The sequence below is a fragment of the Glycine soja genome, chromosome 19 (assembly GCF_004193775.1).
Source record: "Glycine soja cultivar W05 chromosome 19, ASM419377v2, whole genome shotgun sequence".
Classification (NCBI taxonomy): domain Eukaryota; kingdom Viridiplantae; phylum Streptophyta; class Magnoliopsida; order Fabales; family Fabaceae; genus Glycine; species Glycine soja.
The window spans coordinates 49416502-49488157 of record NC_041020.1 but is presented as its reverse complement, the minus strand read 5'-3'; the positions used below and the strand labels follow the sequence as shown (position 1 = coordinate 49488157).

Below are 71656 nucleotides of genomic sequence, written 5' to 3'. Positions count from 1 at the left end.
TGTAATTCCTACTCATTTCACTCTTTTAATTACACATTTTTAATACTTTTTTATTCTTTTATTTTGGAAGTATATTTCATAAGTTATTTTTATAATTAGTAAAAAAAATCTTTCCCAATTATCTCAAAGTATCTCACTTTTATTTTTATTTGTATTTATATATTTGATTTGATTAATTATCTATTTTATTCAATCTACTTCTTTTATCTTTATTTATAAATTAATTAAATTTTAACAGCTATTTAAAAAAATCAACTTAAAAATAATCTTATATCACAATTTAAGTTACTCATTAATATTGTAAACTCATATATAAATTTGGTTTAAATACAAATTTGGTCCCCATTTTTAAAAAATTTGAAAACTCATCCCTCTATTTTAAAATAGACACATCTAGTTTTTTACTTTTTAAAATTCATAATTTTAGTTTTCTTATTTTAAAATATAAATATTTAATCCACCGTTATGTAAAATTCGTAAAGTTCAAAATTAGACCGGTGAAGAGATTAATTTGATGTGTTTCAAATTTATTAACGTAACATGAAATTATTCATTTAATCAACATCTTCAATTTGACAAAAAAACTAAAATTATAAATTTTTTAAAATTGAGAGACCAAATATTTATGATTTAAGATAGAGGACCAAAATTATAGATTTTTTAAAATATAGAAATTAAATATCTCTATTTTAAAATAGAGGAATTAAAATTGTAAATTTAAAAAATAAAAGGATTAAAATTATATTTAAATTTATAAATTTTATAAGTAAAAATATTTATTATTTATGTTAAATATAATACTATAATTTATATAGTAAAATAGTTAGTTAATGTAAATCTTGATCATATAAAAAAAAAAAAAACTTTCGTCTTCTGCACTATACATGCTAATTTTTTTTTTGTTGATTTATGAGAGAGAAACAAAGCGACACGAGTATTTTTTGTGTTCATCGAAATTTCAAAACTTCATTCCTTCTTATTATTATCGAATAAAAGAAAATGACGATATCTCCCTGGCTCTCTCTGACCCGAACCGAACAAAGGAATTATGATTTTCGGCTTGGACAATGAATCGATAAATTAAAAAAAAAGGAAGGGAGAAAGCCCCCTCTATTTCTCCGAAAGGAATGTGAAAATCCAGCCGGGCCACGAAACGACACCTCTCTGCGCTTAAAACGACTGCGGCCCACGATCGCGTTCTTCAGTTGAGGCATGTTATTCGCTGCTCACTCCTCCTCCTACTCTTGTTCTTCTTCTTCGTCGTCTTGGCCTTCGCATCTTCACAATCACATCCAATAGAGACACGTTGACTTTAGTGGAAGAAGAAGAAGAAGAAGAGAATGGAACAATCGGTTTTGGATGATATAATCAATCGCCTCCTCGAAGTTCGTACCCGACCGGGGAAGCAGGTTCAGCTATCGGAGTCCGAGATCCGTCAACTCTGCGTAGTTTCCAGAGAGATTTTCTTGCAACAACCTAATTTATTAGAGCTTGAAGCACCTATTAAGATTTGTGGTAATTTTCCCTTTCTTATTACCGTCATGTCTAATTTGGTCAAATTCTAATCATTACTCTTAATTTTGGGGTTTGGACATGATCTCAGTGCTTTCAGTTACATGCTTTACTATGTTTATGTATGATTCTCCTTTGCATGCTTACTGACGACTGTGTTTTGAACTGGATTAGTAGGGATTACTTACTGGCTTATTCAGTGTGTTGTTCTGAACTGCATGTACTGATGGATTTTGAAATAGTGGAAACTGATTTGATTTGGATTGGTACTGAAGTGTTCTGTATTTTGTGGAATATAATCAATATACGTATGGGAGCGAACATGTGAACAATATCGTTGAATATCGATGAATCTAGGCAGTTGAAAAAACATCTGCGCACAAATATATATTTGATTGAATTTTATCTTTTATCTTTCCACGTGCTCGATGAATTTATGTATAATGTGAGCTTTGAGAACTCTTGTATGGGTTTCCAGCGTTGGGGATGGTATAGCTAAGACATTTTGCTGCAATTTCTTTCCAAATTTTTATGGTGTTTTTTGTTTGAGAGAAGTTTAAGAGAGCAGAGGGGTGGGATTTTGTTATTAATCATACCTTGTTTTGTTAAAAAAGTTGATGGCATTTTCCTCTCCTCTCCTTCCCTTCTCTTGAACCAAACCAAACCAAACCAAGCAAGGGGACCTCTCTTTTGAATTGAACAAATTGTTAATTAATTTTCATGCTTCATTACTTTTTCATGGTTATCTGGTTAGTGGCTACCTTTTGTACACTTACTGACAAGTTTATTCTGGACTGCAATCACTGCATATGAATCTATGCATATGAATGAATAATCATATAATTTGAGCTTTGAGAATATGCATCATTTGTTTTCTGGATTTCATATTGTTTGTGTATATGATTTTCTTGGGTAAAATGAAAATTTTGATTGATTTACATGAAGAAAGGCAATAAAAAGTCTCTTAATTAACATCACTGAACTTGTAGTAGCAATTTATCTAATGTTGGTTTAGTTGACTTAAACTGCATTATCAAATCATGAGATAAATTTTTTATGTCTCTTGCAGTGCTTGCAAATAAAATTCATGTTCATTAATGTATTTATTCCCTCGAGTTTATTTTTTGCTTCTGATTCTGACATCATTAGTTCTCAAAAGTTATTTGCTAAAAATGTTGTTTCTTTTCTTTTTGTTGTGGATTGATGTTGAAAAGCCTGAAAATGTTTTTATACTAAGATTATGGCATCTTTAATGGCTAAGAGTATATTTTAGTTTCAACATAAAGTTGGATATGCCTCTGTCTATTCTAAAATGGCATCTACATGAACCAATGATCCTAAAAGGTTAAGATCTTGGAGAAAGTACATGAATGGGTTTATATTTAAGGGTTAATTATGTTATATGTTTTAGTCCCTAAACTTTTTGCAAATTTCATTTTTAGTCCTTAAACAAAATTTTCAGCGTTCTTGGTCGTTATATTTTTTCTGTTAACAGTTTTAGTTCCTGCTGTCAAGTAACAAAGTTAATTGATGACATAACAGTCACGTTGGCAGCCCAATGATTTGCCACATCATAAAGTAGTTCGATAGGGCCAGGCACATGTATTATTATTTTTTTTTTTTATAAACTACTTAATCCCTCACTTGTTCATACAAGTTCATGATGTCATACTAATAGATGAGGGATTAAAACACTGTTTATCAACAAAAAAAAATACACATTGTTGCCTACGTGGCTGTTGTGTTAGGGACCAAAAACGCTAAAAAAATTGTTTAGGGACTAAAAGTGAAAATTTCAAAACGTTTAGGGACCAAAAATATAATTAACCCTACATCTAATATGCCCCCTCATGAAAGAGGGCTTTAGGCTTGCAATGTGCACAATGCACAGCCCACCCTGCCTTATGCTGAAATTGAAGTTTTATTTTGAAGAATGAGGGCAATAAAGATTGAACTCTAGATCACATGGTCATAGAGGTCCTGATGTATATGACATTGTTTTTGTTGTATAATTCATTTTCATATTCATTCACATATTACATATTTGTATAGAAGCAAAAATTGAAGTCTCGTGGGAATAAATACATTAACGAACATGAATTTTATTTGCACTGCAAGGGACATAAAATATTTATATCATGATTTGATATTGCAGTTTCATATTCACATATTACACATTTGTACCATATAATACTCTATTGTTGTACACAAGAAAAATATTGTGTTTTAGGGGTTTGTTTTTCATATCCTTGTATTGATGTTTCAGGTGATGTACATGGGCAATATTCTGATCTTTTAAGGCTTTTTGAGTATGGTGGATTACCTCCAGAAGCCAACTACTTGTTTTTGGGGGATTATGTGGATCGAGGGAAGCAAAGTTTAGAAACAATTTGCCTTCTCCTTGCTTATAAAATAAAATATCCTGAGAACTTTTTCCTGTTAAGGGGAAACCATGAATGTGCTTCTATAAACCGGATATATGGATTTTATGATGAGTGCAAGAGAAGGTTCAATGTAAGGTTATGGAAGACATTTACAGACTGCTTCAATTGCCTGCCTGTGGCAGCCCGTGTTGATGAAAAGATTTTGTGTATGCATGGAGGACTTTCTCCCGACTTAAATAATTTGGATCAGATTAGAAATTTACAGCGGCCCACAGATGTTCCTGATACAGGTTTGCTTTGTGATCTCCTTTGGTCTGACCCGAGCAGAGATGTTCAAGGATGGGGAATGAATGACAGAGGAGTTTCATTTACATTTGGTGCTGATAAGGTCTCAGAGTTTCTTCAGAAACATGATCTTGATCTTATTTGTCGTGCTCATCAGGTTAAACTCCTGCCTTTGGTGCTTAATGTGTGACCAGATCTTTGGGATTGAGTTTGTATACCTATTTCTATGACAAAATGACTGTGAAATGTATTTTTTTTCCCCAGCAATTTTAATCTATCTGTTGGCATTATTACAACTTTAATTTCATTAAACTGGGAATTGCTTTTTGCCATGTAAATGTGACCCCCAATTTTATGCATTGAGACTTAACATTTTCCAATGTAATGCATTAGCTTTAGTATTTGATTCTTTGTACCGTACATGCCTTTATGTTTAGATCGGGGGATAGTAGGTGTCAATCAACTATGCTATTGAAAATAATTTATTTTTTTTGGCCTTCTTTTACCAGGTTGTGGAAGATGGATATGAGTTCTTTGCTAATCGACAACTTGTAACAATATTTTCAGCACCTAATTATTGTGGGGAATTTGACAATGCTGGTGCTATGATGAGTGTTGATGAGACACTAATGTGCTCTTTCCAAATATTAAAGCCAGCTGATAAAAAAGCAAAGCTCAATTTTGGAAGTACAACCACTGCTAAGCCTGGAAACTCCCCAGCTGGTGTAAAGGTAGGAAGATAATTAGGTATTACTACTGCTTGCTTGACATCAGTAGGTACATATCTTCTAATGCTTGTGACTTTTGACAGAGATATCTTTTGATATACACCCTTTCACACAAATGTTGATATTTCTGAGTATCAATCTTCATATTGGTTTGGCATTTTTGTACACTCCTATTGGCTTTGTATCTGGCTGAGAATTTGTTTCTGAAACTTTCAAACAGTGATACTTGAAATAAGCACTTGTCATGATTACATAAAACCAAGATGAGGTGGTTGTGCTTGAGATTAGGTGACTGGCTAATTGGAGGAGACATTTGCCACTTTCTAGGTTATTTAGTGATATTTTTTTCATAGTGTTCAATTTGATTAGTTTTGTGGGATTTCCATAGATTCAGCCATTTCCAACATAATTAGGATGATTAAAATGATCTTATTTGATGTGCTAACCCTGCTAGGAAACATTTGAGAAATTAAATTTAACATTGTAAAACATAAAACAGTAATATAGCTTTTCAACTGAAGCATGCATCTGTGCAACCATTGGTGGAGCTATATAGGGACAGGGGGGAGCCATGACCCCCCCCCCCCCCCCCCCCCCCAATGTTTTTCTAAATCATAAACGTGTATGTCCATAATAATATGATTAATACAAAATTTAATTATTTCTAATACTTAGTTTCTTTTACCTTAACTCGATTAACTTACAATTTAGGACAAAAGTTCCTTGTTTTCAACGAAAATCAAAAGCCCATCTGTTGGTTCTCTTTCGGTCAATTATAGTTTCAACATTTTCATGAATTTCTGATACTTTTTTCTTAACACAAACTTACAGGGTAGTTGCTTCTCTTTCTTTCTCATTTTTTATTCTCGGAACACCTAACTTGTAGCTTAGTTTCAACAATATCAATAGACTTGTTTTTCATATTTGCACAATTTATCTTCATAAGTATATATGTGTTTTCGTTTTCTTTAGTTATTATATATATATATATATATTATCTCAATTATGTTATTGGCTTATTTTTCTGTTTTGATATAAATCCAGTGATCCACTAACTTTTTTAATCATTGTTATTGCTCTCGTTTTTCACCTTGATGTTATTGTTGTGCAGCCTATGCTTTGATAAAATAATCTTTCCTTCTAAAATATGTAATGCTTAGCCTATAATGTTTTTTTCTATCAAATTTTATGCATTTTCAAGTACATGATTATAGATTTTATCTATTTTTATTTGTAATTATTATGTAAACAATTTATCATTTTTTATGTAATTGATAATTTTTTTCTCAAGTTTGTATTTATTTTGCAACTTAATATGATATTGCATATTAAAGATATGCATTAAAATTTATTTTGGCTCCCCAAAATTTTAGTTCAAGCTCCGCCACTGTGCAACCAAAGGCATTGAATGTATCAGCTGTTTCACATGCTTCCCACCCCAATCAGTTAATGGATGCTGTTGCATTTGTTACTTTGTGTGTGAGAAAGTGTGGCTTTGTGCTAAATAGCTTAATAATACCGTTAGGCAGATTTTACCTGCTGTGAAGGTTTCAAATCTTGTTGGTTGGACTTGGAAGTACCCTAAGACTAGGGTCATGGCATTAGATGCCCAAATGGGGATTAGTCCCGCACACGGGGTGTTACCGTGTGGGGACACCTAGTGTGAGGCCAAAACAAGCTAAACTGTAATGTCCTAATCAGTCATTCAATTCAAGCGATTATATCACATCACTTAGCACTGCACTGAATAGTGTCCGTGTTTTCCATTTTTCGTTGTTCACACTTTTTTGCATTCACCAATATATTCTAAATTTGTCTCCCTCACAATCTGATGCAGTGCTTCCTGGGTGCGAAAGTATGAAATTAAATTTGGCAAAAAGGTTGCTGCTACTTCGGGTCAGCTTGGGCTTGAACTCCTAATGGTTACAGGAAGGGGAAAGTCGAGTTCCATTTCGTCTACTATGATATTTTGGAATTGTAAAATCATTGGGAACACCATTATGAACCATGTAAAATTGTTTTTTATTGGTACAAATTTGCATATCAAGGATGGAGAGCCATAATCTCCTTGTCTTCGTTGTGCACCAATAGCTGGTATATTTTCCTAACTGTGAGCTTCTCAAGTGTAGATGGATACATCCGCATGGCATCAGTTGCTGAGAACCATTTAAAAATGCTTTATCCGATTTGGCATATACGGATGGTAGTTGAGGCTGTTGAAACAGAATGTCGTCGAATCTCTTCGTTTCTCGTTTTGATTGTCTTCTTTTTTGTGTGAGAAATCTTGTTTTGATTTGGGATCATCTTCGTTTACATTTTCCTGAAACTTGATTCAAGGCATTGAACTGGTATGAAAATGACCTTATTTTTTCAGGCATAAAAAACTTAAGTCAATCTAAAAAATAAGTTTTTAGTTAACAAATGATAAGAAAGTTTTATCAAAATAAATAATTTAATTTCAGATAAAATGATATAGTTTATTATTTATTGAAAATAAAAATAAAGATAATAATCATAAATTTAAATTATGTTTAAAAGTAAATCTTATAAGTCAATAAGAAAAAATTATTTTTCAAATATTTTTATTTGATCAAATAAATTTATAAACTTTTTAAAAGACTAAAAATTAATTTAAATAACTTGATGAAAATATATGAAAAATACTTTTATGGGAACTTAAGAAATTTTATCCTATTTATTTTTTTAAGATAATTCTTCATTTAAAATAAAAAATATATTAAATTAGTAAGATATTTTTTTATTGATAGGAATAAAAAAATGTTATTTAAAATTTATAATAACTAATCTATCAATTTATTATGTTTAACCAACTAAACTAGATTAATAAGATAATATTAAAGTGAAATTAAAAAATTAAGATGCATACATTTAATATTTGGATAAAATTAAAAGAGAACCCAATAAGATCAAACGGCAGGATATATATTTTGGATCAAGAGAATAATAAGGAAAAAGTGAAAAAAAAACATAATATATTACATACATACATTGATCATACACCACAAAGCACAAACTAAATATGACTTAAATTTTGTTATACCTAAAAAATAAGTCATTTTTAGATTACTACCTAACATTTATATTTTTTCAACCAAGTATCTGAACAAAAATTATGTTTCAATTTACTACATGTCATTAGTCATTTTCAACGATGACATAACTGACGAAATGTCACATCATCACACTTTATCACTAACACATCATTAAAAGTGATGATATGACAATAAAGTGTCAATGATAAAACATGATGACATAACATTTTATATGTCACATCACTACTTAACGGAAAGAATCTAACAACAACTAATAAATTGAAACATAAAAATTTCCTAGGTAGGTAGTTGATTGAAAAAAAAATTGAATGTTATATAATAATATGAATAGGTATGAAAAACTTATTTGACAACCTATTTGAAAATCCATTGTACTACAGCCCTACACATATAAAAGCAAATCTAATAACGCATAAAAGAACCTTTTATATGTGTAGTATTACACTTTCATTAAATTCTTCAATTAGCCTAAAAAGAAAAAGAAATAACAGCCTGAGCCATAGATTGACGAAACAAATCAAATCACGATTGTACTGTTGGACAGATCCGAGGCAAAAGTGACTCGATAAGTAAATCAAATTACTAAAAAAAATCCATCAGAAAATCTCGCTACTTAAGGTAAGCGACTCAAAATGATGTCAATTTAATTCAACTTGGCTAATCACCTCTTAGCAAAGGTCCTCACTTTACATGGGCACTGGTCCCGCGACAAAACTTTCATGATAATGGTCCCAATATATGTCAGTACATGCATGTCTGAATATCGTTGTTGCTGCTTGCCCCCCATTGAAACCGCATTCCATATCTGAGCTTGGAATTTCCCCCTTTCTGGGGCAAAGTAAAGTTGGCATTCCAAGCTGAACCTGAGTCGTGTCTCTGAACAATGGCCAGTCCATCCGATCGGGGGCATTAATATCTTCTCATACACTGTATTAATGTATAATGTTAAAGACTTATTAACTTAAAAAGTTACAATGGTTTCATAAATAACACGATACTGTAAATTTACACACACTGCATAGTTTTTTGATGTCCAAAAGGGCTGCCAAAATTAAGAGCAAACAACATGATAAAATGGAGGGGGATTCTATTTACCCCGCTTTTTCTTTACACTCTGGAAATTAATTTCCAGAATAAAGGGAGACATGAAGAGAAAAAAAAAATAGGTGGTGCAAAAAGAATTTCCCTAAAATGGATTGGCTGGGGAAGCCAAATTTGTACTGGCCCGGGTCCAGCCCAAAATCAGAATGCCCTAATTTGGCCAGGCCACCAGCCTGCTTCTAGGAATAAAGTCACAGTTTGTGTCCATTAATATCAAAACTAATGCACGGGTTCTGGGCAACAGGGCAGGTGGAGATCACAACATAAATGACTTGTTTGTATTCTGTACAATGAAAGGATAGATCATATAGGCTCTTGCTCCTTCCAATGTATATATTTTCTAGTCTTCCTTATTTACACACACAAACACAAACACGCGCAAGCATACATACATACATACACACACACGCACACACACACACACACATATATATATATATATATGTTATATATATAACACCATAGTCCATGGCGGTAAATCCCCCAAATGATAATAAGGCAAGCTGCATAGTGCATGCAAGCTTCCACATCCAAATTCTAATACAAAACATTATAGTAAAACTTCTGCCCCCTGGTATTTTTTTTTTTATTATCAACAAATGTTAGTTTATTAGTTGTCATAGATGTCAGTGGGGGCACCTTATATCTCCTATGCCCCCTGGATTGAAAATTCTAAAACACTACTGTAAGGATGCTATTGAACACGTTCTGAGTGTGTAAAAGCAATTAAATTAAAAGAGAATAAAATATTTGATTTGCTGGCCTGGAATGCCTGCAATCTGCCTAGGGCCAGTCCAGCTTTGTGCTGGCTTGATCACTTATTTAGCCCAGCCTGAATTTGAAAAAGCCTCTATTTCTGAACTATAAATGCTAAGTAAAATTGGATTATATACCACATATTTCAACTTACATAAATGATGTCAGAAGGGAGCCTCTAGTGATTCATCCCAAACTTCTGCACTACCGTTAGAGGCATCCTCTACATCTTCTTCCATTGAAAGCCTAATATATTCTCTATGAGCAAAGCGATCCCACTCTGTCAATGTAGGATTCTCACGTTCCTGTTCACACAAGACATATACCAAGGCAGTCAAAACTCACCAACAATAGTCAATCATACTGACTCAACAGCACAATAACTTTTATCAAATATTCATGCACCTGACGAATCAAAAATGGGTCACGAGTTTCAAAGGCCATGAACTTATTCAGATTGAACAGGATATTGAAAACACTTCCTGAGAGTTTACCACCTTTCAGGTCACGCAGAGTTATATAGCTCTCATCCTGCAGAGAAAAGAATTTGAATTCAAAATTAAAAAATAAATATCTCAGATAAAGGATAAGTAATGGCATAATATCAACCAAAAAGATGGAAAACGGACAAGAAAAGGAGGAACCAAAATATGGAAATTGGTTATATCTCATTTTTCCAAGACAGAACAAAAATTTTTAAACTACAGACTAGATTAGCATATCATATTCCAACTAATGTGACTTCTCATCAACACAATACAAGGGCAAACAATAAATAAAAAAAACATTGAAAGACAAACCTCAGGTCCAATCATGTCAATAATCTGGCACAGTATATCCTCAAAAAGCACAGGTTCTTGGGCCATGCACTCCATTCGATGCAATTGCTCCTCATAAAAAAATTGCAGTTCATTCCGTGTCAGAACTCCATTTCCATCCAAATCAATGCACTTGAACCTAATCATGACACGTCAAATCACAAATAGCTAATAGTCAACCACAAAGATCAAACTTCCAATGTTCGCCTAAGAGTGTACTTAGGAGGCAAGGTGGAAAATAAAGGGAAGTGAAAAAAACAAAGGTGGAAAGCTTTAAGTAAAAGAATTGCATAGGCACTTTGAAAATTGCTTTCTAAAATAAATAAAATGAAAATTGTTTTTTAAAATAAAAAATGAAAATTGTTTCATAGGCACTGCCACCCTGGTCTGTTTTATTCTGCACTTTGATTGGATGAAGTTTCAGTAACTGAATTTTATAGCTTACATCCCAAATTTCTGAGACAAAACCACGGACTTGTATGCATGCATACGCATAGTTCTAAGGAAATAAAACACAAACCACACTGCATAGTATATACATGACTAAAATGCATTAACCGTGTATCTGAACTGCACAGCAAGTCAGCAACTAAACCAGTGGCATCTTAATAAGTGGCAGGGGCAACAAATAAAATGGATAATGGATGGGAAACAAAATACCAATACTCAAGACTTGGCTCAGATGATTTATCCTCTTCTGACAGTATGAAGTAAACAAAATCTTCATAACCCATCTTTCCCTCAACCTTACTGGTAAACCTTCTGGGAACCTGAGATAATATTGAAGTGAATCAAAATCTGCATCTTCAACAAATGCTCTGATAATTCATATAAACATAAGTGAAAGGACAGTGCATGTTATTTGGAGGGGAGGGGTAGGGATTTGGGTTGTCTGTGGCCCTAGACAGCTGAAGTCAAATCTCAAGACAGAAGCAACACATGATATAGTAATCCACACCAACCTGAGAAAATATTCTATCAACAATTCGATAGGTAAGCGCATGGTTACCATATCTGATGAGATTCTCTTTGTCTATCAAGAAATCATGATCTGTATCCAGCTCCCAAAACTTGCAGTATATAACATAAAAATGCTCATAAGAGAAGTACCTGCAGATAACATTAAGGAAAGGTAAAAAAGATTAAGGCATCATAATACAAATATATTTAGTTCATTTGAATAATGACACCAAGGTCATTTTCTGAAGTTAATTGAAATGACATTTTCAATTATATCTACCTCAAAACCTTGTTTATGTCCTCTTCTTCATCAGCATGCAACATTGCATCAATTATGTTTCCACGTTTCAGCTCCCTCAGGGTAAGACGACCATTTCCTGATCTATTAATGTAGTAATATATTCTGTATATGACAGTTTCAGCTGGGCCATTGGAAAAACAAATAGTTATGAACATTGCACCACACAAAAGACAAAACAAGAGCATTACACCATAAACTATGATGACCAGCCTATGCCCAACTTTGGTGGAAGAAGTCCTTTAACTGATTCTCCCAACACTCAAATATATGAAGTGTGACTCTTTTTCAGTAGACATTTCATATGTATTATACATTATAAGCAGCCAAGAGTAGAACTAAATTGCTATAAAACTTTTTCCAGCATAGAAGAACACACTTTCATGCCTTCCAATAACCCCCAAAATGGTTTCTTTTAGAAACCAGGTATGGCGAGAATTTCAAATTTATTTATTGATATCTACAGTTAAACCTACATAAACCCCTAAATGCAAGGTTATAACCAAGATGGAAGACAAACCATATCTCTCTTGAAACTCAGGTGTGCTCTGCAGGAACTCCAGCCCTGGATGATTTGCCAAAAGCTCACGTAGCACAGGTTTAAAATCATCCTGACATGAAGTATAATATAGTTCACCAACAAGATGGATAGGAATATAATATCAAAGCCAAGAAAATCAACAAAAAATGACCCCTAAAAAATAAATCATACTAGTATCAAATGGGAATTGAATAGATGACATATTTTGATATATATCATCAGCCCTGACTGCACGAAATTTTCGGAGTAGCAGAAGAAAATTAAATAAAATGAAAAGCAGGAAATATAAAAGAAATAGAAGAAAAAAATACCTGAGTAAGGTACTTGAGCTGTGGTTGCTTTAAAGTTGTGTATATCTGGGTTGCTATATCTTTTGTCAACATGTTGCCATTGATCCAATAATCAATAAATGCTTTCCTAGAGGAATATTAAATCAAGGAATTAAACATAGGTATTAGGAAATACTAATTACAGGGAACAAGACCATTCAGTTATAATTCTTATGCTGGAAGGAGATTTAAATAAACCATGTTCATTTTATTAATAATACATAAGGTTGTTCAAGCAAGAAATCAATAAGCATACTGCCCAATTGAACTGAAATAGCACTCTGCAAAGAGTAACTTCGGGTTTAACACCAAGCACAACAATAGACCCATAGAGAATCTCTTGGCCAAACAATGTACAGAACCATTATCGGGGCATATGCTTGCAACCACCAACTCACCTCTTAATTTTAATGTTTGGTTCCTTCACCTTTTGACCTTGGACAGTACGGCATCAAATATTGTTTTATATGACTTAGTAGGAAGAATTGAGAACCTTCATAATTCATTAGAAGATTGAGAAAGGAAACTTAATGTTCTTTCCTTTCTAGTTAAAACTTAAAAATTAAAACTATTCTGGCATACTTTTCAGTTCAGATCTGTCTGAAAACCAATTTAGTACAGAAAGTTAAATCACCGGCATTACATATATGTTCATCATGTTTGTTGATACCAGAGAAGTATAAAGCTCTCTAGGGGAAAAAAAAGATATAAACATTTAGTTCATGGACTAAATCATAACTCTCTACAGCCTATTCAACACACCATCATTCATTTTTTAAATGACAATACTTTCCTGATTGCCTTCAATACACTTTCAAGATGTCAAATGAGGATCCTTTCCAAAGCTCCAAATTCAATTCTTACTAGAAATTTAGTTCTCAAATTTTTCAAAAAATAAAGTTCAGTATTGAATTTCAGCCAAGTTTTCCAGTGTTATAAAACACCCTCAAAATTCAACATGCCCAAGTGCATGTCTGTTCATCTTTTTTTTTTGGGGGGGGGGGGGGGGGGGGACTTAATCACCTTTTTTTCAAGTGATTTCTAGTCAATTTTGAAGTCTCCCATATTTATCAAATTACTACTAATTTGACTAAGAAACCATAGTCTTTTGCTTATTTTTGGTTGATTTCTAACAACTTTCCTAGTCACTCCTCTGATTAATTACTCTCAACATCATTGTTGACTTTGCAATGATATATTGCAGCTAATTTAAACTTAAAATCCTAGAAACTAGTTGGAAGAGATATTTGAAAGCCCAACTAAATTAGGGATAGGGGCATAGATAAATTCTTTATGGCATTTGTGGCATATAGATAAATTGAATAAAACAAAAGAAGTAAATACTAAATAGGCCATTAATATAGCACATAAAACCTGATACAACCCACCACCCTTGAGCTTGAAATATGAATCAATGATAAATCCAGCACTACCAAATCTGTTTAGATTATTAATTATAAACATCTAAGATTGAACTAAGGACAACTCAGTCAAGATGGCTCCAATGTGTCAAAGAATTACTCAATCTAAAGGGAGCTAAATAATGCTTCTATCTATAATAGATAAGTTATTTGGGAAAGGGAATGAGACATTATAGCAGCAGGATAATATGAGAATAAGGGTATATGTAAGACTTTGAGAAACTTGCAGGCTTAAGGCTTTGTACCGTGAAGAATTCACTGAATAACCTAACATAACAAACAATATAGTGGCTAAATCCTTAAAAGAAAAATCTAATAGTACAAAGACAAATTGGGAGGGAAAAAAGAACACACAGGAAGGGAGTGGAGTGGACAATGTAAGTTTGACTCCTAGTTTGATTAGCCAGTGGAATAAAGAAATTGATTTTCAAAAATAAATAACACAGTGGTCTGGAATACAGGTTTTTTTTTTTGGAAGGCAGAAAATATATATTATTAATAAAAACACAGCAGTACCAGAGGTACTGGTGGAATACAGGTGTTACGTATTCTTAAAACCTCTTTCCTTTCTGAATAATAATTACTCACAATAGTTATTATGTTCCAGCTCTACTCAATGCAACGACATCTAAACAAAATCTTTTTAGATATTCAAACAGCTAAATCCAAGAACCACTATCCACGGCACAAAAACATATAAAAGCTTTGTTTTAAAAAATAATAATGGTAACACAAAAACATACAAAAACAATTCACTTTAATCAATGGTCAAGTAACCTTCGACAGGGCTTTTTGTATCAGTAGAGGATAGCACAAATAGGACAGTAGCAGATGTACATTCCAAATGTAGCCATAGTCTGGTTCCTATTCAGACTGTGTTTGTCTGATTGAGGAACCATTTGTATGGTTTCTCCTACCTATGTAATTCAGTACCTCTGGTACTTCAAATTATATATATATACATACATACATATATATATACCAGTGTTGTTAAATGGCGGCCATGGCGGCGCCATGGCGGTTTTCCATGGTGGGTTTGCGAAAAAACGCCACCGAATAGCGGTGGCGTGGCGGGTTTGGGATGGCGGCGCCATGGCGGCCGCCATAGCCATGGCGGTCGTGGCGGGATGGCGGAAATGGCGGAAATCTTCGGCTTTTGTCCGCGGTAGGAGTTGGGCCGACCCGACCCAACCCTACCCGGTTATTCATTAAATTAAAAACCCTCCACAGCTTGCGTTCAGAACACCTAGCCGTCCCTCCAACAGCTTCCATTCCCTCCCGAACCTGCCTGCGTCCCTCCCGAACCCCGCCGCTCCCAGCCGCCGCCGCGACACCACCCCCTCCCCGCCGCACCCAGCCGCCGCCGCGACGAGGCCCGCAACGCACGAACGGCGCCGACGACCTCCGTCGACGAGCCCCGGCAACGCGCGACACCCCCCATTTTTCTGTCTCGCGTTTGAAGAAGACGAAGAAGAGGAAGGAAGAAGACGCGGGTCAGCTGATCTGTTTCTTTTTTTTTTTTTTGGGCTTTTTGCTGTTTGACACCCCCCATTTTTCTGTCTACAGCTTTTTTTTTCCTTTTGCTATTTGACACCCCCCATTTTTCTGTCTACAACTTTTTTTTTCCTTTTGCTATTTGACACCCCCCATTTTTCTGTCTACAACTTTTTTGAACTCTTTAATGAGTTTATTTGGTGTTGGTACTTGATTATTGTATGAACTCATGAAACTTTTTTAGTTTATTTGAATGCAATCCTTTGTTTTTTTCAATTTCAATGAGTTTATATATATGTTTTTTTTTTTTTTTGTGTCCGCCATGACATCCGCCATTTTCCGCTACGCCATCCGCCATATTTTTATGGCGGATTTTTTACTTTCCGCCATGAACCGCCATCCGCCATTAACAACATTGATATATACATACATACATATATATATATATATATATATATATATATATACATACATACATATATATATATATATCTATTTTTGCTGATCAAAATAATAATAATAATAATAATAAAGTACACACCTTGTCACAACTCCAGTTCCATTATCGATCTTTCTGAAAAGAGATGTGGAAAAAAAAGATGGCAGCTTGCATACTTCCTTAGTAACTGACTTGAATTCTGACAACCAAAGAAACAAGTATAACAGAATTAAGCTATCGCTACAACTCTTCATTTTATTACAAAGGTAATCACTTTATGACTTATGGAAACATTCTATTTTTTTACTCAAAATGAAGAGGTAGAATGTGTCACTAATTGGAAATCATATTTCATATTTCCCCCCAATTGCCAATTGGCCCTTCAGACTCTAACACCCTTATATACCCAATATCTCACCATGTATCTGCAGCCCATCCATGTGATCATGGAATAAATGGTCAATTCTAATCAGGCATTGTTCTTTCAGATCATTTGGAGGAGGATGCCCAAATTGAAAGTAGAACTGCAAACACACAAGTATCTATGTTATGAGCATAAACATAGCATGAAAAGAGGTGGGAGAGAGTGAGAACCAAAAAAGTAAAGAACAACGCACACACAGTTATCAGACCAGGAACAAAAGAAATATATCACCAACTAAAGATTTTAAGCAAACTGGACAGCTGTACATTAATAGGATTACTACTAATGATTTGTTGCAAGTTTGTAGCGATTTTGATGAGCATTGGATGTATCCTACTTGGTAACAGCATAGATGTTAATGAGAGAGAGAGAGAGACATTTATATGGCAATGTGCAATCCATGCAGTTTTTTGGCACATATGAATTAAGGCTTAGAGCATAGTGCTAGCATATTTAAGTAAGTCTCATTGCACCTCGACTTGCTATGGGAGAGGATTCTTTCTATGGATTCTCTTTTGTGTTATGATCATAGTTGAGTGAGTTTCCATTTCATATATGCAACATGTTTGGGTAGCTTTGCCATATTTTACTTTCGGCGTTTAGTCTTCTGATGTATTTTGTTTTTATAGTTTTGCAGCATATCATATCCTCCTTTTAGATCCACTTTCACTCCTTTCAGTTCAAAGTACTTTTCTTTTACTATCATGTACAAAATATTAAGATACCAAAAAAAAAATATTAAGATACCATGTTAGATATGCCTAACCTGAGGTATCACTTCTTTAACCGGCTCACTGACAACCTTCAAAGGAGAACCCAAATTAGATGGGCCAACTCTCTGTTTCACTATGCGAGGGGAGCCAGATGTACTCCTTGGTGAAAGAGGTGGTGCAGTGCCAGCAGGAAACATGGAAGGCAAAGAATTGCTTGCAGCATTTGGACTAGAGCGATTCCCTGGGACATTCAAGGGAGCACCTGACTTTGCTTCATTTAGCAATGATGTCACCTAAACACATTAACAACTGCGACATAAGAATAAAATCACAAATGCACGCATTACATTCTTTAGTGTTTAAGGGGGGGAAACTTAACCACATAAGGAAACTCAAAAAAAATAAAAATAGTTAGTAATAAATATTTCATCCGTATACTTCAAGTATCACCGAGACTTCATTTATATAGCTTGTGCGAGTAGGCAAGATTTTTAATATAGTCCTTCGAAGGTGTATGGAAAGATATTGAGGCATAACAGTTGAAATTAATCACTTATAATACACGGTGAGTATATCTAGGAAAAAGTCATACTAGTAATACTCATGAGGTAGGTGTATGGAATCCAACACCAACGGCTATCTTTAATTAACATCATAAGTAATAATTAATAATCCATCATTCTCACAGAAACTTGCGGATTTGACTATTATTATCGAAACGATTAATAAGTAGGAATTTATTATCTGACAGCGAAAGTACCTACAAATAGATATAGTATACAATAAGAATCTTGAAACAAATAATGTAGCAATACGTTGATTCCAAAATTGAGAAAGGTGAAATGAAGCGTACCAATCGATTGCTTTCGGGAAGCGAAAGCCACTGCTCGAAGAGCGTCTCGACGAAGGTTAGGTTAGATTTGAGTGCGAGAGCGGAGACCTCAGGGAGCTGTAACAAATCGACCTCCAACGACGCCGTATCGCCAACGACCTCCATGCTCATTTAAAGCGTAACCGTATCTCTTCTCATTCACGAAAGGAAACCTGCTGGAGCGAGATGAATTTGAATCGGAATGCAAGAAATGCGCTTGAGAGAGCTGTGGATTCAGCAGGAGGAACCCTAGATCTTTCTTCTACTGTTGGGAAATTAGGATCAATTACCGATGCTGATAGAGGAAATGGAACGGTGCGGCGATCTGGATAGAAGAAGAATGAATGCGCGTGGGAAATAAATTCCGTAGAGATCCACGCGAATTTGGAGGGAGAGAGAAGAGAACAAACATGTGTGGAAAAAAATTAAGAGAGACGTCTAGTTTTTTTATTATTTGGCAACAATGAACAGAAAAGAGCAGAAAATGGAAATTTTGGCAGGCTGACACGTGGTTTGCTTACGGGAAATACGGTTTTTTTTGTGCAATCATCAGTCATCACATGTTGGAGGATCCTACGTATACAGCAACACCACTTCCAAGTTCCGATCCATGGTTCCATTATTTTTTTTGGTGCGTCACTCATTTGTTTTTTGGTACATATCCATGGTTCCGTTATTGTTAGTAAACGGTCGTATTAAAAAATATAGAAAGAGTTTAATAGATATGTATTGTTTTACACCAGAATTATTATTATTATGACTTCTAAAATTATTATTCCAGTAGTCAAATTTAGTTTAATATTTTTTTTCTAACGAGCTTGCTTTCATCTTGAACATATATAAAAAAATAATAAATAATAATCATTAGTGTGACTTTTAAATTTATTGATACAAAGATGCGTTATCTTTAAAATGTCTTGTATTACAAAAAATTCTTGCTCCTTCCTTGCTCATTTTCTTTAACTTGACCTTTATCTAATTAAAAAATTAAAACTTTCTTTCACTCTTGATGGCATTTTTTACTCTACAATCATCAATGGTTATGTTTTAGATTTTTTTTTCGTAAATACATTTTCTTCTGTTTTTTTTTAATATATATCATTTTATAATTTAATTCTCAATCTATATTACTTTGGACTTTATACTTTGATTTACACTACTTTGCAAATAAACGTGACCAAAAAAATCGGACAATTACAAACTCAAATGAACGTGAATATACTTTCTTCTTTTTGTTTTTTTTAATTTAAAATATTATAAAATATAAATATTATATTATATAAATTTTTAATTGGTTTTAAAATTACTTATTTGATAAGTTAAATTTTATAATTTTATTTTTTATTTTTTAAAGAAAATGATATTATTAAATATAATTATTTTTGTTTTATTATTTGATTTACTTAACATATTTTTTAGGTGATATTTTTATTTAAAATCTGAATTTTTTAATATAGTTATTTTTAATAAAAATTATATTACTAAATATAATTAGTTTGTTTATGTCATTAGATTTAATTAAAAATGATAAGACTTTTTGTTTAACAATTTATTTATAGAAGAACATTATATTGCATTATCAATAAAATACTTAAACAATTACAGTTGATTAGGAAAAACTTAAGATAAAGATATGTTAGGACAATTGTTTCTATTATGACTATGTTACCAACAAATTTCACATTTTTTTTTATTTTCCTGTTCATTTTCCTCTTCGTCAATCTCAGTAGGAATGTGAGTTGAAACAGGACGACCTTTGCCGTCCTCTTTCTCCTCGGATCAGGACCCGACTGATCTCATTCATGTTCTTGCCACATTGATTCGTGTGGTAGTAAACCAAAAGAGTTCTCGTAGACGTGCAAGATGTGTTGTAAAATGAATAGCATCGACACATAATTCATGAGATCAAGATTAACAGATTTACAAATAACCATGACGTGAGAACACGATAAGTGTTTAGCCTGATATTCACCACAATCACACTTTTGAGATTGTAACATTACTCTAAAACCTTCGTGATCTGGTTGTTTGAAGTGGGGATTGAGTCTCTATTATAATAGAAGCGTGTGATTGTGTTTGTCGAATTCATTTACAACGTGTGCATTAAATTCTTGTTGACCGCTATTCGTTGCATCAAAGACGACTTAAGAATACTGTGAGTCGGAGTTGATCATTGTCTGAATTTGTTAACCTCTGATAACAAAGAGTTGTGCAGTCTTATAATACGTATCTTCAACCAACGATGACACCAACAAATATCTTGTGTTTTTTAATATGGAATTAATAGACTCAGACAAGTTGGTAGTCATATATCTTCAACGTTTCCCTCTCATCGAAGCATTGTACCCAATTTTGTTTGGAATAATTGATCAAGTCATTCAGCTGCACTTGTTTTATTCGTGGAGATATTCCCAAGATGTAACTAAAAAAAATATCAATAACACATCAAATCTAACTACAAAATTACATACAATGTACCTAAAAAATTGTACTCTAATTTTATCCAATTTTTTTTTATTTTTCTTTATCTGTATATTTTTCTTTAAAGAAAATAAAAAAATTATAAAATTTAATTTAATAAATAAGTAATTTTAAAACCAATTAAAAAAAATAAAAAGGAGAGAGAGAGAGAGTGTGTATTCACGTTCATTTGAGTTTGCAGCTGTTGGATTTCTTTGGCCACGTTCATTTGCAAAGTGATGTGAATCAAAACACAAAGTCCAAAGTAGTATAGGTTGAGAATTAAATTGCAAAGTGGTGTACATTGAGAAAAAACAAGGAAAAAAACCTTTTATTTTGTTGTTGTCATTTTCTTGCACCCTTATTCATTGTGGTTATTTGTAAAAGTTAATGACATTTTATTGTCCTAGCGTAGTGATCAAATGTTTGTATACTTATGTTAAGTAAGATCTCCAAACAATTTATAGATGCCTTGGTGGTGATTAGAGGTGGATAGGCTATGGAGGTGGATATTTTCAAGTATTTTGATGTTCAAGTAAATAATAATTCATTTAGTTTCAATATTATATAAATCATTGTATTTTAAAGGTGTTCATTGTTGCTATTTTTAAGAGGAGAGTGAGAGTTAAGTAAATGAGTGACAAGATGTTTGACAAATCTATTGATAACTTCCATGATAGTTTTTAGACATAGAAGACTCGTTTGTGTGTGTTAAAAGGTGAAATAGGAAATATGACGAGAAATTTTCACATAGGTAAAGAAGTGTTAATCATTCATCATATGGGTGGTCAATAACTTGATCTTTAATTTTAAAGACAAATCTCGATCATTGAAATGTAAAAGACAATATAGTGAATGTGGCTACATGTATGATAAATTAAGTTGAATCAATTTCAAGTTATTATGCCTTTATAAAGTTAGATGTCAGTCTTAAGAACTTTATTTCATTTTATTGCACAAAGGGTGAAAATATATTTTCCTTATTAGCATGTTGTTGTCATTCTTTATGAAGTTGAATAAACTTTTCAACTCATTTTCCTTGGTATTAACCACTTCCCACAATACAAGTCCTCTAATATGTATTATCAGAGTTATGTTACTTGATGAATAATTTAGTTTAGACATGACTCCATGGAGAGATAAGGGTAAGATTAGCTCTTTTTGTTTCCACCATTTTGTAAAAAAAATAAGATGAATTAAGATTTTGGTTTTGAAAAGTTAGAGATGAAGATTTTAAATTCAACACACTAAAGAACAATGTGACACTTTTAGTAAAATGTTTAACTTCAACTATATAAATTAGTTATTTTTATTATTAATGTAATACTTATGACTTTTTATTTTTTTTCGTCATCATGATATTAGCATAGAGTATCTATCAATCATGCTAATGATTAACTTTCATGATAAGATTTTATTAATCATTTTTAGTAGAATATTTCATTTCAATCATTTTTTTCATCCACAAGATTTTAAACAAAAAAATTATTTAAAGAATCGAATTTAATACTGTGAGAATAAATGACTTGTTAGTTAGGATTTTTTCTTTTGTGTTGTATAAGGACAATAAAACTACTTTAGAATCTTCTAAAAAGAATACAAGTAGTGGAAGACACACTCTAGACAAAAATTTAAATTTATTTTAAAATTCATAACAAATAAATATTAAAACATAAAGATGAACAAGTTTAACACGATAAGTGTTTTTTTTAAATATTAATAACTAACTTTTTAAATGTTCTTATAACAGTAACAGTAATCTCAGTAACAGTAATAGTAACAATAGTTTTAATATTGTTTTCTAATGATAGTATTAATATAAAATTATCTTTATCGTGATAAATTTTTATGGAAAATCGTAAGATCATATAGAGTGTGTATTCCATAATAATAGTAACAATAGTTAAAATTTATTAAAATGGTAAAATCATAATTTTTGTAATCAATAATAGAAAAAGTGTTTAAAATAGTATATCCGAAATTATATTAATATTATTTGTCTATTTTCCCCCGGTCTGTATATTATCTTGGATTGCAGATTGGTCCAGCCAATGAACTCATCCTTAATTCCTCATCCACAATCTGTGACCTGTCCCCGCCAGGGAACCACATTCACATTCCTTTCGACACACCCTTTTCATCTTCCTCCTCTTACTTCAGTTCTCCCCGTTTGTCCATGAAGCCACAACAACATCAATGACAACAACAGTTTCCACCGACTTCCTCCCCACCCCAACCGCACCATTTCCCCTTCTAATTCCAACCGCACTCTTTCTTCCGTTTCCAATTTCAAAGACACCCATCTCCTCAAATCCCTCACCCATCTGCAAAGCCAACCGAATCGATTCCGCATGCATACCAAGTGCTCGACCGAATGAAAAATAAGGGTTTTTCACCCGATATCGTCACCTACAACATTCTCATTGGTTCCCTTTGTTCCCGGGGAATGCTCCATGCAGCTCTTGAGTTTAAGAACCAGTTGCTGAAAGAAAACTTCAACCCCACCGTGGTTACCTACACCATTTTAATTGAAGCAACTCTTTTACAGGGTGGGATTGATGAGGCAATAAAGCTCTTGGATGAGATGTTTGAGATTAATCTTCAACCTGATGTGTTCCCTTACAACTCCATCATAATATGTGCAGAGAAGGTTACGTGGATCGTGCGTTTGAGGTTATTAGCAGCATAAGTAGCAAGGGTTATGCCCTGGATGTCATAACTTATAACATTCTCCTGCGGAGTCTTTAGAATCAAGGGAAATGGGAGGCGGGTTTTGAATTGATGTCTGACATGGTTGCAAAAGGTTGTGAGGCTAACGTTGTGACGTACAGTGTTTTGATTAGTTCACTCTGTCGCGATGGGAAGGTTGAGGAGGGGGTGGGTTTGTTGAAGGATATGAAGAAAAAAGGTTTGGAACCTGATGGTTATTGCTATGACCCTTTGATTGCTGTTTTGTGCAAAGAGGGTAGAGTGGATTTGGCTATTGAGGTGTTGGATGTTATGATCTCGGACGGTTGCGTGCCGGATATTGTGAACTATAACACCATATTGGCTTGTTTGTGTAAGCAAAAAAGAGCTGATGAGGCTTTGAGCATTTTTGAGAAGTTGGGTGAAGTGGGGTGTTCTCCCAATGCTAGTTCCTACAACACAGTGTTCAGCGCTCTAGGGAGTAGTGGGCATAAAGTTAGAGCATTGGGGATGATTTTGGAGATGTTGGACTGTTGATCCCGATGTGATCGCGTATAATTCGCTTATATCTTGTTTGTGCAGGGATGGGATGGTGGATGAGGCCATTGAGTTGTTGGTGGACATGGAGATGGAGAGTAGTGAGTGTAAGCCAAGTGTTGTTAGTTACAACATTGTTCTTCTTGGGTTGTGCAGAGTGGGTAGAGTTAGTGATGCTACTGAAGTGTTGGCTGCGATGGTGGACAAAGGGTGTCTGCCAAATGAAACTACTTACACTTTTTTGATCGAAGGGATTGGTTTTGGGGGGTGGCTGAATGATGCTAGGGACTTGGCTACAACCCTTGTTAATATGGATGCTATTTCTGAACATTCATTTGAACGATTGTACAAAACATTTTGCAAGCTTGATGTGTACAGACAGCTTAATTTGTCTGACTAATTAACAACTACTGGGGATTTATTTATCCAAGAATTGCCCATGAACTTTTTGTTTTGTTTCAGTTTTCCCACCAGTCTTTGGTTAATTTTAGCTTTCTGTTCGGAGTATAGAGGACGGATGATGTCCACAGTCCACCAGTCTTTGTCATCTCTCTGTGCTTGTCCTTTTTGACGGCAAAGAAAGTTGTATATGACTCTGAATGCTAGATGGACTTGGAGATGGATTTTGGGGAGCCATAATGACTTTTTATGTGAAGAATTTGTATTGTTGCTGCGATTTTTGACCTTTTTTGGGGTTAAGATTTTGGACCATTGTATTCCTTCCAACTCTTAGAAAATCTTGCTGCTTTGACTGTGCATTGCAATGAGCCAAGGAATGGCGGAGAGAGTAGGGACATTGTTGCATAGTAGTGGGTAATTTGTATGACAATGTTGTTTAGTAGAATGTATATGTGGATTTATATGATTTTTAAAATAATTATCAATTAAAAATAATACAATATAGTTTGACGGAATACACTCTCTCAGTCTTTCTACACGAATTTGGGAAATCCTTTTTGTATGGATGAACATTTTTTCTCCGTAATTTGTAGGAGGACTTAGTTTAAACTTCATTCTCATTATTTATAGACCTAATACAATATCGAGCTTGCTAAGAGCATTTTCAAGGAATGCAGTTTAAACAACTCATTGAGTTTTTTATTTTCTATTAATTGACTTTTATAACATCATATCATATTTAAACAATTTATATACATTTTATTCTGATATATAATTTTAAGTAATCATTAAATGTCCTATATTTTTATTCACACTTACTTTTATTTTAATTAACATTTAAGTTCAATTATTCTAATTGAGACAAGAAAATATTATTTTAATCGTAAACAATTGTTGATTATAGAAACAACAAAGCTTAGTTTTAAGTAACACAACTTGACAAGTAAATCATTTTCAATGTTAAAAAGAAGCAATAATATCAAATAAGCAACTCGTCAAGTAATAAACGCTAAAAATATTTTAACATCCAATGAAGTTTCAAGGAACAACATCTTAAATCAATATATATTGATTATAATTTTGTAACTTTTACTTAATCTTATCAGTCATTTTTAATAGATTATTTGTTTATTCTTAAATAACGTACATGTCTTTTGTTTTAGGTTTAATTATATTTTTATATTTGTTTTCTCAATTTTGCAAATTTCACCCTTTCATTTTTATACAAATTTGATACCACTATTTTAATTATATAACTTTTATCCATCTATTAATTTAACATTCTATAGATATTAGAGTATTGTGTCCTTACATTCAAAATATCATTTTTAGCTAATTAATAATTTATTTTTAAAATATCGCTTTCATTTAATATATCCCAGATGTAAGGACACAATACCTCAGTAACCTCTCTAGTCGGGTATTATGTTCTTGCACCAGCGTATTGTATACTAGGAAAAATAATAAAATTTGATTTAAAATATAACTTATATATTTATTATGAATTTTAATCAAAATTTAATTGATATATTTAAAAGCATAAATTATAGTTTTATAAAATAATGTTAAAATACTACAGTAGTACTAGTTAACAACAACAACAACAAAAGCAGGAAAAAGAAAAAGAAAACAGTATTTGAGTCGCGCTGCGGAGCTTTGGCAGAGACTGGTTTGGGTGTAGTAGTAGAAGTAGCCGCCTAGACACAGCACTCCATTCTGCTCTCACTCAGTCAGGAGAGGAGAATTGCTGAATTGAATTTTCCTTTTCTTTGTTATTATCTCACCAATCCCACTCTCATCTTCCTCTCATTGATTCAGTTCCCAAGGTTGTCGTCATCATCGACGATTCCGCGCTGATTTCTCCATTGATCAATGCTTATAACAAAATACAACAACACATAAAACTCATTACTCCAAATCCTTTTCCCGATTCTGTTGTCTCGCCAAGATGCAAGGGTTTACAGCAGCAACTACAGATTTCACTGAACTTCAGTCTACTATGCGAGCCATCGAGCATGCCTGCACTTCCATTCAGGTTTCAATCACTCTTTTTTTTTTCTCTCTTTCCACTAGGTAGAGAAGAAATAATGTAGATAGATGTAAGGATACAAAAAACTTATTTTAAGTAAGATGTAAACTCGGATTGGGAATCGAAATGCAAAAATTATGGCTTCTTCTGATGTCTGTTGCCATGCTTGCTGGAATATAATCAAAGACTGGAGGAGTGAAATTTCATCAGTCATTATTGTTCAGATATGTTTTTTCTGTTTAGGAATTTGGGATGAAGGTTAAAGTAGTGTGATATGATCACAATCACACTTCTGAAAAATGACTGTATGGTAGTATACTTTTTTATTTATTGACCATTGTTAGTTGTTAGTTTTTTGTTAGTGGGGGGATTTGAACCCATGACCTCTCTCTCCTCCCTTCTCCCTTCTCCCTTCTCCCTTTACCACCAAACCAACCTTATAACTCCCTTATGGTAGTATACTTACCTTTTTCCCCTTCTCTCTTGTAAGAAAATCATTGGAAAAGATGCAGGTGTTAAGCTCAGGAACAATGCAAGTGCATTACTACTTCTGAAATCTATTTCATTTATTAGTAGAAAATATTTCAGAAGCACTGAATGTCTCTATCAGAATCTTATTATTCATGTTTGGAATCTTACGATTTGGTACAATTTGGCTACCTACTGATTCGTATCATAAGATGACTCTTAAATGACTTTGTATCTTAGGATACATGAATGATTCTCTGCAATTTCTTGTCATCAATACGAATCATACAATTCATTGTTTTTTTTTTCTTTTTTTACTTTTCTTTCACCAATTCTCATGAAAAATTGAAAAGTTATATAAGCTTAAATTTTTAAATGAAAAGAAATTGAAGGAACACTTCTGAATTTATCCTATTTGATTATTCCACTATTTTATTTGTCAGTCGCTCATTCCAATGCACGTACTCTGTTTTGCTATTTAATTGTTTTGTTTCCATTCTTCTAAAATAAAGGCTTCACAAACTCAGATAAAACTAATGGTTTTGTTCTATAAGACTTTTGCTTAAGTTGTTTCCATTTATATGATATATTTGAAGTAATTATTTTTTCATTGTCTCTGAATCTTACAATCCAATACAGATTATGATTCATGATTTAGCTTAGCAATTCACGATTCGAATCCCGATTTGATAACCTTACATCACTGTCAGATTTTCAGCATTCATAAAGTCTAGGAAGACTAGCATACATTATTTGCATGTAAAACTTTTTGGGAAACCTCTCCCTCTCCGTATTCAATATATCCCTAGATTTGCAATGAGTTGGGAAATGCCATGGTCCCACTATTGTCTTGAGGTGATATTTTTTTTAACACTTTCTACTTCAAATTCATGTGGGTGTAAGTATAACTCATAGGAATGCAAATACATGTGTCATCATGTTCTTATTCTTTGTTATGCATTTATTTTCAGATGCATATCAATCCAGGAGCTTCTGAGGCAGTTATATTGTCATTAGGCCAGTCTTCTCAGCCATATAAGACTTGCCAATTCATTCTTGGTGAGTTTACATGTTGTGTGACAAACAAAATATCTGCCTTTTGTATTATGCAAATGATACTGCTAATGCAAATAATCATGGACAGGCAAGAATGTGCACATTAACTTGGATTGTATGTGTTGATGGACATATTGTTGATGCCGTAGTTTACTTAGTTGAAATCATCACCGTGCAGGATCTACTGCCCTTTTAATATGTGAAAATTGCAGTTCGAATAATTTACTTAAGAATTAAGATTTAATATGTTTGTCAGGTCATTATAAAGCATTTTTGGTGTTGCTTGTTAGTTGGATGATGAAAATAGCCAACTTGGAAACAAATTCAGCATTATAATGCTATGCTTGTTCAGTGATTTGATTCGTCTCATCAGCAACTATATAAGTGACTTCATTATTTGGTTCCTAAGGTTAATTTTGGTTGTCATTAGTGATGAACTGGGCAATAATTTATGGTTTAATGGAGATTATACTTATCTTGAGGGTTGTGTTTTTCTTTAATATAGGCAGTCTATAGAGCATTAATACTGCATCTTAATTCAAAATAAATCATCTCTTGGTGATATGATTACCTTGAGAAAGTATAATTTTCACTTTTTTGGATGCATGCTCAGTTTTCTTTCCCTCATTTTTTTTGTAAAAAAAAAATCTTGGGTAAATTTCTGCTTTTTCAAGAAAATTTAACAACCAAATCCATGGGATCAAACTAGTTTGGATAGATTATTTTTGTTTTGGAACATTTTTGTCCATCATTGTTATTCATTATACACTATTAAATGCCCTTTTTAAGTTTTTGCATTCTGAGCACTGTAATTTGTTTGGTATTTAGTATTCTGGTTTAGATCATGCTGATACCCTAATGGTTTTGTCTATGCAGAAAATTCCCAGGTGGCAACTGCAAGGTTTCAAGCGGCTGCAGCAATCCGAGAAGCAGCTATTAGAGAATGGGGTTTTCTTAGTGCTGATGACAAGAAAGGCTTGATAAGGTCTTCCATAACTTTGATTCCACTAACTTTTGTGCTGTTTTTGATATTTACATCATGAGTGGCCTTGTTCATATAATTTACAATTGAAGATCTTTCTTCTGTACCTAATAGTTGTTGTTCCATTCATTACCCAAAAATATGTGATATGTGTGAGGTTTCTTGCATGTTCCAGAAAGTAGAGATTCTTATGTCGTGTTGAGCACAAATCTTGGTGGTTGGGAGAAGTTATGATATGAAAAATAAAATAAGAAAAAGAAACGAACTTTCTGGAAAATGGATTTTGCTCATGGACTGCAAAATTGAATGAAACACAAAGAATACTTAAAGAAATACAAAATCTCGAAATAAAATTCAGAAGGGCGTATCAATACTTATCAAGACTGTAAAATGTGGTTGATGTATGTGTACCATTTGTTCTTTAAGTTTGCTAATTGATCCATCTACATGTGATGCTTGCAACCATGTATGCATTACCAAATGAATTGCTTTAGCTTCAAGTAGTATGATTGTTGCCAAATCCTTGCCTTGAGCTGGGAGCCAAATCTCTATAATGTGTCACATGTTTGATAGTTACAAGGCAACTCTCTATCAGACTCAGTCATGCTACTAGTTGATCTATTGTTACTTATTCCTCTTTAAATATTTGTTACTTTCAGTTTTTGTCTATGCTATGTCATGCAACATACTAGTTCTCCTGATGGCTATGTCCAAGCAAAGGTTTCTTCTGTGGCTACTCAGTTGATGAAAAGGGGTTGGTAAGTAGTGCATTCTGTTTTTGTTTTTAGTTTTATTAAGAGCTTAACTGAATACATAACATGCATATTCAACCATGTCTCATCAATAGTTGAACACTGGATTCTTTTTGTTACATACTTTTAGCATGTGTGTGTCTTATTACTTCAATGAAGATAATGGAGGAGTGTCAGTTTCTCATTGAATTGAATGATTAGCTTTGTGGGTGGGAGATGCTATATGCTGTCTTAGAACTTGAATCACCAGAGGGCGATATGGGAGTGAGTGCAGATGCTGGAGAGATTTTGTCAAACTGTTGTATTGTAAAAAATCTTACAGTGCAGATACAACTCTAGTGCATCCATATAAATTATTTACATTCAAAGATCGTTATTGAAATTCTTTTTCACTTTCAATAAGCATCAATGACTTCTAAAAAAATATAAAAGTATTGTATAAATAAAATTATATGATTGCATAAATTATTTATCTATCAAATGAAAATAAAAACTTTGTTTATAATAAGTAAACCCTAAAATGTGTCTAGAGTAGGCTGAGGCTTATAATATGAAATTGTTGATATCATATCCAATGGCTGAACTTCTTAGGGACAGGGGGGTGGTGTGGCCTCCAAAACTATTTTTAAAATTACACACTCACACGAATATAAGTTAAGGCACATAATATAGGAGTATTTGTTGGTTGCGGAAGCCATGAACAAAAGCTAAGGATCAAACCTTGCTCTGATACCATAAACGAATCTGAGAGGTAGAGAGAGAGAATTGAGGTTTAGGGAAAACTCTGTTAAGAGTTTCTGTTATTGATTTGTAAAACCCAATGATTCAATACAGTTTACAAATATATATAGTTAGACTATCTGTCTAACTGTCCTAACTAACAACAGCTGTCATGACAGCTGTTGAGTGGTAAAGTAACTAACTAATAACTAACCTGAAGGGTTAGTTATCAATAAGGAAAAATAAAACTGTACAATGGAGTTGAATACTCCTCTACATAAGTTTTAGGCATTACAGAAAATATTAAAAAATAAGCATGTGGAAGGCAGAGCATGCAGCAAACTTCAGTCTTCCACAAGGAATGAAAGAGTTGAACTTCAGCCTTCAGCCATAAAGAGAAAGCAAAAACAGAGATGAGAGCTGGAGAAGAGAGCCAGTGAGGGTTGAAGAGCAAACATAGAAGAGAAATGGAGAACCATGAGAGAAGAGGGAACTGGAGAAGGTTGGCTGTTAAGGTAGAAGTGTTGGGGAGAACTAGATTGAGGGTCGTGCAGCAGCATTTAGAGCATCCAGCATAAAAAAATATTTTTTTTAATGGTTCACATGACCTGACCTGGTTTGTTCGTAGCTGCAAACATGCTTTTTGGAGTGACAATCCCACAATTCAATGCTTCTAGGTGATGATCCAACATGACTCAGCATCTTCTGCTAGGTGCATGGCTTGAAGGGGAGGCAAAAAAGAGTTGGATCGTATGATCCTGTGTGTTGGAGTGTGATTTTGACAACATTGGCGAGAAACTTTGAGTCTTGTAATCTTTTCTTTAGATATTAACTTTGCTACAACTATGAAAAGCTTTGATTTGGTTGTACAGAAACTATAATTGATTTAGTGATATATCTTGCATTGGACTTGTTCTATTAAAAAATGCATAGCAGTGAAAATTCTTTCTATTTTGAGCATATATAATACCAAGCCTTGTGTATTTTCCTTTGAAGGAAAATATTATTATATTATTGCATATCAGTATTGGATAAGGTGGTTATGGATTCATCTCTCTTATAGTTTGTTTGATCAATATTTGTATTTGTAGGCTTGAGTTTGTACCTGCAGAGAAGGAGGCTCTTTTTTATCAGGTGCCAGAATATTTGTTTCTGTTTGTAGTTTTTGGTCTCAGTATTACTCTTTGCATGTCTGCTTTCTTTTCTTCCTTCTTCTCCTCATATTTCTGGACTCAACGAATAATTTGGTCATAACTCTATTATATGCATGAAATGTGTCAGTGGGCTGTTCAAATCTCTCAAAATCTGTAACTTATACAACCAAGAAAGAGCTCACCAGTACATTTTCACTATTCATAGAAAATATTAATATTTTATTTTAACTGCTTTGATTCATCTAGCAAGTAAGTTGATTGTGGACCATTGGATGAAAATTTGTTATTCCACTTCAGGAAGTCAGTGTACTATTGAACAATTTGTGAGTGATGTACGACTATGCTTTGCAAAGAGGTTCTGAGTTATGCTAAATTAAATATGTTGAGTGCTTTTTGTGTCTGGTGTAGGCGGTATTGGTAATTGTATTTTACCTAAACTGATGTTATAGGATTTGCTTTTCAAATAATATATATTTTTGTATTTAATTTTTTAAAATAGAAAGTTGATAAGAAAAAAATGCATGCCCATTATTCATTGTCTGGATCAAGAAGAATTTTTAATTCATCTAAATATTAAAAATAATAATAAAATAATTTTTATAATTAAAATAATATTTGATTAAATTAGTGAATATTTTATTTATATTTTAATATCTTGAGTATTAATATTTTTATTCTTATATTATTCTTATGCATACAAATGAATGGTGCAACTTTTTAAATTCATTTCATTTATAAAGTGAAAAAATAATTCACCTTTAATTTAATTTGAAATTGCATAGTAATATGAATTTAGCAAAATTTGAAGATATATATACCTTATTATTTTTTTAAACAATCTAGCTTCAAACATTTTTTTCCACAAAAAATTACCTAAACCCCTGCTAAGTAGTGTTAAGCAGATCTCAATCCTAATAGAGAATGGTGTATCGTTTCTAACATGGAAAGAAATAAGCTAAACAATTAAGGTAGATCAGTTATGTGTTTTACGGGTGAAGAGCAAATCAGTTTTGAAGACTTTAGTTTGTGATGAAAAAATTAAGAGTTCAATTACTAGAAAAATTATATACAAAAGTGTTTTAAAAGATATAAAATATATTTACCTGTTTATTTTTATTTTTTTTCATGTTAATTTTTTTATAATTTAAAAATAGAGACAAAAAAACCTGGGCAATGAGGAGTATGGATAACTAGTTGATTACACTGATGACTGAACAACTGGAGTAAATTTGAGTGGGTAGGTTGGGTTTTTTCTTTGAACAGAAACTAATTGCTGGGTTGTTTGGTATGGGATTGAAACATTTGAAATCCATTACTAATGTGTGAAACTAAATTATTTAAAAAAAATTCTAATTAAATATTTAAGAAGGCATTAGGACATAGTCTTATCTTTCTCTCTCTCTCTCTCTCTCTCTCTCTTAGTAGAAGAAGAATATCTTATCTTACCTGATGCCACTCCCTACTCATCTTTCCAAGTCTTCCCCAAAGTTAAAGGGAGAGTTAGGGTATCCTTTCCAGATTTTGGTTGATTTATCCTGAAATATCAGTATATTCAAAAGGATACCTAAATCATAGTGCTCCAAATTTTAAGAACCTAATGTTATTCTTTGCTTTATCTTTTCTATGTCTTATACTTAACTGTAAGGCAAGATTTTATTAGGATATCCATTCAGGATTTTTTATATGCTCCCAAACATCCACATTTCATGCATGTCTGACAATTTCATGTACTGCAGGTGAACCAGGCTATTGTGGGCATTCATGGTATAGATGTGCAGTTTGCTGGAATCAAATTCCTCGAATCATTGGTATGAGATATTTTATGATTAAGAAATTTTAGCCATTTCGCTTATTGCTTTGGATGTTAAATATACCTGTTTTTTAATTTTTGATTTATATTCAATATCTGTAGGTATCAGAATTTTCTCCATCTACTTCAAGTGCTATGGGACTTCCAAGGGAATTTCATGAGCAGTGTAGGAGGTCACTTGAGCAGGACTACCTAAAGGTCTTTCTAATTTTGAATATTTATTTTCACTTTTCTCTTACTAAGTTGATTGAAGTTTTTTCATTAGAACTGACAATTATTTTCTGAATTAATATTAGTTTTTCCCTTCCCCCCCTCTTATAGACATTCTACCACTGGACACAAGAAGCTGCTTCAAGTGTCACAAACAGGATTATTGAATCTGACTCTGTTGTACCAGAGGTTAAAGTTTGCAGTGCTGCACTGGATCTCATGCTTCAAATTCTGAATTGGGATTTTTGTAGCAATACTATTGAAACAAAAATAAATGTAAATGTCTTCTCTGCTGGAGTTAGACAAGATGGGGATTCTCTCAAAAAGTCTGAATGTCACCTAGTGCAGGTAATCAGTTGGTTTGCTTATTAACAATTTACATGCATTTGATAGAATGAAACATAACACACTGATTGCTGTCATAACTAGAAATTTGGACTAAATCTCCCATGGTTTGGCCTTCATTCTGTTTTTTATGCTTACATGCAGCCTGGTTCAGATTGGCGTGATGTGTTAATATTAAGCGGTCATGTTGGATGGCTTTTGAGTTTATATGCAGCATTGAGGCTGAAATTTTCATGTGAAGGATACTGGCTTGACTGCCCTATTGCAGTCTCTGCTCGAAAGCTACTTGTACAATTTTGTTCTTTAACAGGAGCTGTATTTCTTTCTGGTATGAGTATTCCTCGTCTTCCTTTATGCCAATTGTATGTTCATTTTCGTAGAATGACAATCTTCAGGTTGGTAAGTATTTTACCTGTCTTGGCGATGAGATATATGGTTTTTTCAAAGGATGGATTTGATAGAGATGTCAAGCAATTTTTACTGAGTTTTTTTTTTTAATGACAGAGATGTCAAGCAATTTTCACTGATAGTAAGATCTTTCTTGATAAAGTGTTCAATTAAAGTAGTTGGTCCTTGCACAAACTTTATCTTTTCTAAGAGAGATCTTCTGGAAAACATGGAATGAGACTATAGTGATAAGGGTTTGGCTTCTAGAAGTGGATATTTCTTCAAAAGTATGAAAATCTTCATTACTACCTTTGCATTGGTTGATTCAATATCAAAATTTTCAATCTGTTACTCTTACAGCTGTACTGCTAGATTTTTCCAGATAACTAGTTATTGCTCAAAGCACTCCTGATCAGTCTTAACATTAGGGACTCAGTTCTCTGTATCACCATTGCAACATGTCCCCTACAAAATTTAAGTTTTGGAAATTTTTTATTTGAATTTCTTTGACCTTGTTTGTGCCATGATTTAGATGATGGAAAAATGCATGAGCAGCATCTTCTGCAGCTCCTATCTGGGATAATAGAGTGGGTAGATCCTCCAGATGCCATTTCGAAAGCTATTGAAAATGGGAAAAGTGACAGGTTTGGAGGATATTCATCTGCATAATGCATGTGTGAATGCACCCACCCACCCCTGCAAGTCTTTATATATATATGACCCTCAAATTGATGTTGGTTTCTTTCAGCGAGATGCTTGATGGTTGTCGCGCATTATTGGCCATTGCAAATGTAACAACCCCCTATGTGTTTGATGGTTTGCTAAAATCTATGAGGTTATTGTAATAATAATTTAATTTTTTAGGTGTTTCTCTGTTAATCATAATGATTGTTGACATAAATTGATGTGAGTAAACTTTTTGTTTTGATACTTCAGGCCCATCGGTACTCTTACTTTTTTGTCAATGTTGATGTCTGAAGTAATTAAAGTCCTCATGACTAGTAACACAGAAGAGGAGACTTGGAGCTGGGAAGCACGTGATGTCTTATTGGATACTTGGACTGCCATTCTAACGGTATTCATTTAAATAAACTTATTTGAAACAATTACCTTTTTCTTCTAACTCTAATAACATTTCTTCAATGTAAAATCAAAATTCTGAAGCTTGTTTAGTTCTGGTCATTACACTGAGCTATATTTATTGTTCTTTCCAGCCAATAAATACTATCAATGTGAATGCTTTGCTTCCATCCGAAGGGATAAAAGCTGCTGCCAATCTCTTTGGTTTCATTGTAGAATGCGAGCTACGATGTAAAACCTACATGCAACTTTCTATAATGCAGTCTTTTTCTGTCCTCTTGCTTTCTTTTTCCTCATCTACAATCTTATGGTAATGTGAATTTTCTTTTTATTTAGTGGCCTCTGCGACAGCGTTTAATGATGAGGGCGATTCAGACCATCTTCATGCTTCTGTATCTGGTATGGACAGATTATAAACCTTGCACATGCTAGCATTATATTGTAATTTATGTTCTTGCTGATATTGTCTTTGCCATTGCTGGATTTTCTTTGAGCTATTGTCCTATTGAAGAAATTATAAAGCAGATATGGGCAGCAGACAGATTCCTACTTTATAATGTGAATATGTGATTAGTCAGGGCTTGGTTGAGAACTCTATTTAGTGCTGAAAATGAAAAGTTGTTGCCTAAAATGATGTAGTGGTTTTTGTTAAATACTTATTGAAAATTAAAAGTCAAAATGTGCTAAAATTGCATGGTCTTTGATGCCTTGTTGGAGTACAAGTGAGTGCCACATTCATGGGTTAGAAACAAGTTAAATGATATATAGCAGGGTAATGATTCCAGAGTGCCAAGACATTTTTTGTTCAAACAGGTCACTCATGCTGAAAGCCCACTAACTCTCTCACTCAAGGACAAGGGCTCACTCATAAATTCTAATATAGTATATGAGCATATATGTAAGGGAAGAACTGAAGCCCAAATAAAAGAAGAGTAGAAAAAAATTGAAAGACCCAACCAATAAAAAGCTCAGTAAGTGAAGACAGACCTGTAGCTTCTAAAACTCAATAAAAAGAAGCACAAGTTTAGGCAATAAAATGAAAGTAGTAAGTGTGGCCTTTGAGACCCAAACATGAAGTACAAGCCAAAGCTGGAAATTGAAGACAAGTTAGAATTGGACCAATCTAGTTGGAGTCGAGGAAGTGATGGAAAACAAGCCATACATTGGTATTTGGTGGGTTACAAATAAGTTAGAGTATATAAGCAAAGGGGTAATGAGTTCAAAGTGCCAAGGCATTTTTAGGACATAGTGACCACTCAAAGCTGAAAGGCCACTAACTCACTCTCACACACTCTTTGACAAGGACCCACAGATAAATTCTAACATGCCTTTAGTTGTAGCCCCTTCCTTGATTAATTCAGTCTATTTTCTACTAATAGTAGAGTACTAGAACTTGAAATGGAATGGCTAGGGACCTAGGGTGGGGGCAACAATATCATACAAAATACTTTAAAGAAAAACCTATAATACTATATCGCAATTTGAAATGAAATATAGCTCAAAATCATTGCATTATTATTGTACTATATTATTATTAATCGGAGTGAAATCTTGTAGTTTTATTTTGAAATCTTAAATAGGAAGAGGGTATAATAGTTTTCCACAGATCAATCTCATTTATTTTATTTAATGAAGATGGTTTCCTTTAAAACACATCCAGTTCTTGTTTGAAAATATCATCTAATATTACAAACTTAGTATTATAATTTTTCATCACCAAAAATTCGAATAGACATATCATATTAGGGCTTGATGAATTTCCTGTTTTTTTGAATGATATTGTCTTTGCAGCCATGGATGAAAGGTTAAGCTGCTATGCTCTTATTGCAAGAGCATCTGTTAATGTTACAATTCCTTTGCTCATTAGAGTATTTTCAGAGCGGGTTGGATGCCTTAATCAGGTTGGTTTTATATTTGAGTAATGTTAGCAACATACTCTTTATTATTGGTTAAAATTTATTGGGACTTATGAAATGATGTGGGTCACCCTCAATATTTAACAAATCTCACTTATAATTTTGCAAATCCCAATAAAATTGTACCAGTAGTATTGTGTTAGGAAACGAGTTGTTAGTATTTCTCTTTATATTTTTTTATAACTGTTTTAAGGTAATTAAATATCAATCAGAATCATAAGTTTCTATGTAATAATAAATACAAGATAATGTAAAGATAAATGTAATCTAAGACTCTCCCTCAAGCTTGAGCATATATGTCATATGAATTGAGCTTGTTACAAATGTGGTCAACCAGATAGAAACTAAAGGCGGTTCGCTGGAGACGCGTAATGCGTCGTGTGTGAACTTCACGCGCCAGGGTCCTGTGTGGGGCCACGTGCAGTGGTGTTTTGAGTTAGCTACGCACGTGGACAACATGACGGTATTCAGCGATGGCAACGGGTATTGTTCACCCGTGAAAAAAGCAAAAAGATCCACTGGGGATGCCTTGAGGCAGAAGAAGAGAAGATCAGTGAGACACTGGCCAGAGATGCATCATGTGTCGAGTGTGTGAACTTCATGCACTAGGCCCCTGCATGGGGCTGCATGCAACGGTGTTTTGAGTTGGTTGCACACGTGGATGGTGTTCGGCAATAGGCGACAAAAGTCGAAGGTGAGCTCCGATGAAAAGGTGTCGGGAAGTCTGCCAAAAGAGGGCAGAGCAATCACACACTATTGTTCACTGCGAAGAGGGAAAGAACCAGCAGAAGCCATGATAAATGAAAACAGAAACACAAAATGCAATTAAAACAAAGTGCGAAAATAAGACTTGACAAACAAAACAGTCCTGAAATGGCCCGAAACTGACTGAGCTTTGCGCGCCTCAGTCATCCGACGGAGAGGTTATTGTCGGCTGCCGGAAAAGGAGAAAAAATTTCCAGAAAGAGGGACAACGAGCATAAAAGTCCACTGGAATGTGGAAACAGGTCACCAAAAGACAGGAGAAAAGCAGAATGGTCCACTAGAATGTGGAAATAGGTCACTGGAAATAGGACGGCAAGCAGAAAGGTCCACTGGGACAGTAGACCACCGAATAAGTGACGGCGGACGGTGGTTGCTGGAAAAGTTCTCGGGAAAGGAGAAAAGGTCGCCAAAAGGCAACCAAAGCAGAAAGAGGTCCATCGGGGACAGTAGGTCCCTGGTGGAGAACAACTTTCGTTATTCCCGTGTCAAGAATAACCTAAGCTCTGATACCATATAACAGTGTTTTACTGTGTAATGTTGTGTGTCTTAGATGACTACATCTCATCTTTATTTATAATGGAGAAATCAGAACCAATATTGATTACATATCAATCAATTACTGATTATTAGGTAATTAAATATCAATCAGAATCATAAGTTTTTATGTAATAATAAATACAAGATTATGTAAAGATAAATGTAATCTAACATTTTTTATGGAGGCTAACTTTCTTGGATAGATATTTTAGATCTGTCATCTATAAATTTGCTTTTCTGCCCCTTCCCTTGTTTCTAGAGATTACTAGTTGTTCAGATCACAAAAAATTGATATTAGTAATTGTTCTGACCGCAAAAATTGATATTGGTAATTGTTGATACTGCAAAGAATTGATATTTATAATCATTCAGACCACACAAAATTAAATGAGTTCAGATTGCAAAATTTGAGATGTGAGCCATAAGCAATGTAAAACATTGAGGATATGTGTGATAATCTAAGGGAATGCACCCTATATAGAAGTGTTCTAAGGGGAGAGAGAGAGAGAGACAGAGAGAGAAACTGAGAAAATCTCTGAAAATAAATTTGAATATTTTTGTTATGTATTCAGAGTTCTCTAATTCCTATTTATACAAGATTTACAGCAAGGCAGCAAACTAACTGTGAATGGATTCTAATAGAATATTGACTGACTCAAGAACATTCTAGAATATAACAAACACCAACTTGTAACAGAAATCATGCACATAGCAGAGGCACCACGCTATATACTGTATCGCCAAGGAATCCAGGAAAATAATCAAGCAAGGAGCTCTCACCCCTGAAATATTAGTTTATTTCATTTTTATTACGAGCCCAGTGTCCATAACCAGAAACCTGGAACTGCTATCAAGATCTTTACTTTCGCTTCCTTCCATACTCCATTGCAATCCATAAAAATGGTTTAACATCTGTCATAAACCACTACATTCTAAGTATTATGGGGGGATATGGTCTAGGACTCTAGTGACTGTTATAATTAGCAAGCAATTAAGTTACTATAACTGTGTTTCTTGTCCTTAGATTGTTGCTTTTAGAATGTTAGATTCTCTCTCCATGTTGCTGCCCACAAATGATAAATGAATCTTTCTAGGATGCCCAGCCTACTAAATGCCCTCACAACTCACAAGGAAAAGGTTCAGCTCTTAGTTTACACCCACTAAGATACAATACAACTCAAAACATCAAAGCAACCATTAATTCAGCATTCTGTCATCTATACTGCCACCCACATAATCATATGGAGCTAGGGTTATCAAAACCCCAGAATAATGCTTGGTACTCATCTTGTGGGTGTACATTACCTCACATAAAGTATAAGTGGAAAAATCAGAGTTTAGGTATAAAATGATGTGGGACCAGCTAGAATCAAATGGTGATGTATGTGTATTCAAAACCTAACTACATTTTTAGCTGCAATCAAGTTGAAAACTGGTTTAAAATGACAATAAGTTTTTGATGAGTTTGAAGTTTCAACATGATGGTTACTTCATTTTGGTTATTGGTTGAAAAAAATCCTTTTTATATTAATCAAACTGCACCAATTGGATGTCTAAATATATAGTATATAATAAATAGTTTCTCCTTTGACTAAATGCTGCATAATTCTTAGTGATAGGGTAGAAATGTTTACTCTCAAAAACAAATTGAAACATGCAAAATCTAAAGTTCTATAAGAAAATATCATAATATTGACACAGTAACACACACCGTTCAGACTGACTTCTCTCTCTGTCTGTATTTGTATATTTGTTGCATCTTTGTGTTTTTGTCTTATCCACCATATGTAATTATTATTTTGTTTCAAGTTATGTGAATTATTTCCATAGCTCATTATTCACTTCATTTGTAGGGCAGGGGCATTATTGACTTGACTGAAACTTTGGAAGAACTTTATTCATTGTTGCTGATTATTGGTCATGTAATTGCAGATGAAGGGGAGGGGGAACTACCGCTGGTATGTGAATAGTATTTTCTCCATATTTTATGTTTCATTTAGAACTGTTCGTTGGTGCTGTGTATATTTTCTTTTTCGTGGGATAATAAAGAGAAAATACTCTATTTGAAAAAAGAAAAACTGCTTGGGGGGCAGGGGGAGGACAAGATTTACCATAGACAATTTGCCAGTTTGATACATACCAAAAATAAGTTGTGTGTATTTCCTTTATATTTCCATTTTTAGTCCTTTCTGTATATCAAATTGGCAAATCGTTTATGGTAAATCTTGAGGGATAATAGAGAAAATACTCTATTTGAAAAAAAAAATATGGGGGGGGGGGGGGGGGGCAAGAATTACCATAATTAATTTGGCAGTTTGATAGACAGAAAATAATTTTGTGCATTTCCCTTGTATTTCCATCTTTAAAGTTGACAGTAATGTGCAATGCTGATTTAAGGTTATGTCATGTATTTAGGTTCCTAATACGATACAAACCCAGTTTGTTGTTAACGCTGTTGAAGCAGATAAACATCCTGTTGTTTTACTTTCCAGGTAAATTATTTTCTTCTGCTTTACTGATTAGGAATCTGATGTTTGAGTTCTTGCAAAGAATGTTAGCAAAAAATAGTATTGAAATTAACATTACTCTATGCCAATGGTGTACAAATAATTTCTGATTAATATGCAATTTGATGAGCAAGACAAAATGGTGGATTTTGTTACAAATGTCTTGTAGGGTTAGCTTTGTAAGGTTTATTTTGATTAATGCCTGTCTATGAGATATGTTTGTCTGTGAGCACATACATGTCAGTTACTCTGTTAGCCTGAAAACTTTATTTGAGTTAAAGAGCTGTTCTTCTGTATGGGTTCTTCCTTGGATATTGAAGAGTTGAATCATGGCAACACTGTTAATACTTGAGTGCAATTCCTTATGTCAAAGTTTTCATTGGACATAATGTCTGATCCAATTCTGCAACTATAAAACCATGTTCTTTATGCATTAATGCAGCTCAATCATAAAATTTGCTGAGCAATGCCTCAGTCCAGAAATGAGAGCATCAGTTTTTAGTCCCCGGCTTATGGAGGTAATGCAATTTATTCATTTCCATCTTCCATAATGTTATTCTGGCTCTTTTACCTCCTACAGTATTCAGTTTAAATGTCACTTATAGACATCAAATCTGAATATGTTGCTATTGTTGTTTTCTTGTTTTATTTCAGTAGTAGAAATAGTCATCAGAATCTTACATTTCACAATTCTATACAATTCCACTACCTACTGATTTGTATCATAAGATTAATCTTAAATGACTTTGTATCTTACAATACATGAATGAATCTCTGCAATTTCGTATCATCGATATGAATCACACGATTCAACAGTTCGTTAATTTTTTTTTACTTTTCTTTCACCGATTCTCATGGAAAAAGAATTGGAAAAAACACTTATACTATTTGACTATTCACTCACTCATTCTATGCATGTACTTGATTTAGCTATTTATTAGTTGCTTCATTTCCATTCTTCTAAAATAAAGGCTTTACAAACTCTGACATAACTAATAATTTTGTAATTTTGTTTTACAAGACTTCTGCTTAAGTTTTTATCAATTTCTGTTTTAATTTTTTTATATTGAACAGTATAATCATGAATCATCTATATGATATAAATGAAGTAATTTTTCCTTGTTTCTGAATCTTAATATTTAATGCAAATTATGTACGATTCAAAAATTAGCTTGGCGATTCATAATTTGAATCTTGATTTGATAATCTTTTGGGAGTTGGATGTTCTAAAAGTTTGTATCATCATTACTATATACTAATGATGTAGTGTACTATTTTTTGTAGAGTTGTTTTAGTTAAACAACTTGCAAATCTCTTAAAAAGTAATAAAAAAATGATATTACCCTTGGTCATATTTGGTTGTGTATACCAATAGATGCCTTTTTTACTGGTTAAGTGTTTTAAATTATGGTTTTATTTGGAGATTAAGTTTGCTGAATTCAGTCATTTTGATTTTGAATATGATACTGCACTTTGGTACTTCTGAAATTCTTTTCTGACAAGATACTGTTTTACTTCCCAATCCCTTTTAAATTTATGTTATATGCAGTCAATTATATGGTTCCTTGCAAGGTGGTCTCGTACATATCTAATGTCTTCTGATGGAATCGGGGAGAAAATCTTAGATTCAGGTCATCATCATGAGCATAGTTCAAAAAAGGCTTTGCTTTGTTTCTTTGGAGAACATAACCAAGGGAAACTTGTTCTTGATATTATTGTCCGGATATCCTTCATCGCACTTACGTCATATCTAGGGGAAAAGGATTTACAGGTTTGAGTTTAAAATTTCTATCGTTTTAACAATATTGGACATTCTCTTTTAAATAAAGTATTTTGCACATGGTTGTCTACCTAGTTTTCATCTTTATTACTAATGTGATGTATATATGCAAATTCGTACGTTCTTAATTACAATCTTTACATGCATATTTATTTTAATGGTCACTATGTGAATATATTTGATCATATTATGTAAAATATATTGTAGGTGGTAGTTATTGGTGATGATCAATCTGATTATACACAATAGACGTTGTTAGAATTATGGGGTTTTAGGTATGGTAAGAGAGAAGAGGGAGAAAAGAGACTATATAATATTCACTTGTGTACTGTGTTGTATTACAATATGATGTGTTAGTTCATAAAACCTAAAACGCCAACCATTATTTATACTAATCATAATCCTAATTAAAGAAGGAAGTGAATCATGAGATATTAGGAAATAGGAAATATCTGTTGAAATATCTCATAATATCAATGTTATATCTTAAAATATTTTGGAGTATTGATATTTCTTTGTTTCCATGTTGTCTAATATTGTGATTTGTTTCCTTATTTAATTAGGATTATTAGTATAAATAAGGATGAGTGTTTTAAGTGTCTTTCACATTTCAGCTTGTTGTAAATTATCATAGTATACAAGTAAATATTATTCAAATCTCTTTTCTCTTTATTCTCTCCTTGTATTTCTAAAACAATATGATTAATTCTAAGATATTGAAGACAATCTAGTTATCATTGGATACTCTATATAATTCTAAAGTCTTTCACTTATGATTAAAATATTATTGAATATTTTCATGTATCCGAATTGTTGGGAAGTCTTATATCGTCTACCTATTCTTGAGGTGCAGCTTATATATTTGTTGGACAACTTCACTTAATCCCAATTGGTTTAAGATGAAATCTAACACAACTTTTCTTTCAAAAGTTATAAGATTATGAACTAACTACGCTTATGTTTTTTTTAACAACAAAATTAGAATTAAATATGTAATTCTAAATCAAATTATTATCCAAAACGAGCCTAAATTTGAACATCTGAAACTTAATGGGCAAATGCATTCTTCTTCTAGATTCTGTCAGAAAATGTTGATTTAATATGCATCTTTTTCTTTACCATTTTTTTCTTTTGAAATTTAATATTCCAATTTATAAGCTCTGCAAGTGCAAGTTTATCTGTATTATGTAAAAGATATTGGAATAAATGTCAGACACCTTGCTTTGTGGTTGTGCTTAATGCAATGCATTTTTACCTAGGGACTCACTTGTTACCAGTTACTTCATTCGCTGGTTCAGCAAAAGCATATATGTGTCCACCTTGTTACTCTGGTGAGTCAATGCTTATTTAAGTACCTTTAAATTGACAAAACCCATCAAAGTTTGGTATATTTTCAAATGTTTTTTTTTTCTCATTAATGGGTGATTCAAGTTTGCTAAGTAGTTGCTTATAATAATAGTATGCTCCAAGTTCTGGAGCTCATAAACAAGCAAACTTAGTTCCTATGATTTGCCAGGATAGACTTAAAAGTTTTCATGACTGGATAATGATGACAAAATGATCATATCCTTCCTTTGTGTTTATTATCAGCATCTTCCAATCCAATTTTTCTCATATTATATTTAGATGTTGCATTGATACAATTTTAATTACTCAGGTAGCTCAAGTAGGTTGATTCACATGCTCCAAATCTGTCTCATTTGGGGTATTCATATGGTTCGGGGGGGGGGGGGGGGGTGTGGGTGGGTATTATGCTATCCCTCTTGAACACCACATAAATTCTTCCTTGGGTAATATAGGTTTACAAACACAAGGTCCATGTCTCCATGATGTGTCTGTCCTTGATAGTTTTAAGGTTTTTCAGCACCTAGATCCGATAATGCATTGTAGTTCTGATGTGGTCTTCAGTAAGCATGGCAACTTTATGGTCAGGCCAGCACAGAGGTTTTTCTCATTGTTTACTTGGTGCTCATAGACTCTCCAAGGTTTATTTTTATAATTGTTGGTTGCTCCAATGGAAGTGAACTCATGTTTAGTTGTTAAGGCTTGATGTATTCAAAGTTCCATTTCTCCCTGAAAACTGGAAAAGTAGTCTGAAATGACTTTTGGTAATGGAGTAATTCTCAAAATAATACTTATCTAATGTTTTATTTGTTTATCGCTTTAGATGACTTCTTAATCATATATTCATGTTTCTGATTGGCTTTATACAATATTACAAGTGTTGGGACATACAAAGGATCAAATTCCCATTTACTATAAAAACAATGGTTATTTTCCACTTCCAATTGTCAGTAACCTTTCATCTTTTAATTCTGCTTGTTACTTTACCAGCTGTCTATGTTATCAGATCTTGATTGTCTTGAACTTCTGATATTATTTGCAGAATTCATGGCATGAACTAGCAACTGCATTTTCAACTGAAAAGACTTTGCTCTTGTTGGACACTGCTCATCAGGTAACATCTTTATTAACTCTACCCACCAGCTACTTTGTTGCTATGGCTTGTTGTCTAAGTGTTATCAGTTTCTTGCTTCAGCGATCTCTTGCACAAACACTTGTTCGTTCAGCTTCAGGCATAAGAAATTCAGAGGCGTCTAGTCAGTGAGTATTTCCTTCAACTTCCTTTTTGCTATAGTTTCTAAATTTTGACACTGTAAAGCTTTGTTTATATTTATTTAAAGGTATGTAAGAAATCTCATGGGTCCTATTGCAACATACATAGTGGAGATATCCAGCAAGAGTAATTTTAAAAATATTGCCCAACAACCAGATATTCTCCTTTCGGTGAGGGCTTGAGCATTTATTTCATTCTAATGTTTGTATACAAATAGTTCCTCAATTTCATCGATGTTCTGTAGGTCAGCTGCATGTTAGAACGGCTACGTGGAGCTGCAAGTGCTTCTGAACCTCGGACACAGAAGGCTATCTATGATCTAGGATTCTCTCTAATGAATCCCATACTAGTTCTTCTTGAAGTGTATAAACATGAGGTAGCATTCACATTTATCAGTATCTTACTTTTATATCCTCAATGCTCTTGACAGAAGTGAGATTTACATGGCTCTTGTACTTTTGGTAAACATATTATATGATCTAAATTGTCCATTTTCTATGTTAGTTTGATTCCTTATAATTAATTGATTTTATTTATTTTCAGTTTGACAAATGTGTCTAAATTTCCCAGTTTCTGACATCTTGTTATTCTGTTCTTTTTTGTATTTATTGTTTAGTCTGCAGTTGTCTACCTGCTACTTAAATTTGTAGTTGATTGGGTTGATGGACAAATTACGTACTTGGAGGCCCAAGAAACTGCGGCTGTTGTTAATTTTTGCACGCGTTTGCTTCAGCTGTATTCATCTCACAATATTGGCAAGGTAAATTTCTGTTATCAATTAGGTTGCTTTTAAATGGCAAATACTTTGAGTGAGGAGGAACATTTTGCCTAGTTGAACTTTCTTTTTGGTACCTAAAAGATTGTTTTGGTTCCTCTGTGGCTTCCTTTTTCTAAATTGTTTGGGTGCATTTACTTGTTATCATAAAATTGAATTATCTAGGGATTTTTATTATCTTGGGGGAATGAGCACTTCTAAGTTGTGCCCTCAAACTCCTTCTTCAATATCTATTTTTTTTTCTTAAAAAAGTTATACTATTGAAGCTTTAATCTGGTTCAAACCATATACATATCTTGAGGTTAGACAGTTGGAAAGGAAAATCTTTAGAAGTCAATGATTACACCTTCAACAGTTAGTATGAAGCATAAGGGATGTGAAGAGCCATATTTATTTACATTTTGTCCCTTTTGCACTGCCTTTCTCTTTGATCCCAATAGCAACAATATAATTGTTTTAATTATATTATATAAAGTCAATATATTATTGTTTTCTAAAATCCCATAGTTATTGCTAATTCAGTTTCTCTTTTTCATTATTTTAAAAATTTTCTCCCTCAAATTCCATTTGCTCATTTTTCAGATATCACTAAGTCTTTCAAGCAGCTTACTTAGTGAGGCTAAAACAGATAAGTATAGAGATTTGCGAGCCCTTCTTCAACTTCTCTCAAGTCTTTGCTCTAAAGACATGGTAAGGATTTTTTTCGTTAATTATTTAGACTGGCAGTTGGAGAGAGAGTACCTGTCTCTCATACACATACTTAACATAGGTGCGACTTAACTGAACAATTCTTAATGTGGCAGATTGATTTCTCATCAGATTCGATTGAAGCCCAAGGCACTAACATATCTCAGGTCATATCAAGGTTACATTTACCTGTTTCATGTTTGATAGTTAATATCTAATGCATGGGTCTTGCAGGTGGTTTACTTTGGTCTTCACATGGTCACACCATTGATTTCTATGGACCTCCTGAAATATCCCAAACTTTGTCATGATGTAAGATATTCCTGTGCTCTGTGGAAATAATACCAGACTGATTGTTATCCAAAGCTGATACTGTATAACTTATTCGCAGTATTTTTCTCTCCTGACTCATATGTTGGAGGTTTATCCTGAAACATTTGCACAACTAAATAGTGAAGCCTTCGCTCATATACTTGGAACCCTTGATTTTGGTCTTCACCATCAGGTAATATTTGGAATGTGCTCTTTCTTTAATAATATGATCAAAGCAGTGAGAAACTGCAATGACAGAGAAACTTCTAAGCTTGAGGAGTTTTTCAATAGTTTAGCATTCTCTTCCAGTCTCCTAAATAAATTTCTCCACTGTTTATGACAGTTCCCAAATCAATTTCTTTTTCCCCCAACTGGTAATTATGATTGTGCTTAGAATTTATGGCTAAGAACTATATCCTTTACTGATTTTGCAGGATGCAGATGTGGTTAGTAAGTGTCTGAGAGCTCTGCAAGCTCTTGCTTCTTACCACTACAAGGAGACTGGTAATGGTAATATTGGCTTGGGTGCCCACACTGTGGGTCATAAGGATTTGAGTGGGAATGTTCAGGAAGGTCTTTTGAGCCGTTTCCTTCGTTCAATGCTGCAGCTACTCCTTTTTGAGGATTACAGGTGAGAATGCAAAGGAAATTTTTTTCCCCCTTTGTCTTTCCTGTTTTACCAAGCCTAAGTTGAATATATGTACTGCCTTTTTCACTCAGTAGGTCATTTATTATCTTCCCCCCTCCCCCCTACTCCTTTGGCAGGAGATTGATAGAAACCCGACTAGTAAGGCAGAGTAGACGGCCCAAGGTTTGGAGAGTCTACTCTAGGAGGAATAAAAAACAATAGATTTAGGAATCTATTGTCTGTGAAGGAAGTTCTTATCTGTAATCATTTTATTCTAAATTTCTGATTATGTTCAAGTTTTTCTTATCTAGGTAGTTTTTCATTCTGTTATCCTAAATTATAGGAAATTGGAGGAGAATATTTTAAAGGTATGGGGAGTCTATTAGGGGATCATATTCTAGTTTTCTGAGATCATTGTTCAGAGCTAGGCTCTGGAAAGGGGGATAGCAGATTCAGTCTGTAACTCTTTTATTTTAGTAAAATAGATCTTTTGAATTGGGAGAGTATCAGAGATTGATTTTTCAAATGAATACAACAACAAAACCTTATCTCACTAGGTAAGATTGGCTACATGGATCACAACGCCATTCGACTCGATTAAAAACCAAAGCTTCAGAGATATTGTTTACCATGAGATTTGCTTTGACGACTTCCTCCAAGTCTTTTCTAGGTCTTCCTGTCCTCCTTTTCATAGGATTACTAGCCATGTAATATAGGGCCCGTTTGTTGAAACATTCTTTTTTTTTTAAGAAAAGCATTTTTGTTATTAAGAAAATAGTTTTCTGTTTTTTTTTAAGAACCAACTCTTAGAATGTTGGTTTGGACCTAACTCAACCCAAAAAGCTAGCTCATGGGGTGAGAGTTGTCCCCCACTTTTATATTTTATCTTTGTCTTATCTCTAGTCAATGTGGGACTTAGATTTTTTCCAATACACCCCCTCACGTTCAGCACTTTTGGGCTTGATGTGTGGATAATATGATAAGTGATCTGTTTAATGGATCTAGGATAAACTTTGATATCATCTTAGAATGTTGGTTTGGGCCTAACTCAACCTCAAAAGTTAGATCATGGACTGAGGGTTGTCCCCCACTTATATATTCCTTCTTTGCCTTATCTCTAGTCAATGTGGGACTTGAGTTTTCCCAATACCAACTTCTATTTGCTTCTTAAAAATTCACTTTTTTAATAACTTTTTTTTAAGTTTAAACAAACGGATACATATTCTTCTTACTGGTGCGGTGGTGCCTCTTGTGACCTTTGTACATGTCCAAACTATAACTAATTTTGTCTTCTTTTCCTCAATTGGTGTTATCCCAATCTTTTCTCATATATAATCATTATGTATCTTGTCCTTTCTTGTGTGACTACACATCCATAATAATATTCTTATTTTTGTTCCTCTCACGGGCTCACTTTTTTCTCATGTTGTCCCCTTAAAGCCCAACATTTATTATATAGCTAGACATATAGCGGATGTATCAAATGAATGTGTATATCGAATACTGTGACATCTTAGAGCACACCCACATGCTTTATTTTCAAATATTTCATACGTATTTTATAAAATTTATTGGATGATTTAATTTAAACTTGCAAAAACATTTCCTCACAAGTACCTTGTTTACTAATTCCCAGTATAATGTTACTAAAAGGCAATTTCACGTGTTAGCTAATACTGTTGCAAAATCACATTGCAATTGACTAACAGTATTACCCGTTATTTCAGTTCGGATCTAATCAGTGTTGCGGCAGATGCTCTCCTTCCATTAATCCTGTGTGAGCAAGGCCTGTATCAGGTATGCATCTCTGACTTGCATTTGGTAAAAAATTCAATGCAAATTTTCTCAGTTACAAACCTGGTTCCTTAAATTTTTATAGCCAACATTTTTGAACTATGCATTTGGTATAAAAAATTGCTTTATAAATGATCATAATGTTGCTTATTCTCTTCAATGGTGAATATGCAAGTTACTTTTCATATCAGGAATATGTTTTCAAGATTTTTGTTCAATGGCCATCAAAGATCTGTTTTCAATGAAAAACTTTTAGTATATTTATTGTCTATTGGTGAGTTACTTTTCCAAAAAGGAACCTCCATAACTTATATTCCTATTTTCTTTTTTTTGGGGGGGGGGGGGGGGTATTGCAACTTCAGTTTTTAGAATTTTGTAAGTTGTAATCAGACACAATACACTATTGTTCAATATATTTTAGTATTCCTATTATGATTTCCCCCCTCTATTTTATCAATAGTTCCTGAGAAGATTTGGGTAAATTTCTTTACAGAGATTGGGGAATGAATTGATAGAGAGACAACCAAATGCAACACTCAAATCTAGGCTGGCAAATGCATTGCACACACTAACAAGTGCAAATCAGCTTTCTTCCTCCCTTGATAGAATAAATTACCAGAGATTTAGGAAAAATCTCAATAGCTTCCTAGTTGAAGTTCGTGGATTTCTGAGAACCATGTGATCAACTGTGTATGGCTTGTATTTGTATAAGGCTTGAAAAGAAGAGTTGAGAATTAAGACTACTAATTAAACCAGCAGCTGGAGACAAAAATAGAGAGCTGATCTTTTGCCAGACGAAGTATTTGGGGCTACAGAAAACCGAGTCCTATCTTCACTGGGCATTTGTAAGTCATATATATCACTTGGGGTTGTTTGCAAAAGTAAAAGCTTTTTGGTTTGTCAGAGGCTATTGCAAAAGCAGAAAAGCTGTCTGAAGATCTTAGTAGCAATTCAGTGACAAAATGGTTGTTGAGGCACATTCTTTTCTGTCAAGTTGCATCGTTGTGTAGATATACATTACTATCACTTAGTTTGGCAGGAGCCTCTATATCAACTGCACAAGCACGGAATTCGTTTAGATCTAGAGATGTTAAAGTGTTAAACCATTCCAAAGTTTATGCGAACGTAAGCTTTGAGGGAAGTTGATTCTTCAGAAGATCAAATTCCTAGAGTGGTTTTATTCACATAAGTTTTGCAATTATGTTGTAATAACTATAAATATGGCTCCATTTTAGTTTTGGTGTGTCCGCATGGTATGTTAAGGTCTTGCTCATCAATTGTACAGTTATGTGTAACTGTAACTTCAATTGCCGAGTAAGTATTAACGCCGAATCTTTGATTAATCTCGTTTGGGGAAAAGTCATTCATAATGGATAATTCTTTGCATAATTTGTTACAACATACAACTGCTATATTGTTATCCATTCATAGTGTACGCAAATGTTACTTTGCCGGGGGCAGAGGAGTTGAAAAGTCCATGATGGCCACTCAATGGTAACTTGATAAGAAAGCTCAAGTCAAACACCTAACAATGGTATCCTATCACTGGTTGATCGATTCATTATACTGCCTTTCAACTCCCTTTTTATGTCCAAACAATACACTGGAAACAGATTTAGGTATATTATATTGAAGTTAAATTACATGTCCTGTTTGCGTCATCCTTTTTGCCTCAATTAGTAATACATTTTCTACTAAATCATGAGTGAAGTTAATAAAAGCAAGACTCGTCAAATTGCTATTTAAATAAATTTAGTATATTAACATTCCTCACTAAAAAAAACTAATAATTAGGAACTTTTTTGTGGTAAGTCATTTTCTTCATTGGACCCAAGTAAAGGAGCAGGTAATCTCAATTCATACATAGGTTAAAAGTTGTCTTTGTGGATTGCGAGAATTTGGCTAATAGATTTGAAGAGATAGAAAAAGGAACTCGTGAATTCCTGCATTTCATCAGCACTAATAGTACAGGATCTCAAGGTGCAATGAAAATGATGGTTGCAACTTGCAGAAGGCTATCTGACACAGCAATGAAAACAATGCAAGCCCGGTTCGTAGTTAATATTTGGTTCCTATAGTGTATTCGAAAAACCATGAAAAAAGAAAAGAAAAATATTGATATTGATATGTGGGAGTGGGAATGACAAAGAAGTGAGGGTAAATAAATTAAGAATGGTAATCAAAACAAGAAATCAACTGTCAAAGAAAGAAGTTGGAAAGTTATGGACTATGGAGCTAAGCCATATAAAGAAACGCTCTCACATCGATCTATTCGAAGATGATTGTTGGGCTAGACAATTTTGGCTTCTCCAAGGGCTTCGTTTTGGTGAAAATCACAGACAAAGTTTTGCCCTTGGTTTCGTAACACGGCAACAATTAGAGGTTAAGAGGTCGTACAATTAAGTTTTTTTACTTTCTGTATACTTGGATTAATATAGGGTTCGTGGAAGACACAAGATCAGTTCTTTTGTAGCAACTATTATAAAAACTTGTTTAAATTCTAAGGACAGCATCTTCAGATAGAAATTAGAATATTAGGAAAAGGTACAATTGTATACCTTTAGGCTTTAGCTAAAGTGTACGCACAATTGCACAGATTTCATGCACCATCCGGGCTCCAGCACAACCATTGAGACTACTATTGGTAATTTCTTTCTTTCTTTTTTTCTTATCAATACAATTCCCATGTTTTCATTCGGAAAGATTAGATAAAAAAAAAAAAAAAAAAAACTAAGATGAAAAAAATATTTATCAAAGAAATGAAATTTGATAAAGTTTAACTATTAGAAATGCAAGTATTAAATTCAAAAGCTTTGAAAAAGCTCAAACAAAAGTATAAACGTGGTTTGACTTGTATTTGTTTTTGTAACATTTCGTTCTATTCGTTTAAACATATCAAGGAAATTATAATATTGAAAAAATGATGCTAATAATGTTGTGTTTCCTTTATGCCACGTCACCGGGTGTTGGAGGGTTTGTGTTTGTCGATCTTTTCTTAGCTTAAACTGATGACCGATCTGACAAGAATACTAGGTTGTTAAATCTCCTGAAAAATATTTTTGTTTATTTTAATTATAATTCTTAAGAAAAAAAATTAGGGAGATAAGAAAAAGAAAAAAAAACACTGAAATTAGGTGATAAAAATGTGAAGAGCCTTTTCAATTTGATATATTCGTTAATATCATTTAATGATGTGTATATAAAATTATAATATATTAACATTATATGTTATCATAAATTATGTTAAAAGTCAATATAAAAAGAAAATAAGTAATAAATAAAAAATATTTTTAAGCAATTTTTTAACACAATAAGAATGACAATGCCATGTGATTTTTTACACGTGTCACCTTTTTATTTGTTGGGTCTAAACATGACCTGTTGGATTTGTGCCCATAGGATTTTCTAAATCTAAATAGTAAATAGTTATTTTGTACTCTCACATTAATACACACTTAATTTAGTTTCTAGATTGACATTCATTCAAAAAAAAGTTCCCTAAACTAATCAATAACATTTTTTGTTGAATTGGTGATTTGTGATTAATTAAGAGTACATTTTTAGGTTGGCTTTCATGTGACATAGGGATTAATTAAGAGTATCTGATGTGATGTTTTTTATACAAGCATCATTGCTTAAATAAATAACATTATTCAACTATTTTAATCAATAAAAAATATTTTTAAAGCTAAGAATTGGCATAAAAATGAGTCAAATTAAATCAAGCATTTATTTTGACAATCTTAATATTAAGAGCTCTTATATATATGTGACATTATATGACCCATAATACATGATGCTCTAAAATATTCATGGACCGATACAAACTGATGCCAACCACAGCAACCGATCCAAAAATGATAAACTGAAAATTCACAAACCAAAAAATTTGAAAAATACAAACAAAAAAATGGCAAAATTTTGATTGGATTGAATTTTGGTTCTGGCTTATGAGAACCGATCTAGTCCAAACTACACAAAGTTATTACATACTATTATTTGTTGATAAGATGTGGTCCTTATTCTTAATCCTAAATTAGTAAGTGTCTACTCAATTTCGTTCCACTTTTCTCTCTTCATTAATCGTCGCTCTCTTTATCCTTCTATAGTTCTATTTCCCTTTCCAAATTCCTAACAATTTTCTTCAGTCTTCAGATCTCATCCCTAGTCTCCCATCTCTCTAGTCCTTTTATTCCACGACGACTCGTTAGTCAGTCAGTTTTGTCTTATTGTTTTATTTCATTTTCGTTCCGAATAAAAAAAAACTGTTTTTTTCTTGGATTTTCTTTATTCCAATACATCAAATTTTACTGGCAGTATTAGGAACATAAATTCCTTGCCATTCTTGCAATCTATGGCATAATTGCTTAATTTTATTATTTGTTTTTTTTTTCTTCTTAAAAACAGAAATCGTTGTCATTCGCCATTGTTTTGTTCACTCCGATGTGCCTATTGCTATTGATGTTATCTATAAAAATTGGTATCTACTATTTACTGGTGGCACACACATAATGCTTATATCAGTTATATGTTCAGAATGTTTAATTGCTTATATGTTTAGAGGTTTTTTAACGTCATGTTTTTAATTTTTATATGAAAATGATTGACACATGAATACGTGATGGTTAGGTAGAGGCATGTAAGGTGAGTTACACAGTGTGGCAAATAGTTTCATTAATTTGGTTTATGTACAGTTTATTCGTGGGGGGTAAGGCCTTCAACAGGTTCGGGTTTAGGGAGGTTTCTGTGATATAGGTGGTCTTTATTCTTTGGTTTTTGAGATGCATCAACAATTTATGCCATGTTTTTTTTTTTTTGCTAAAGTGCTGGGCATGAAAAGCCGCAGACTCAAGAAAATTAATCACCGAAAAGGAATACAGAAATAGAGACATCCTCCAAGGAGTCTCTTACAAAATCAGGAACATAATTAAACATAACCACGTCATTTGTAATAGCCAACCCATACTTAGCGAAACAATCAGCCAAATGGTTGGCAATTTACGCCATGTTATCAACATGTTATTGGTGGTCTTCATTTTCTGGATTATGTACCGTGTTATATCAATATTTGAACAACTTATATCGGTATGTACTTAGATCAGTACGAGCATCTTTTGCTATATCTCTAGTTAAAATGTTTTGTACTCAATCAAAGTTTGGATGTATTTTCTAAATAAAGAAAAATATATTATTCTTTATCTTAAAATTTGAAATATATTAAGACTAGTTTGAGTAAACTTTTTTAGAAGTGCTTCTAAGAGAAGAAAAAAAGAAATAAAATAAAATAAACTTCTCCATAAATTAAAACAAATTCTTCATTAGCTAACCATTTAATTAATTTGTAAAAAAAATTCATACAGTTTCCTTAAAATATAAGAGAACATTCATAAATTAACTAATAATTTGTTAATAGAAAATTTATTTTAGCTTATAATGAAGTTCATTTCATTTTTTTTTTCATATTTTTTTCTTCTAGAAGTACTTCTAGAAAAATTTACCCATATAGTATTAGTTTTACATGGATCTAATATCAATTTGTTACATGCATTTAAGATAAGTATTTTGTCTATGTAATTAATGATTGCTACGATAGTAGGATAACAATAACTACTGAGGCTAGTTACGCGCAGATAGCTTGCATGTTAGACTCTGTTGGACATCTAATTCAATCAATTTAAGCTTTTCCTTTCTATTTCGCAGGTTTTGTTTTGTGCTATTCAACTTAATTTAGCACATCAGTATATCAGCAACTTTAGCACAAAGTCATTTATATTTCTGTGAACTTTTTTTTTTATTCAACGAAGAAGATAAAGGCATAGAAAAACAAACAACGCAACAAAGCATAAGATATACATCTTTAATAAGATAAACTTGTACTTCATTCAGCATGAAGAAATTATGATAATAATCACATGCATGCCTGATAGTCTTTTTTTTTTGTAGTTACTGTATTAAAAAGTAATTAATCATATAAAAGTTAGTGCATTAAATTATACACTAATTTAATGTTGGTACCTAAAAGTATTGTTAAACGAAAGTAAGAACCAAAATTTTACTTCCTGATTTTTAGTAGTTACATCTATGTGAAACTAAACGTTAAAATATAGATTTATGTTTGTAATTTCACGATGATATAAAAAAAAATTATTAATTCGATTCAAAATATATAAAATTGAGGCTAAATTGTATTGGCATGGGATAAAGTTGTAAATTTAATGCATAATGATTATACCATGTTAATGTTAGATAAAAAAAAAACGGTTTAAAACATGATGATCAGGAAGACGGATTTAGTGTAATATTGAAGGAAAAACATCTTAATCAATTCGAAATAAGTAATTTCTAACGGGTTGACACCAATTCGTAAAAGCTTGTAATGGTGAACACGAATGCAATCGGCCTTTAGTGAAAGGAGATCCTGTAATTTAATTTCCTTCGATCTGCTAAAATTATGTCTGAAACCTGTAATTTTAATTTCTTTCAATATTCTAAAATATGTCTCAAAACATGTTATCGGCCATTAGTGAAGGATACATGTGGTAAAAAAAAATGTCGTCTCTGCCGAGCAATCAATCCAACAAACAAATCATTATACTTTTGACAATTATTGTCACAATTGACGGCCAACTACTGTAAGGTATGATGGGATTAGAATCTTATAAAGTATTTGAGTAAGAATTATATCTAATATAAGATACCGTTGTACACAATATTTGAATTAACTGGATAATGGATATATAAAGATGCATGCATGTATATAACTTCTTTCACGTATATACCCGACGTACGCATGGATAATGGGATCAAATTTGCTTAATAAAGTAAACTGTTGAGTGTTGAGTATACTAAAATTGCCATTAATATTGAAATTCTTTAATTCATCCTCTTTGACCATACATATAAAAAAGAAACCGCACTATGTGTCTTGTCTAAATATAAAGCTAGCCCACCTGTAAGGAAGTGAGGAAAAAGTAAACTCGAATGTCTGTTATATATATATATATGGACAATTTTGAGTTATATATAACTTGAGAGAAAAAGATAGAGATAAAAGATAAATAAATAATTTGATTGATTGTGTAATATAATAAAAAAATAAAAATAAAGAAAAAAATTATTGATTAAGTGTTTAAAATTTTTTGTTATCAAAATATAATATTTTACATAGACGAATAAAAGGGTTTTTTCCTTGTATTCAAGAATGATCTAACCCATATATTCACACATGGAGACAGTCCATGATAAGCCTACCATATAGAACCATGCACCTTTTCATCAAATTTAAGGGCCCGTTGTCCAAGTTATAGGGTGTTAGGCAAATAATAACGTAGTACTCCTGATTGTCAATACTCCAAAAATTGTTCTTACATATCTAGTTACTTTTGACATGTCCATCTTTAGCTGGCAGCTATACTAGAGAAGATAATCTAGGTTTTGTCTTACTGTCTAAAGACAGATTTCACAAGATCATCTTTAAACTAATACTATACCTAACTCGATTTGACCAATTATATCCAGCTAGCTAATTAGCTTGTGGGTTATTTACACAATCAAGGCTATCCTTTCAATAATACCGTAGGTTGTTACTCTATAGGAACTTTAACTATTACTCCAGCTCTTATGTGTAAATCCGATTGCTTTATTTTAACACGAATATCATATATCATTATTTTGAACTCGAACTAAACTCGTCAAAAAAGGTTTCTAACCATTAAACTTCTGTCTCAACAAATCTGCATGGATGCAGGGAAAGAAAAGAAACACAGAGAGAGAGAGAGAGTGCTAATTAATTTGTATGCTATTAAAAGAAAAGAAAAGCCATCGATATATTTTCAGGTCTCTCTGAAAACACACACAACGAGAGACACGAAAAATTATAAGATTGTGCATATCCCACCATGATCTTTACTAATATTTACATAATATGTAATTGAATTATGTTGTTAAATTAAATAACTTGAATAATACATATTACATAGAAATTAGTTGAGCCTACAGCCACATGTTGGACACTGCCTAATAATTTTTCCACACACACATATATATGGTCCGACGAGTTCACAATCAGGTAAAGCCTGTGTAAACTTTAATCTTTCTCAACAAGATCGAACTCAGAAAAGGGCTTGGTATGTCCGAAAATTTCTATTGATTTCAACACTAAAAATAAGCATAATTAAATTTCCTGATGAACTACTAGTTCGAATGATGCATCAGTTGGCAGAGAGAGAACTAGAAAAGTCCTTTGGTAAATATATGTCGTACTTGCTCAAAAAGAGGAGGCCAGAACAACGATGTTTTCAAATTAAAAGACATATATATGACATTAGAGTCGCCAAAAATAAACATAAAAAACAGGCACAACTAGTAAAGGAAAAAGAGAGTCGCGTAAGGAAATAAAAAAAGATATACCATATGCATGCCATTGATGAGTGTCGACTTAAGTGGCAGTGGCATTGGCATTATTAGGGGAAGTGGTAACACTAGTTGCTGCATTTGCAATGTTTTGTTGTTTTGGCCTCTTTCTCTTCTTCTCGTAGCTAACTCCTCTGGCCTTGGCCTGAAAATCACGAACATCATGCAAGTAGAGCCTGACGGCGCGTGCGCCGAAGGGGTTGGTTTCGGGTCTGCCGCCGTTTTCCTCGTAGGCGGCGCGGAGGCGGCCGATGAGGGCGTCGAGGCTGCCCCAGGCCTGGCGGAGCGGGCAGGGGCAGGGCGCCGGAGGGTTGGGGAGGCCAAAGAAGGGGCATGGTGGGTTGTGCACTTTTGTCTTCCCGAATTGGTCAAGGTACTGCAGGAATTCCAGCACGTGCGCCCCGCTGCACAGCGCCAGCGATAGCGGTGGCCGCTGGTTCCGCAGGTACTGGCAGAACGTGTTCCAGTCTCGCCGCTTTTGGTTCTCATACCTGCTAGGAGTAGTAGTATTATTACTACCACTTCCATTGTTGTTGTTGCTTGAACAAGTTATCATCGGGGATGCCACGCTCTCCATTGTTGAGATCTGATGCTTCCTGACTGGATTTCACTTAGATCTTGTGATGATCATGATGATGCTAGGTTCAAGTAGAAGGATCCATCGCTACCCTGCAAAATATATATATATATATATAGAAATTAAATCAAGTTGTTCTTTCGAGGACTAGTTAGGGTTTTTCTGTTGAGTAATAGAAATTAAGTGATGAGGGTATATCATGGCTAGGAAAAAAGATTGTTGGAAAGGGAAGCTAAAAAATGAAGTGCATGTGTTTTTGTTTTTATTTTTATTCTTTCACTAATTTGTGTTATATTATGAAGTGGGAAAAGATTGAGAGGGGGAGTAGTGAAAAGAGTTGAATTGAGGGAGTGTTATTGTATATATTGGTTTAGTCTAATGTAGTTTGCGATGAGGATTCTAAAAGTAGGGGCTGGAAATGGAATGATTGATGAGCAGGTAATCAGAAATATGTTTTTCCAGAAAAGCAAAGTGAGAGTTGTGATGTACTAGCTTAGTAAGATGTGGAAGTGAGAGTGAGAGAGTTTGTGAATTGTTTGGATTAAATGATGAGCAGAAAAGAAGAGGCACTGTGCCCCAAAACAGGACAAAGTTTGGCAGTGAGGGTAGTGATGGTGCTGACCATAGCTGAATAGACATCTATGCACTTTCCTCCCTCTGCTTAAAAGCGCGTGAACATACATTCTTTAGCTTTTTTCATTTTCATTCTTAATTGCCACTCTCTCCCCTCTTTGACTATAAGAAAATAAAATCGATTCAGGTTAGTTTAAAAATATTAATTAATCGTATTTAATTAAATCAATCTCAATTTTTTTATTATTAAAAATAGAAACAAGACATTAGAACAAAAATATCAATAGTATTTTAAATATAATAGCTAATTAATTAAGAAAAATTATATTTAAAATCAAGAAAAAGATTTTTTTTCTTTTCTTATAATTAAGACCAGACTATTAAGTATTTAGTATTGTATGAGCATGTTTACGTTAGAGTCTGTTTGATTTAAAAGAATGTGAAAGTGAAAATAGGCAAAATAAAATGAAAATTTTAAATTAAAATAGAGCATAAATATGTGAGATTCACACTAATATTTAAATTTTTCATCTAAAGTACTCCCAAGATAAAAATAACCAAACACTACTTAAGTTTATAAACTTAATTAGTAAAAATATTTTTAAGTTTTGTTTTTATAAAAATTAAGTTTGCAGATAAAATTTTACTTTCAAAAATATTTTAGAAGATAACTAAATATGACTTTAAATTTATTTTAGTCTCAAATATGTTTTGGGAACACTTCCATAAAAAAATCCAAACATACCTTATGTTGTAGAGAATTTGTTAAAAGTTTCACAAAATAATCTAATAGTCAATGAAATTATAATATTTCATATGTTGAATTATTTATTTATTTAATATCTTTAAATTATTATAATTGTAACGAGAATATAAAATAATTTTTAATATACATACTACTTTTTGAGGTAGTAATTTTTTTTACTATTATTTATCACTAAGATTGATTTAGTGATAAGAGAATTGGAATACTCCTTTTGAACTGAAATATATATAAAAAAAAACTTGATAGTCTCAATTAAAAAAATTATTCATTTGATAAATTATCATTACATTTAACTGCATAGGACACAAAAATAAAAGGTTGTTAAAAATAAAATTTTAATTAAATGAATGATAAAAACAGTGCCATTAAATATGAGAAAGTTAGATATATGTTAGTTTATCACACATGAATTGTGTGTGTGTGTGTGTGTGTGTGTGTGTGTGTGTGTGTGTGTGTGTGTGTGTGTGTGTGTGTGTGTGTGTGTGTGTGTGTGTGTGTGCGTGCGTGCGTGCGTGCGTGCGTGTGTGCGTGTGTGCGTGTGTGCGTGTGTGCGTGTGTGCGTGTGTGCGTGTGTGCGTGTGGGCGTGTGCGTGTGTGTGTGTGTGTGTGTGTGTGTGTGTGTGTGTGTGTGTGTGTGTGTGTGTGTGTGTGTGTGTGTGTGTGTGTGTGTGTGTGTGTGTGTGTGTGTGTGTGTGTGTGTGTGTGTGTGTGTGTGTGCGTGTGTGCGTGTGTGCGTGTGTGCGTGTGTGCGTGTGTGCGTGTGTGCGTGTGTGCGTGTGTGTGTGTGTGTGTGTGTGTGTGTGTGTGTGTGTGTGTGTGTGTGTGTGTGTGTGTGTGTGTGTGTGTGTGTGTGTGTGTGTGTGTGATGGTTTTAAATTGTGTGTGTGTGTGTGTGTGTGTGTGTGTGTGTGTGTGTGTAAAATTAAAAAATTAAATAAATTGGTTTTAAATTGTTGTGATCATTATTTAATATTTTAATTTATATAAGCATACAAATTGTTTTTGAATTTGTGAAATTCATATAACGTTAATTTCTCTTATATTGCACGTTAGTTTCTATAAACTATTAATTCGATATGAATTTTGTGTATTTAAAAATAAATAATATGAACTTAAACTCCATAAGAAAAAAGACAGCAAAAAGATAATTCAATATAAAGAATGATACCAGGTACATCTAGTAATTAACGTGTTGCTTTTTTTATTATTTTCACCTTAATTTAAGGAGGAGGCTCAATGGTTTTGTTTTCCTTTTTCAATTAAAAATGTCATGGAAGTCATGGGATTTGAGTACGGAGAAACCCTATAGAAAAATTAATTAAAAAAAAGCATATCTATAATATTCAGTCATTTCAAACGGGGCATAAACTTTTTAAAATGTTTTTACAAATTAATAAGCTCTGTTTCCTCTTGTGTTGTCTTGCATCGTTTATTACTTTCTTTGATTCGTGTTCATCTACGTTTGAACTCAACTTTAAGGTTTATAGTTTGCTGCTGTTTCTGGTGACTGTGATGCCGGTCGCTGGCTAAAGACGAAAACAGTCTGTGAGTATGTTTGGCTCACCGTTTGGTGAGTTCAAACATGCTTTTGGACTCTCAAACATATTATGTTTTATGTTTGGTTGCCTCCAAAAAATCATTTCTTTTCAAAACTCATTTTTTGTTTGAAGTATTTGGACATGTTTGATTAAATGTTTGTATTTCTTAAAATTACGTTTTTCAACGGATCCAAAGATTATCTTTTATATTCATCCATTTGTCCATTAGATGTCAGCGGAACGTGTATCATCATAATTTCAATGGGAATCCAAACATATGCTTTATCCAATAGCAACATAACAGTACTTTAAATTAGTTTTATCATTTTACCAACATATTATAGCAAGCTCGTTTTGTTTTTTTTTTTTTTGGTTTTATCAAACTTAAGTTATCAACAACTTTTGATTCAAACTTATGTTTGTAAATTTTTAATACAAACATGTAGTGGTGTTGATGGACACATGTTATCTGCAAATCTCAATTAGATCTAAATAGTTTGATTTAGATCATTTGTGTATTTGAATCAAAATCAAATCGATTAAAATCATTCATGTATGAATTGTGTCAAGAATTTAAATTTATAGATCGGATCATAACCGAATTAAATTGTTCAAATTTTTAGAGTTATTTGGTTTAACTTTATATACGATTAATGTTGAAACTCCAAGTGTTAAAACTACTAGTATTGAAACTTTTTAAGGTATTATTTTCAAGTATACTATTATTTGTTTCACCTTTTTTCTTTTTTTCCTGTTATGTTTATAATATTAATATATCATATTTTGTTCATTCATTTCAGCACATTTGATTGCAGCAAAGTTTATTGAAAGAAATTAGTTTGTAAGGAATAGTTGTGATTCAAACTATAGTAAATCTAGTTAAAAAAATATTTTGTTTTAAAGTGTATTACTCTATTTTAAAATGTTATATTGGTGGTATTAAATGAATCAATTTTACTACTTTCAGACATGTGATAATATTATGCTAATTGTATTGAATATTTGGATAAATCATAAAATAAAATAATAGTTATAAGAAAAAAAAAAGATCAAATTTAAATGAATAACTCATTGTATTGAACCAAATCAAAATATTCATGAATAAATTAGGTTGTGTTGAATTTTGAAAAAAAATATAAAAATTAAACCAAATCAAAAGATCAAATTTAATTATATTGGTACCTGAATTTGACAAAAAACAACCCATAAATATCCCTACAAATATGCATTGTATTTCACGGCAAAATAAACATATTAACTCAGTTATTTATTTACTACTTCACATTATATATAAGTATTATTTATTCTATTTTTTATGTAAAGCAAAATTAAAAGACAAACAGTGTGATTTTAAATTTTTTTAATAACATATAGTAATAAATAAGAGTAATTTTAAAAAGAAATAAAGAGATAAAAAAATGATATAAAAAGGTACTAGTAAACAACTAGAATATATAAAGCTTAAAACTCGAGACTAAAAAACAGAAAGACGAGTTAATAAATTAAAGCATAGTATTAAAAATGGTAAAAATGATAGAAAGTGTTGTGTTCCTCTTAGAGTAAGGAATAAGTTCCAACATTTGGAATCTCAAAACCCACGAATGGAGGCAGCCATGGGACTTCACAATGGATTGGTGGCTGGAGACGTGGCTGTGGCTATGCCAGGAACCCGGTAGCCAATAAATGGCTACATCTTTTTCTTGTAATTAGAGCAGCTTCTACTGTGCCTCATCTGAAAAGAATAAATTAATTAATTATGTACGAATATATATATATATATACATTTTTAAAGCAAATGTTAAAATGGCTAATAGTAAGATTTACTTACTACCTCCTTCCCTTTACATAAGAAGTTTTTTGTTTTTAGAAAATTGCTTGGTAAATTTTATAAAAAAAATTTAAATTAATGTATTATTTTTTTATAAACTATTGATAAATTTAATATCATATGTTCATATCATTTGATGATGTCAAGCTAATTGATAAAAGATTAAACATACAGTTTAACAAAAATCATGTGATTATTTGTTAGACTTTTTGGTAACAATGTAAGCTTTAGAACTGTTAATTTTGTTATTAGTCACCAATTAAATGTTGTTATTTAAATATTTAAATATGTGAACTAAAAGTAATGACATTTTTAATTAGTTTCAGTCAAAATTTAGATTAAAAATTAAAAGCATGAATAAATAAAAAATAAGGACAAAAAAGATAGTGACTTCTTTAAATTAAATAACTTTCTTAATTAATTTATATGAGAATTAGTTTTCTTTCAGGTCATGTGTGCAGGTCATGTGTGGATTAGTTAAATAGTTCATATATTATGTGACATAAATAGTATAAAAATAGTAAAATACTGATTATGTCAACAAAATAGTATAAGAATACTGATTATATAAATAAAGAAGCAAGGTAGTTTGTTATGTTTGGCCGTTTAGGCCCTTCCAGAATAATAAATAAATAAATAAATAAAGTTTAATCATTAAAATAGGAAATTTAAAAAGTAGCTAGTTTTATTAAATATTTTAAAAATACTTTAGCAACACTATTATTGATTTATTTCCATACTAAGTTTATTACATCATGCTTACACGACTGTTTTCTTTTCTCTTCCTTTTTATGTTATGGAGTCTCTCTTTTCTGTTAACACTGTAACTATGACAAAAATCTAAAGAAATAGAAATGTGCAATGATCTCAAACTCTAAGGTTGAAATGCACATAAATTGATTACTTCGATTCTCTGTTCTCTTCATTGTTCGACTCCGGGAACAGAAAGGGCAATCAAGTATGACATTCATATCGTTGCTAGCTAAGCTACTGTGCAAAAATCAAAAATGAAATTGCCCATAACACCTTTCTCTCTCTCGGGGCGTGCAATGTTCTTAAGAAGAAAGTTACACAAATGTATCCCTTTGCTTTGATCTGCTCAGCTTTTCCTCATTCCTTGTCTCCTTTTAACTTCAACTTTTTCGCCTGCATTTTAATACTTCTTCCATTTGGGAATACCCAAACTGATTCTTAAAAGTTTGAGGTGTGGTTTTTAGTTTCCGAAAGTAATAAATTAAAAAAAGAGTCATATAACTGTCGTTCATTATATCATACTCATTTAAATTAAAGTGACAACATAAGATTTTTTTTATATAGGAACGAATGTAACAATACCAATGACTAAAATAGTGATGTACTCATTGAATTTATGTTGAAAAAGCTATAAAGAATAATACATTTGCATGTTAAGTTAGAGTAAGAGGTGGAGCTTTCCTAAACTTCACACACACACACACACAACAATAAAGAATGCTAAACAAATAAATGATATGTTTGGGTAATATTTTTAGGAGAAGAAAATAAAAAAAATGAGATAATTTTTTTTACAAATTAAAATAATTTTTTCACTAGTTAACCGTTAACTAATTTATAAAAGTTTTCTTATATAATTTTTTTAAAAAAAATAAACAAGATCTACAAATTAATTAATAAAAAGATTATTTTAACTTATAAAAAACTTATTTTTTTTCTTATTTTATCATTTTAAAGATACTTTCTGAAGCTTATCCAAACAAACCTGGTTAACTTCATAGAAATCTCGCTAACGAATCTAGCATGAGGGTCCATCTACAAGAAAGTCATGAAAACAACTCTTCTGAAATTGAACATCAACCTCAAATTAACGAAAAATTATAAACAAAGTGTTTTTTTTTTTTAATTATATAGAATAAAAAAGATGAACACTTATCGTAATACTCGATTTCATTTTTCTGGGGTTGTAAGGTCGTTGAGTATGCATTTGCACGGATGGAAATAAGCTTTATTAATGAAATAAATTTCTTCAAATCTATGAGGAATATCAATAAAGTAAGCGTAAAATAAAAATTAAAGAAAAGTTAGACACAATTTATTTAAGGTGCAATGGTCGTTCAGATTAAATAAGTAACTCCATTTTAAATATACAAGAGAATCTCAAATAAATGCACTAAAATTTGTTTAAACTAATCAAATCAAAATAAATCTTTAACTGGTACAATCTAAATAAAAAGATAAAAATATAAAATAGATAATATGAAACACTTATTTCTCTCTTTAGATATCTTTTTCCCGATCTAACTGGATAATTTGAAGTAACACTATTGTTTAAAAATCAGTCAAATCTAATGATAAATGAATCCGCACTTATAATCTGAAAAAAAAATTCTGATTTTCCCCCTTCTTCTCTCTCTTTCATTGATTTATAATGGTTTTTTCTCTTAAATGAATTCCTATCATTACATCTCAGTCTCTAATTTAACTTTTCTACTTAAATAAATTATTAGTCCATATAAAAAGAAAACCCAACATAAGGACGTACGTGAGTGAGATATGATGCAAAGACAAAATCATCGAAGAACCCGGCGCGAACCAAAGGGCAAAGGGAGAGTTTATATATGTTTATTATCGCACTCACTCACTCTTTCTTCAATCAATGTATTGTCTGCTACGTCACATTTGAACCTCGATGGGACATTACACCAGTCCCCTCCGTTACAGCACCTGTTCTTTTATTATAATTATTCTTGTGCTTCTATAATTGTAAACAACTTTTTTTGTTTTTAATTAAGAGCTTGTGCTATACTCTCTAGTATAAAAATAGAATAGATTATACAAGACTCATTAATGTTTATGGTTAAAAAAATAACAAAAGTTATTCAGTTTGAACTGATATGTAAGAATAAGATATACCAAAAAAAATCATTTAAGTAACTTAATAAACAATTAATTATGCATTATAGATATTATGAGATATTAAATTATTAAGTATTTCTGCTTAAGCTGATGAAACATGAACAAATGTTATGACTCGATCACACGGGATTTAATTTAATTGATTATATATATATATATATATATATATATATATATATATATATATATATGTATGAATTATTATAATTTTTTAAATTTCTATTATTAATTTTTACTAATAAAAAGAATATAACTCAATTAGTTCGTCTTTGACTTCATGTTTATAGGCGAATTCTAATTCATCTAGCTCGTCGTATTAATTTCTCTTTTTTTTAACTTACCTAATAAGGGAGCTTAAAAGTCTTGAAGCACACGACTTACTTAATAAGGAGGTTATGTCAGAATTTGAAAGGGATAAGTCTACAACTTCTGTTAATATTTTTGGTAATTTTTTTCTTTACCAAATAAACTTTTGTACTTTCTTCACATAAACGTGAATGCTCTGAAGTTTCTCTATTATTGCATGAAAAATGTTAACTGTTAAGTAAATTATCACTCTATGTATGAGGTGAGGATTTTTTAAATGACACATTATATTTTTTTTTTACTGAGACACAATATTTTAAAACATCATTTTGTTTCAATGTTAATTAACATTATGATTATTTTTTAAAAGTGAAACTATTTGTTGAAATATTTCATATCTACAGTCAAATGTTTTAAATATAGTTTTATAAGCAATGCTTTATATTTTTCTTTTATATTTGAATAAGTGTCCTTTTAAATATTTATGCTAATAAGTTATAATTTTAACGTCGCTGATTGTTTTTATATAATAATTGAAATAATGCTACTGATAAAAAAATTAAGAATGCTAGAATTTTTTTATCAAACTCTAAAATTTGCTAAATTTATAATTTTCTGGAATAACTTTGAGAGTAAAAAAACTACAATTTATAATTTTAACGAATAACTTTGTTTAAAAACAAAAAATGACTCAACTATATATTTATAATGTTTTTGGATTTATAGTTCTGCACTTATTTGTAATTACTTATATACATATATAGTTAAAAGATTAAGTGTGAGGAAATTTACTTTGCCCAATTACCCCCGCATGTAACTTAATATTTAAATAATTAAACAATAGATTTTATATTATTTGGTATTATATTATTAATTCTTTCATATATATTAACTAGACAATTAGATTACTAATCTTTTTTATACGTCTATATATAAGTCTATTCATATTATTTATAATTCAGAAAAAATATCTTGTTTTTTAATTAATCATTTTTATTGCACCTACTTATTTATGTTTATGCCTCTTTATTATGAAAACATATAAATACAATTTTTCAAAAAGAAGAAAAAAAGTGAAACCAAAGCATAAAAACAATAACTTGATGTTTTGTAAAAAGCAGACACCTGGCCCATTACTAAACAAGAAGTCAAGAAGCATGTTGAAATGTTGTTTGGCATATCTATCTAGTCTGACTGTAGAAAACGTCTCACATTAATAACATACAAAATTCTAAAGTGTCTTCCGAGAAAATTCCTAAAATTAAAGGTGCCACCGTCGTAGCATACACAACTTACCTAGGCTAAAGGCAATTTCCCGTTAGTTAAATCAGATTTAACAAAAAAAAAAAAAAAACAAACACTCCATTATGAGGTGGAATGAAATGAAAATGAGAGATGGAGAGAAGAGAAATATGAAGAAAGGAGAAAAATAAAAACAACAGATGAACAAAATTAACAGAATAGGATGAGCTTAGCCTTCACATAGAATAATGTATACATTCTGTAATTATATTAACAATAAAAGATAGGCTTAATATTTAATTTACTAATAATCTGAATTAATTTTTACTCTAATAAAGTTGGAATATAAATTCATAATGTTTATTATGATTTACTTTTTATAAAAAAACTATAGTAACAAAAAATTATTCAACGTTAAATTGTTAGTACAAGAGAATTTTCTTTTATGAAGTAGGTACAAACTAGCCTTTAGTATTAATAAATGTGGTTGGAGCCCCCACCAAACCCTGCGCGGATAGGGTTGCCTTGAACGTTTTATTTGCTAATTTCTACTTTCTGCTTAATTAGGAAATGACACCAAGCTCAATGGCTTGACCTCATAGCAGAATTCCAGAAGGAAAGAGAAAGATTCATAGGGCTTGTAAGACTCATGGTGGGATATTTTTCCAAGCTCAATTATCTCTATGTTGCTAATAACATCTTCAATCACTGTATTTTAAACATTATTTTTCTTCTATCAATTAATTTTTTGAAATGACACGAGTTTTTTTTTAAAAAAAAAAAAATCTGATAATTGGAACTTGAATCTTGGAACCAATGTTACGTTATTGGCACATGTATCTACCGATAATGATAATACTGTGTTTAGATTATTTTATATTTTTATGTGATATTTTTGCCTAGAAATCTAAATCTTTAAGTAAAAATAAAAAATACAATTTAAATAATAAAAAAGACATAAAATTTTGATGATGAAAATTTTTACTTGAGAATTTAAGTAAAAAATTTACTTCAAAGATCAGTCCCGATAATATCACATTTTCTTTAGAAAAATTAGATTTTGACTCGTGCGTTTCTCATACTTAATGGTTTAAGATTTTATATTTTGATTTTGTATTATATGTAATATAATAACTTATATTTTTATTTTCATACTCATAAAAATATAATTTTACCATAATAATTTAGATAATAATGTGAAATCAGATAAAATGTTTGTCTCCGTGAATTAAATAAATATTTTCTATTTTCTCTTATAAATAAAAAAAATCATTCTTGTGAGTTATATATTTAATTAAAAAAAATTTGGCTAGAAGAAAATTATGAATAATGTATTAAAGTAAAAAGATAATAAACAAAAAATGAATAATTAATTTATTAAAAATAAATTTTAGACACTAATTTTATGTGGAGAAAATAATAGCGATTATGTTAGTATTTGATTTTATTACGTATTTAAAATATATTAATTATGTAAAAAAATATTAACTTTGATTGAAAAAAATATTTAGTAAAGAAATTTATCCCTGTAAATATACTGCAATTTTCCTACTTGCTTATATAAAAAGATATTCATTCACGTGTGCTACATTTTATTTATTTTACATGATAAGTTAAGTTTAATTTTTTTATATATTTACATAATTTTTTGCTATCTATCTTTATCTCCATGGTAAAACATGATATAATTTTCTCCTATTCCTTTCACCCAATTTTTCTCTTTCTGTTTATTTACCTGAAGATTATTAAACCCTAGGAATTAATGGAACAAGCACCTACTTTTGCTGTTATTTCCCTGCATGATAGTAATTAAACGTGTACGAAAGGAAGAATCACATTTTGCTCAAGATACAGAAAAGAAATTTAAAAGAGTATAAATGCAAAGATTCCGTAAAGGCTTCACTGTTCACTGTTCTACCACAGCAGACTCATGCTCAGAAATTTTTGGATTACACGTTGACATCATATTCATACATATATGCCATGTTCAAACCTTTTTACAAATTAAAGGTTCCTGTTTATTCACATGATCGAATGGAATTTGATAATTAATTATATATGCGGCAGCCCAGCAGGTTGCAAATTTCAATTTCGTCCACTAGTTGCCATTTTCATTTCGTACTCCATTGACAGCTTGCTACAAACATTAAAAAAAAAGAGAGAGAGAGAGGAGTTTCAACAACTTTCATCTTCTAATTACATGCAATGCAAAATGTATGCCATATAAAAGTTAATGAACAAATTAAACACATTATACATAAAAATCTAATGCATATTCACGAGTTTCAAAGCATAAAATACAAATAATAAAAATAAAAGAAAAATTGTCGCTTTAAAAATAAGAATATTTTTGAGTCCTTCTTATGTTAGTAGTATCCAAAGATGTACTAAATTAAAAGAGTGAGGTTAATTAATAATATATAATAATGGATTCCTACTTATCACCTGAAAGCACGACAAGGCGTACTGCACGTCAGTTGCCGATATTTGGTGGTGGAAGACAATTCTCAATCTGTGCAAAAAGTAAATGTTGTCATCAACCTCTTCGCTCGCTATAATTAGCATATATAAAGTACTGCAATGCTCATTTCATATATATTTTGATAAACTGTCAACATTTTCTTATCAACAACAACGGGCAAATGTAACTCCTGTCCACCAAAAATGTTTTACAGAAAATTATTATTTTCTTCTCTCTTGTTTTATATATATAATAATCGTATTACAAAGGCCATATATGCTATAAGTGACAGAAATAGAGAGCAAAAAAGAGAGAAAGAAATTAATAAATGTGATATATGAAAGGTAAAGAGAAATAAAACAAAATAGAGTAGAAGTAAGTTGTAAGAGAATGTGGAGTATGTGTATATTAATTTTAATTTCCCGTCTATATTAATTAATTAATTGCAGATTAATTAAAAAAAATAGTTAGAGCGCAAATAAGATCGACCTTGATGAGTCCATTGGCATAAGAAGGATACCATAGTCTTCCAAGTCCTTGCATAGCTTCGCTGCTGTAGTTCGTGAGCCCTCTTCAATTTCAACATATATCTAGTATCAAACATTATTTGTAAATGGTCGTCATTAATTAATACTTGTTTCTTTCCACACACAAAAAAACTCTGCTTAATAAGGGATAGCCTGGTCTCCCAATTACACATATTAAGCATCATAGACTAAGCGGTGACATGGAAATCAAGAAATGGAAATATAGAATATGAAGTATCAACAAAGTAATTGAAGCAACAATAATGCAATTATACTAGCGCTAATGGATTCTGCTAAATACTCACGATATTGGTTTCCACAGAAGAGATATCTACTCTTAGTCCTTTAATTTCATTTAATCCATCTAAAAACAAAAGGAAAAAGATATATGAGAACAGCTGGCAAGTGAAATTTAGAAGAAAAAAAATGAAAGGATGTATATAAAGTTGTAATTCTTCAAAAATATAAGGACAGTTAAAATAATTGTATGACATTTACCAGCCAAAAGTATAGAGGTAAGAAAGTTTGGTTTGATTTGAATTTTATAATAAAAATAGATTTCTAGAACATCTATGAATAAGATAGATAAAACTGCCAAAGTCATGGGATCATACTAATTAATGTCGTTTCTCTTCTTTTTAAAGAAAGAAATTGATCGAGTTAAACATGATTTTAAAAAATTATTAAAAACAAAGGTATTTTTTTATATAAAGAAACATAAAAAAAAGTTTTTGCATAAATTAATTTTATAGGAGTTTTTCTTTCTCCTTTTTTTTTATATTTGAAATTCCAAAATCTAATAACTTTACCTTAAGATAAAAAAATCAAATGCTTTCTAAATCTTGAAAAATGTTCCTCTAAAATGAAATTGTTTCTAAAGTGATGAAAATATATGCGTCTTTAATTAATTTGATCTAAAGGATATTATGATCTTAATCCACTATAATTATAATTTAAGCATAGATACAATCTTATTACTCACTTTAGAAAT

At 32.1% G+C, this 71656-nt stretch overlaps 5 protein-coding genes and 1 pseudogene across 9 annotated transcripts in view; 3 read left to right on the top strand and 3 right to left on the bottom strand.

Moving 5' to 3' along the window:
- The first annotated feature begins 1018 nt into the window (after positions 1–1018).
- On the top strand, positions 1019–7187 carry LOC114400046 (serine/threonine-protein phosphatase PP1-like). 2 transcript variants are annotated; one of them, XM_028362296.1, is made up of 4 exons: positions 1019–1515; positions 3779–4338; positions 4691–4928; positions 6747–7187. In XM_028362296.1, exons 1-3 carry the CDS (start codon positions 1341–1343, stop codon positions 4922–4924), a joined length of 969 nt encoding a protein of 322 aa, XP_028218097.1. In that variant the 5' UTR covers positions 1019–1340; the 3' UTR covers positions 4925–4928; positions 6747–7187. The 2 variants fall into 2 exon arrangements, with proteins under 2 accessions (XP_028218097.1, XP_028218095.1); XM_028362294.1 differs by having other exon boundaries at positions 1023–1515; positions 4691–4912; positions 6747–7173.
- A 1187-nt stretch (positions 7188–8374) lies between these two features.
- LOC114400045 (probable serine/threonine protein phosphatase 2A regulatory subunit B''delta) lies at positions 8375–18604 on the bottom strand. The gene is made up of 13 exons (XM_028362293.1): positions 18131–18604; positions 17331–17570; positions 16559–16664; positions 16243–16339; positions 12769–12874; positions 12437–12527; positions 11899–12040; positions 11621–11768; positions 11319–11428; positions 10641–10797; positions 10246–10371; positions 9995–10145; positions 8375–8910 (listed from the first exon to the last, which is right to left on the bottom strand). The coding sequence occupies exons 1-12, from the start codon at positions 18278–18280 to the stop codon at positions 10005–10007; spliced, it is 1614 nt and encodes a 537-aa protein (XP_028218094.1). The 5' UTR covers positions 18281–18604; the 3' UTR covers positions 8375–8910; positions 9995–10004.
- A 4069-nt stretch (positions 18605–22673) lies between these two features.
- LOC114399443 lies at positions 22674–24256 on the top strand (annotated as a pseudogene).
- Positions 24257–25835: 1579 nt separating this feature from the next.
- Positions 25836–50942, top strand: LOC114399442 (exportin-4-like). 4 transcript variants are annotated; one of them, XM_028361630.1, is made up of 32 exons: positions 25839–26267; positions 27701–27788; positions 28662–28770; positions 29427–29525; positions 31331–31373; positions 33130–33201; positions 33306–33401; positions 33525–33761; positions 33903–34086; positions 34678–34789; positions 34894–34980; positions 35082–35220; positions 35360–35456; positions 35562–35624; positions 37017–37126; positions 40297–40401; positions 40859–40935; positions 41393–41468; positions 42500–42721; positions 43990–44061; positions 45117–45188; positions 45270–45334; positions 45415–45517; positions 45592–45723; positions 45964–46107; positions 46705–46812; positions 46926–46976; positions 47044–47121; positions 47201–47314; positions 47556–47752; positions 49477–49546; positions 50037–50942. In XM_028361630.1, the coding sequence occupies exons 1-32, from the start codon at positions 26181–26183 to the stop codon at positions 50223–50225; spliced, it is 3498 nt and encodes a 1165-aa protein (XP_028217431.1). In that variant the 5' UTR covers positions 25839–26180; the 3' UTR covers positions 50226–50942. The 4 variants fall into 4 exon arrangements, 1 of the variants encoding a protein (XP_028217431.1); XR_003663728.1 differs by lacking the exons at positions 46705–46812; positions 46926–46976; positions 47044–47121; ... (2 more) ...; positions 49477–49546; positions 50037–50942 and having other exon boundaries at positions 25836–26267; positions 45597–45723; positions 45964–46104; XR_003663729.1 differs by lacking the exons at positions 43990–44061; positions 45117–45188; positions 45270–45334; ... (8 more) ...; positions 49477–49546; positions 50037–50942 and having other exon boundaries at positions 25836–26267; positions 40376–40401; positions 42500–42569.
- Positions 50943–57784: 6842 nt separating this feature from the next.
- Positions 57785–59147, bottom strand: LOC114399444 (protein LIGHT-DEPENDENT SHORT HYPOCOTYLS 4-like). The gene has a single exon (XM_028361632.1). The coding sequence runs from the start codon at positions 58530–58532 to the stop codon at positions 57981–57983; it is 552 nt and encodes a 183-aa protein (XP_028217433.1). The 5' UTR covers positions 58533–59147; the 3' UTR covers positions 57785–57980.
- Positions 59148–69563: 10416 nt separating this feature from the next.
- Positions 69564–71656, bottom strand: part of LOC114398915 (probable low-specificity L-threonine aldolase 1) — a 2603-nt gene continuing 510 nt past the window's right edge. The window contains exons 2-5 of the mRNA XM_028361008.1: positions 70971–71063; positions 70628–70728; positions 70123–70189; positions 69564–69814 (exon numbers count right to left, since the gene is read on the bottom strand). Coding sequence (XP_028216809.1) covers positions 69776–69814; positions 70123–70189; positions 70628–70728; positions 70971–71063 — 300 coding nt within the window. The 3' untranslated portion in view covers positions 69564–69775. The remainder of the gene's footprint in view (positions 69815–70122; positions 70190–70627; positions 70729–70970; positions 71064–71656) is intronic.

What these genes read in the sequence shown, in the direction of transcription:
- LOC114400046 (XM_028362294.1), top strand. Translation starts at nt 1,341, where the DNA reads ATGGAACAATCGGTTTTGGATGATATAATCAATCGCCTCCTCGAAGTT. An exon ending in TTATTTGTCGTGCTCATCAG is followed by an intron (nt 4,339 to 4,690) that starts GTTAAACTCCTG and finishes TTCTTTTACCAG; the next exon opens with GTTGTGGAAGATGGATATGA. An exon ending in ACTCCCCAGCTGGTGTAAAG is followed by an intron (nt 4,913 to 6,746) that starts GTAGGAAGATAA and finishes AATCTGATGCAG; the next exon opens with TGCTTCCTGGGTGCGAAAGT.
- LOC114400045 (XM_028362293.1), bottom strand. Translation starts at nt 18,280, where the DNA reads ATGAGCATGGAGGTCGTTGGCGATACGGCGTCGTTGGAGGTCGATTTG. An exon ending in TTAAAGAAGTGATACCTCAG is followed by an intron (nt 16,665 to 17,330) that starts GTTAGGCATATC and finishes GTGTGTTTGCAG; the next exon opens with TTCTACTTTCAATTTGGGCA. An exon ending in ACCCATTTTTGATTCGTCAG is followed by an intron (nt 10,146 to 10,245) that starts GTGCATGAATAT and finishes TTGTGTGAACAG; the next exon opens with GAACGTGAGAATCCTACATT.
- LOC114399442 (XM_028361630.1), top strand. Translation starts at nt 26,181, where the DNA reads ATGCAAGGGTTTACAGCAGCAACTACAGATTTCACTGAACTTCAGTCT. An exon ending in ATCCCAAACTTTGTCATGAT is followed by an intron (nt 47,122 to 47,200) that starts GTAAGATATTCC and finishes ACTTATTCGCAG; the next exon opens with TATTTTTCTCTCCTGACTCA. An exon ending in CTCCTTTTTGAGGATTACAG is followed by an intron (nt 47,753 to 49,476) that starts GTGAGAATGCAA and finishes CCGTTATTTCAG; the next exon opens with TTCGGATCTAATCAGTGTTG.
- LOC114399444 (XM_028361632.1), bottom strand. Translation starts at nt 58,532, where the DNA reads ATGGAGAGCGTGGCATCCCCGATGATAACTTGTTCAAGCAACAACAAC.